The following is a 72,089-nucleotide window of genomic DNA, read 5'->3' on the forward strand; positions in this document are numbered from 1 at the left end:
GAAGGAGTGGAAAACTGATACAGCAATGGCTGCATTTTTGTAATCTCAGCGGAGGCGCAAACTGAAGCACCTCCAACAGTTGCACATGAGGCTATGGAAGAAGAATAGACATTCAACAGTGTGGCCAGGGAATGTAGAATGACAGAAAAGAGGAATATGCAAGGATTGTGGGAGGTGGTGATGAAAGTTTTCAGAGATGCAGAGACAAAAGAGAAATCTTAGCTTGGTGATCTGATAGCACTGTTATGCTGCCTTTAGCCTCAAGAACTTTGCTTTGACCTTATAGTCTAGAAGTGCCACAGTTGTGGAGTGCAGCAATAACATAGGGCAAGAACCTGCCCATTACTCACCTTCCTAGCCACGACTGTAGAAAGCCACAAAGCAAAGAACACCGTTTTCTGATACAGGTTTATATGGGATTTTGATTTAAAGTATTTAAAGCAGTCTACATGATGTACAAGTGCATTTGTACCAAAAAGTCACCTTTATATTAGTTTCCTTTAGAACCTACCAGCATGTCCAGACATACACATGTATTCTCAACTGTAGATACTGGTTTTCTTTCGGCTGCCAACTTTGTAACTCCACAGTTTGCTTTCCATTAGAAAGGAAAAAGTAACGAAGTCCCTTTACACAATGTTGCTGTTGTTCAGCTAATGTCCATAGTGCAGCCATGGTGGCCTCTGTATGAGTGGAGATCCATAGCAGAACATGTAGTTCCTTAGGACTATACAGCCATCTTCTTTTGGGAAATAGAGTACTTTCTTCCAGGGTAGATGGAGGGATTTCTGCAGGTTAGGCAACATTTTATAATATACTGCTGAACATTCCCTGGAGAGAGGCAAGGTTCTCCAGCTAATTGTAACCTGCTCCTCAGTCTCTTGTGCTCCTACGCAGCTGCATTGTTCCCTCTTTTTATATATTTGTTCTTTGGACAATATCGCCAGGCAAAGGAAGCTTCACAGTTCCGTGTCATTTGAAAATTCCTTTTTAAAGTTAGAGGAATGAGTTCTACTGGATGAGCAGAAGAGCTCGCTATCTCCGTGGGAAATGTAGTCTTCTCCGTAGTGCTTTGCAGAAATAATTAAATAAAAGCCATGCAGTTGAACTACAATTCCCAGAATGCCCAAGCCCTGGGGCACTGTGCCAGTTTTGCTTTCCCCCCTCTGGCTCACACTGTCTCAGGTTTGGTCCACCCACTCTGCCCTCTTGGGTGCTTTGCACGTGTGAACGTCCACGGTGTCCTCGCACTCCTTGCAGCGGACAGCGCAGCACCAGTGGAATTTGCACTCGCATTTGGTGACTCGCCGCACGCGGGTGGTGTCATACCCTCGGCCGCAGCACATGACCTCGCATCCATCGGTCCCACGTGAGACCTTGTTGCACACTCGTCCGGCTGTCCCTAACGAACCTGTAAAAATAGAAGAATACTTTCATTGGATTTTGCATTAGGTTTGCTGATGAAGAGCGAAAATCTGGAAACCTTATACACTCGGCTTATGTCAACTTGAGTTATGGGTTCCCTTCCACAGTGTACATGGCAGCAAATTCTACAAGCACTTATCTGAAGCAGTGCAACCTAAAGCATCTGAAAAATGCCTTTGACTTGTATAGGTTGCCCTTGACTGATAGGGAAGGGCTATAGATCAGTGCCAGAGCATCTGCATTGCATGCAGAAGGTCTCTGCTTCAGTCCCTGACATCCGTGGGTGGGGCTAGGAAAGCCCCCTGTCTGAAACTCTGGAGAGCCACTCCCAGTCATTGTAGACAATTCTGGGCTAGCGAGATCCAATGGCTTTGCTTAGCATAAGGCAGTTTCCTATATTCCTGGGAATGAATATATGCCCGGTCTTAATAATGTGCTACAACAACAATAAACTGGCTTGGGCAAGGCAGGAAATGTATCAGGGCCAGCTTTAACATTAGGCAGAGTGAGGCAGCTGTCCCAAGTGGCAGATGCCACGGGCCATGAGGGGGCACTGACAAGAGACACCAGATAGTCCTCCTGAACCCCTGCCTGCCATTCTGCTGTGTGTGCTATTCACCCATAACCCTGTGCACTCCCTAAACTAGCCTGCTGTCATGAAATGTGGGGGAGCATGTTGTTCACCCCAATGTTGAAGATGTCCTGGGCATTTATGATTAGAATAAAATTGCTGGTCCCCATGAGAGAAGGATAGCTAGCGAGTAAGGGCACAGAAAGCCTGCTGTTTGGTCAAAGGAGCCATTTACCTGCAGACTTGTCCATCACACAGTAATCGGGTGAATTCTCAAAATATACAAGGTCCGTTTTGGTGGGTTTGCGGAAGTTTTTATTGGCCACAGTGAACCCAGTGCCATCCTGGTTCATAGTTACTTGGATGGCACCGTTATATTTCTTCCGGAGGTAGTCTCCTGTTTTGCGGAAGTCCGACATTGCCAGCCAGCAAGTCCTTAAAGTGCAGGAGCCGCTGACACCATGGCATTTGCATTCGAGTTTCAGGAAACGCTTCACAGCCTGGAACAGAAGAGACAGCATCAACCCTATAAATGACCCTACATGTTCCCATTATGGACAAAAACTGCTTTAATAATGCTCCTGTGTTGGTTATCGCTGCCTCGGACACTTTTGCTTTGCTTACCTCTCCTATGTTTCCATTTAGGGCGTTTTCACTAGTTATAGAAAAGACCCGCCAGCCCTATGAACAATACCTGCAGCTCTTCTTTTGTCAAAATCCTTGGGCTAGTCTATTAGATCCAAGATTCATCCCAACTGGAAGCAAATCTAAGGAACCTTTAATGACCTGATTGAAAATGCTTGTGCTGAAATGGATAACTATCACTGCATGAATGGAGGCAAATTTTCTGTAATGATGCTACAGAGGCATGCCTTTCTGGCTAAAAAGAATGCCAGCTTGACAGAACAGAAATTGATTGTATTTATATGCAGGCATGGAAGGGATTCAACTAATGAAAGCCATCAGTGGAAGCCAATGCAAGGGCTTGTGCAACAGGGCTTCTCCCCTTCCTCTGCATGCACCCTGAAATTGGTGTGTGTGTGTGTGTGTGTGTGTGTGTGTGTGTGTGTGTGTGTGTAGAATCCCCCAGAACAGCATCGCAGTGGGGGGGGGGAGGGGGGTCATTTTGTCAGGCAAGCTGAAATGCTTGCACTGGCAGAATGTTTGACACAGCGCAATGCCAAATCTCTCCTTGGGTCTGTGGCTGAGTATGGCATGATTTCCCCTTCCCTACCTTTTGCCAGCTGGCTGGGACTGATAGAAGTCCAACAACCCCTGGTTTAAACTCTTCTTAGGCCAGGGATGGAGCACCTGTGTCCCTCCAGATGTTATTGGACTGTGGTTCTCATCAGCCATAGCCAGCAAAGTCAATGGCCAGGAGTGATGGCAGCTAGTCTCACAACAGAGGGCCACAGACTCCCATCCATTGGCTTATTTTGATTAGGAAGCCTGGTCTAAATGAGGGGAAGGGAGTTCCTGTTGAATGAGGCCTTGTTTTTGTCCAAAGGACTAGAGCCCCACTAACAAAACTCTAGGTCTCTCTCTCCAACAATTAAATCTGAGATGTCAGCGTTTTCCACGGGCTGAGATCTGTAGCACAGAAAGGGCTCTGGGTGGTTTATTCAAAATTATTAGCTGGCACAATCAGTGGGGTGACACAGGCAGGGTAGGGTTGCTCACCTGCCTTCCCGTCACTACATCTTGTTGCCAGTTCCTGAAAGGGTGAGTTGTGGGGTGCTCAGCACCATGTGCCTGAGGTGGTAGAACCAATCTTATGCTCTTGTCGCTGCACCCAAACCATGCTGAGCTCCCCTTCGGCTTGCCCTCCGGCTGTCAGGAACTGGCAGCAATGCTCAGTGTTAGGAAGACAGATAAGCAACCCCGCCCCATATCGGGCCCTCCCATCAACAACAACTGAATTGAACCATACAGGACGACTCATATCAGCCACTGCGAAGCTGCTAAGAATTCATGCTACTAACCGTTCTGCCACAGCGGTTGTTGTGCAGATTCATCAGGGCCCGGGCATCCTTCACTGTTTTCTCTTTGGCATCCACAAAGTCCTTTGCAAATTTGATCCCATAGTTGATGTTGTCACTGCAGCCCCCCCAGTCAAACTCCCCTCTTTCGTCCTTCGAGCGGCCCCGCTTGTGGGGATCACAACTGCAGGCCTTGAGCTCACCTTGGCTGCAAGCCCTGGTGATGGCGTATACAACTCCAGCGGAGGAGATTGCATAGACGAAGGCAGCTTCCCTGCTACCTGCCAAATGGGTGGGAAACAAGAAACAAGAATAGTGAGCCAGGAGTCAGAAGCTAAGTGGTTTTGTACACTGCAGGGAGATCTTTGGATAAAAGGCGGTATATAAATTACAATAACAACACTGATTCAGATCAATTTCCAAGTACTTTTGCTTAAGATCAAAGTCTTTGATATACCCTTTCTTTTCTTTTTTAAAACACACTTAGAATAGTGCAGTCAACCGAGCACAATGAGATCATTACTTCCAGGTTTTTTCCTTATGAAATCTTACAAATTGGATTCCTACGTTTGCCATTGTTCTCTTATAAGAAAAACCGCTGGAACTAACTTTCAATGTGAAGTTGAAGTATCTATATTTGGAACCTCTTGCCTTCTCTTTCTCCATTCTGAACTGATTTTGTAATCTAATTTTAATCTAGTCTATTTGCATTCATGATATTTAGCAATCTTCACTAATCACAGCTATCTCTTCAACATTTTTTCTCCCTTCTTATTTTTCACATCTGTACATATTTAGCAATTTAGAGAGAGTATGCAAATATTTCATAATTGAAGTAAATCATTAAATCATAGAGAACAGTCTACTTATTATGAGGAGAGTCTGGGCTTTTTACTATAGAGGCATTCCAAGCCATAAGGTTTATGGAACTCCTAGAGGTCTGTTTCAGGGGAGCAGTGCTGGTCATTTGAGCAGCCAACACGTTATTGATCTATTGGTAATTACATGCATTATTATTTAAAATGAAATTAAGCAAATAAAGCATCCATAGTAGTAACCATGAAAGACAAAAGCCAGCCTTTACATTCAGTTATGGTAATAACTGTGAGACTTTGGGGCTTTTGTGAGCTGTGCCGCTCTTTCTATGGATGTTTTTTTTTTCTTTTTTCAGCTCTACTAGTTCTTCTTTGAAGAGCAAATCACCTGAAGAGAAGCTGCTGTATACAAGGGTTTTAGTTTATCCTTTAGCACAGAACAGTCCCAGCTGCTTCTTTTGGGGTAGTAGAAGAAGAAGAAGAGTTTGGATTTGATATCCTGCCTTTCACCTCCTTAAGGAGTCTCAAAACAGCTAACAATCTCCTTTTCCCTTCCGCCCCCACAACAAACACTCTGTGAGGTGAGTGGGGCTGAGAGACTTCAAAGAAGTGTGACTAGCCAAAGGTCACCCAGCAGCTGCATGTGGAGGAGCGGAGACGTGAACCCGGTTCACCAGATTACGAGTCCACCCCTCTTAACCACTACACCACACTGACTCTCATTTGGGGTAGGGATATAACAGGGAAGATTATGGAAGCTATCAGGAAGGGGATGTTTGTGGTCAGTGTGATCCAATAAAAAGTACACGCCATTACCTACAGAAGAACATTTTGGACTTCATGGGATAGTTGGCAATATGTGATAACAGTAAAATATCAGATGCTTATTTCATCGGCTATTTGATTGGCACCCCAAGCCTAGCAAGGATAACAATGAAACTATGTTAACCATTGTAGAGGAGATATTCTGGGGGGGGGGGGTGCAACACAAGTTGATGAGACACAAAGGACACAAAGACACAAAGGTAAGGCTCACTTAGATCCATTATTTCTGGTTTTGAGCAGGGACTGGAGTTGGGTAAATTCAATGATCAAGCAACAGTGAAGGTCCTGCTGAAGAGGATGCCATGAAAATGGACTTCTTGGAGGTAAAATGTCTTTGAGAAGCAGCCTGGAAGACAAGGGTGTAGGGCCCTAATAAAGAAAGGTCTGCTGACAGAAGATGAGGAATTTCAATATTGTTTTTAATTTTCTTTGGAGAGTCTGTCTGATCCTCTGTCTGCCTGCCTTCATCTCCACAATGTGCCAAGGTTCAAATATCTTGGGACTTCTTTGTTCACATGTTTGCATGCATCTGTAGAAATTATGCTTTCTGGTTCCACACCTCTCTCCTTGTACCCCCTGAGTCTGAACAGCACGATCCTCCCATCATATCTGGGTGGCTGTTGTCTTTTTTTGGATAAATGAATATATAGTACCGCTCCTTCCAGAAGCTGTAAATCGCCTGGCAAGTCCCCATGCAGTGCAGGATGCTGCCTGGTATTTTATAGTTCTGCTTTGAGTTCGCATCTGTTTTTATAATGGCCATAAAAACAGCTGCAAATCAAAACCACACTGTTGCGTTCCTCAGACGCAGCCTTCGGATAACAGCTTCAAAGCCAGTGGTGCAATCTAGCAACCTTCAGCAGAAGCTGGAGAAGCAAATGGCAGGTCTGCTTTCTAGAAACAGGAACCGAAGGTAAGATCAGCTGGACAGTGCTTGGCTTTTATTGATTTAACTTAGGACAAGGTTCTATTAAACATATTCACATGTATAACTTGTGCTAAAGCAGCGTGCCTATCATTAAAAAGATTCCCTGCTAGGGACTATGTGAGATGTATGGCATATCCCATAACATCTTGTACCACAATGTTAAAGGGAGTGGGAAAACAACTATACTATATTCAATCTGCCAAGCAGAAAGAAAGATCAGCTCAAACGTGGAAGCAAAATAGACTACAGATACAAAACTGTTTTGTTAATGGACTACCTGACTACAATCAAATTTGCAAAGAGAAGGCAGGCTCCTGCCAAATATTAACACTTCGCACACTAGATGTAAGTAGGCTGAGATGCTTATCTGGTAGGCAAACTTACTGATTTGGTGTTAGCCTATATCAGTCTCACATTGCACAACATTATGGTAAAAGGCATTATGGAGATGTGAATCCTGTCCCTGCACTATTTTCTTTGTAAAAATCAAGGACAAATAGGTGTCTATGCACTTACCTATACTTGTATGTAGACTGAGAAGAACATTGGGGTAGTGCACAAAACCACTTCTATACACACTAAACACCGACTTTCTGCGCCTGCATGCTTCCCTGTGTATCATTTAAAGCAAGTGTTTGTAACATTTGGGGCAGGGCTGAAACGCATCTATCGGCACAGCCAGTGCAGGGCACACTGGAGCTTTTAGACACTGATGTGTGAGGCCTTCCACAGGGGTGCGTTTTACTCCCTGACCACAGTCCCTCTTTGAGAGGAAGGTCAAAGCTGTGGCTTGGCCTTTTGCACTATGCAGGGTGACTACAAACTTTGCCCCAGCAGCTGATTCCCAGCCAGCTCCCGCTAGCCAAATATTTATATATCCTGTTACAGTTTACTTTCAAGCTCATGCTTCCAGAGGTGTTCTCTCCTATTCTGAAGTGGCTACTTCCCAGCACAGTGACATATCCTATTACTGTTTGCTTAGTATACAGGGGAAGCCAAGACATCATGCAGGGTAATTTAGGCCTTGCTCTGTCCACAGCGATTAGCAAAAGATTCTTCCTTCCTGGACAAAGCTAAATGCTATGCCTGCAGACGTGTCTCGTAAATATGAGTCTGTCCCAGTCAGGTATGAAGAGTTCCAATTCTAAGAAACTCCCAAACTCTCTCCCTCTGCCTATTCACCCTGTTCTCTCTGTACACATTTGCATATATGTGTGCATGTCACCACACCTCAAAAAGGATTTTGTTGAGTTGGAAAAGGTTCAGAAAAGGGCAACCATAATGATCCAGCAGATGGAGCAACACAGAAAGGCTACTGGCCATGATGAATGCAATAACAGTCGGAGGCAACATTACTTCTGAATATCAGTTGGTGGAAATCACAGTAGATGAGAGTGCTCTTGTGCTTGGGTCCTGTTTGAGAGTTTCACATGGGCATCTGGTCGGACACTGTGAGAACAGGTTGCTGGATTTGATGGGCCATTGGCCTAATCCAGAAGGATCTTATTATGTTCTCATGCTCATAAGGGCTACTTCCATGTGGGGATCTTTCTTTCTGAATTGGCGTGCATAAGCCGTGAAATTATGCTAAGGATATTGCCAACCTCAAGTCCTTGTAAAGTTGTACCTGCTTCCATAAATCTTAAATTCAAAATAATAAGTAAGTCGTCCATTTTATTTGCTTCTGTTTCCTGAAGCCTGGAAAGGTGCTAAACCCACAGCATTCAAGATTTTCAATAAAATTATTTCACAGTGAACCCACCTAGACAATAAACAGCTTGGTAAAAACTTGTTGCAGATCTCTTATTAAATGACAGCGGGGGAAAACTATGGCAGCCAGCCAAATGATTAAGATGAGCAGCATCGTGCCTGCCACTTCCCCTCCATACTTGTGTTCACCAGAAACGTATTCAGAGGCATAAAAGGTAAAGGTAAAGGGACCCCTGACCATTAGGTCCAGTCGTGGCCGACTCTGGGGTTGCAGAGCTCATATTACTTTACTGGCTGAGGGAGCCGGCGTACAGCTTCTGGGTCATGTGGCCAGCATGACTAAGCCGCTTCTGGCCAACCAGAGCAGCTCATGGAAACGGCGTTTACCTTCCCGCCAGAGCGGTACCTATTTACCATATCTACTTGCACTTTGATATGCTTTCGAACTGCTAGGTGGGCAGGAGCAGGGACCGAGCAACGGGAGCTCACCCCATCACAGGGTTTCGAACTGCCGACCTTCTGATCGGCAAGCCCTAGGCTCTGTGGTTTAACCCACAGCGCCACCCGCGTCCCTTATTCAGAGGCATACTCCCTCCAAAAGTGGAGATATACCATAGCCATCATGGCTAGTAGACCTGATAGCCTTGTCCTTCAGGAATTTGTCTAATACTCTTTTAAAAGGCTAAGGAGCAAACCCTACATAAATCCAGAGTGGAGTCCCTAAAACAGTTCGATGGCATCTTGTATGCCTCCTTCCAGCAACCCCTGCAGCCAAGCTGGTGCCAAACATGTTGTTCTTCTTTCCTTTGGACCACATCAGCGAGGCCAAGAGGGGAGTATTGTCATCTAAACAGACCAGGACCTCCATACACACTGCACAAGCTTACGGCCTGGAGAGATAAGTGCTGCTAACGCAGCAGTTTGGCTTCACCCCTGGAGTAGGGTTGCCATACATCCAGAATTTCCGGGACATACCCAGGATTCAGCCATCGGGAACAGCATCTGGGCAGAAATTGCTGAAACGTCCAGGAAAATCCGGACGTACGGCAACCCATGTCGGAGGTGCCGATTTTGGCAAATTCTGAAAAAGTAGCTGAAACTTTATTTTTATGAGATTTTGCAAAAGAAGCTCAACAATTTTTGTGTTTGGATTTTCACTTTCTGAAATATGACAGCCCTGCCCTGGAGGCAGCCTCCATTGTCTCTCGAGACAGGCGGATGCCAGCATGATGCAGGAAGTCGGTTTGAGATGCCTCATAGGAATGATAAATCAGTAATTAATAAATAAGCACAGAGAGACAGGCAACATTGACCTTTTTCAAACGAGAACATCATAATCACAGGTCAAAGATTCCTATGCTGCACCATTCAGTGGGGCTCTCTGCTCTGGGGACTTACTTCGTAGCATGACCCTGCCAAAGACTGTGTGGTCTCTGTCCAAAGTGCTGCAGTTCCAGCGGTGGTGACGGAATTGGTGCTGGCATTCCCGGATCCACTCTTTTGCTCCTTCCCCAACGGACTGCATAATATCTGGGTAACTCTGGCACAGCTGTCGCTGCTTGTTGACCAATCCAGGGATGTTATCGCAGATCACCCTTGCCCCCAGGGCCCCAATGTACCTGCAGGGAGAGAGAAAGTGACGCTGTAAAAAGAGCAGGACACAACTGCCAACTGGTTCAAAGTCTAGCAGCTCCTGGTGGATAGAATGAAGGGGGGCAGCTGGGTCAATGACACATTTCCTCCAAGTGGCAGTTTCCTATTTCCTGACTTTGGCCCAAGCGCTTACTTAGGGCTGCTTCACACTGTTAATTTATGTATTTGTTTCTAATTATTGATATCCCGTTTAAACAAATGGATTCTATATATATAAAAGAAATTAAAATATACTAAGAATAAAAATGAAATGTGTGTTTTAAATGATTATATTTTCATTAAAAAATAAAATAAAAACCCAGGTTGTATAGACTGCTTAATCATCCATAACCTCTATGCAATTTACAGAGAATATAAAATATTCAGTAAAAAGTGTTCATAAAAATTGAACATTAGAAACGATCTAACTTAAATATTTGTCAAAATCTAAGTAAAACCAGCAGTTGCTAAAAATGTACATCACCATAAACCATAGATAATAAAGATACATATCCAGATGGGCTTGCCTAAACAAAGAAGTATTTAGCAGGCACCAGAAACAAAGCAGTGAATATTAATGGTTATTAATTAAATAATCTTTTTTTTAAAAAAATCTATATCCCACCCCGCTTCAACAAAGCTCAGTGTGGCACACATGCTTTTCCTCATCCCCATTTTATATTCACAACAACCCTGTGAGGTAGGTTAAGCTAAGAGACAGTGACTAGCCCAAGATGAGCTGCATAACTGAGTGGGGATTTGAACCCTTGTCTCCCCGGTCCTACTCCAACTCTGCTGGTTGTTGTTGTTTAGAGTAACGTATGACAGTCTTGAAAGATAGTCTATTGTTATCCTGGATGTTACCTTTTTAAGGGAAGTGCAGTGGGCTGGGGGCTGTGAAGCCAATTATGGCAGCAATGCAATTAATTAAGGGCTGGTGCAAATGGAGGTAAAAGGAGCCAGGGGGAGAAGTGAAGGGAAGACATTGTCTTCATGCCAGGTCCACCTGCAGGTGGACAGACACTCTACCCATTGAAAAACAACAGAGAGTAGATAGATCTGGCCTCTCCAGGCTTTATTAAATTACCACATCTACCAGCAACAATAGACCTGTTTTCTGATGTTAGTTAGGTTTACTTATTTATTTGGAGGATTTGTTTTCCCCACTGAAAAAACCTGACACCAAGGCCAGTCAGCATGGCCAATAGTCAAGGATGTTGGAAGCAGAACATCTGAAGGGCCACAGGTTCTTCACCCTTGGCTATGTCTAATGATGAATGGAGACTGGTTAGGAAATACTGACCCGGTCCAAATTACAGATGCACACCGAACAAAGGTGTGTGGTTTTTTCTATGCCTTTAGGGTGGGCTTTCTGGCAGTTTCAGGGCACTCTAAATGCACAGCAATTATTCATTTGTTTGGGGGAAGTAGTTCTGCTGTACGGCAGTAGCATTTTTCCATCTCTCCAACTGCAATATTTTCTCATTGGGAAAATGCAGTCCCCCCTCCCCCCGCCCAAGTGTGCCAATTGCTATTGTTCTGAGCACTCTGCAGGATGTGGCTGTGTGACTGTCACCATGGGTATCTATTCCTATCTTTTAAACTTATGATGAAAGCAATAAGCAGTGACATAATCCACACACACCCCCCCACTCCATGCCTCTGCCATTTTGGGACCTTTTATATGAGCTTACTGTTCTGAAATCCAGCATTGACAGTCTGGATTTTTTTAAACTAAAAAAATACTTCTCCGAGAATATCTAATTCATGACATCCTGATGTTAGCCATATTCCAACCACCCCCCTTTTTGGCTGTGTCTGAAGCTGATAGAACAAGGCAGACCTTTTTATTATTATTTCATCCTTCTGTACAAGTTTTTCTCCCCGAGGGAAGAGAATTTTGTAGGAGTAAAAACTGCACCATGTTCCAACTTGGATTTGAGTTGCCAACATGCCGGTCTTACACTAAAACTCCAGACAGACCCGGGGTGGGGGTGCAGTCAATACAGGGGCAGGGCATTGCTGAGCCATCAGGGTGCTGCTTTGGGTCTAACAAAATTATCCCAAGCCAGTGCCCTGGCTCAAAAGAACCTGCAACGTTTTGCTGAATTAATGGTGTTAGGAGCCAGGCAAGTTGAAGAGCAAGATTTCGCAGCAGCACTAAAAGGCAGAGCAGCAAGGTGTATATTTCAAAGATGTCATTTGGTGTTTGAGGATTCCTGGTACATTCTGCAAGTGCAGTGCTGGTGCCAGCTTGAGGAATTCCAAACCCATGAACCATTCATACCAAAACAAAACAAAACAAAACAAAACACTTTAAAGCACTTTCTTATACAAGAACTTGTTTTTAGCTGGAGCCTGTAGGACAAAAGGCTATTTTTTTAAAAAAGTTATTGTATGATTCCAGAGAGTGAAACACCAACTATCACGAGACTCACTGCAGAATATTATTGTACTACTCAATTACACTTGCCTAGTCAGAATTTTGTAGATGGTGATGATTATTACAGTATTGGCCCGAATATAAGACACACCCGCAAATAAGCCGCACCTTTAAATTCAAGGCTTATTTGTGAGTCCCAGCACTACTGCCCTGAATGGGGGATGGGGCGGCTGGCACCAGCGCTCAGTGCCCTGTTCCCCAAGTTGGCACTGGCGCTCGCTTTTGAGCGTACTGCATGCCGGCCTCCTGGTACTACTGCCTTCTGGCACTCCCAGCACTACCTCCCCAAGCCGGTGCTGAGGAAGGCTTGGGAGCAGCGGGTGGGCTGTACGCCGTTGCCCCACACTCCCGGGCTGCTCTGGGTGGGGGGAGCTGCACGGCTTTGCTGGAGGCCTCCCCCCCTTCCCCCTTCTTTAGGCGGCTAGGGGAGGCTTGGGAGTGGTGGGCGGACTGCTTCCTGGGGGGGGGGAGCCATAAGGCTCACAAATATAAGTCACACTTTAACTTTTCACAGCCCTAATTTTGGGGAAAAGGTGTGGCTTATATTCAGGCCAATACGGTATCATTTATATAGTGTTGAGGACACCTTTCCTACTGTTTTTCAGCAATCCTTACAAGCAGCCCTGAAAGACTAGGATAATTTTGTCTGAGGATGAACTAAGTGGGTTGGGGAGGGGTCACCTCTATGAACCCTGTGACTGTGCTTGTCAAATGAGACTGCCAACTAAGTTAAACAGGGTGGACAAGCTTGGCGTGATTCCCTTTTGTTGGGAGGCTAAACTGAAGAAATAGCTAAGTACAGGTGATGTGTTGCCACAGAATCTTGAGACCCCTGTGCAAAGGGGCATACCTTTCTTCCCCCTTGACTTGAGGTGATGTCATCAAGATGTCTCTCTGTGAAAGACAGCTATAGATGGGCAGTCTTGGAACTGAGTCTGAGAACTGCAGAGGCATGGCTTGCTTTCTGTGAGAATCAGAGCTGTGGCATTAGGGGCAACCCCTAGAAAACCAGCGGGGAAGCAGGACCTGCTAGAGTGTTCATGCTATGAAATTTCCCTCTTATGCTCAGCCGGTGTATTTGTGTAAATAAAGCCTTGTATCACAGAAGTGCCATAAGCTTCCACTGAAATCTACTCCAAGGAAACCAAACTTAAGATACATGGCCAGAACCCCGAAACCTTCCACCATTTAGAGATCACGGTGCAAACATATATTTCATATATTCTATATTTCCATTTCTAGATAGGAGGCTGGACTCATAGGAGAATAATGACTTTCCTAGGGTCAACCTGTCATTTTGCGTCGGGTGAAATTTGAACTAAGGTCTTCCTGGGTACAATTTCACCCACTGCATTAATTCTATCATGAACAAATATAGTCAGGCATGCTGCATCTGATCCTCAGCAGAACTCTCTGTGTGTTTACTCCAATCTTAGTCCCACTAAGTTCAATGGGACTTAGATCCAAGATATAATGGATAGGATTCCTGCCTTAGATGAACAAATCACATTGGTTGTTGTTAATATTTTCAAGGCTTCATTTTCAGGGCCCTGAAGGCATCCCTTCAGATCTTAAAGTAACCCAGACTGTTGAGTCAAGGATGGAATTTTCCATATCCATCAAACAGCATCATTTCATTCATTCTAGAAAGAAAGCAATCATTCTCTCTCTCTCTTTAGGCTAGAGAATTCAGAGAATACCTCTGAAGCTGCATTTCTGGCTGAAAAGGGAAAGGTTTGGGTAAGGTTCCAGTGTTTCAAGTTCCCAGACTGGAATTAAGACCCTCCCTTTAATAATAACAAAAAAGGCAATACGCCTGGGCAATATTTCACTGTCCACCTCACCATATGCTATCATTTGTATTAGTCACGGAGATAGCTCGCAGCTCTGTGGATAAAGACAAGGGCCCATTATTTTTCTCCTTTTTAAAATATTTGGTTTAAACTCTGGTGAGAAGTTGAGGTCATCTAGGGCTGGCGTGGTGGATAATAAACACTGCTCCCCACAGCCTTTGCAAGGGAGGGCTGTTTTGGCTAACACATATTATTTTCACAAGCTGGCTCATCAACCTTTCAGCAGCCAGAAAACACACAGAAAAGGTGGGGGGGGGGGAGAAGATGAGGCACTGGAAAACAGCCCCTGGTCAAGTGTGAGGAGGCATGGGATGGATGAGGAAGGGGACAGGGATTCAGTTGTGGCCTGTGGAAGAGGAACTCTATCCAGGCCCATGGCTGGTTTTCGGATCCAAGCCTGGTGTCGAATGATATGGGTAGAATGTTTTCATGACCCTCAGACTGAAGAACATTAAAAGTCTAGGATGATCAGCCCACTCCACCATTTGCCTAGTGGCCATTCACCACACTGTGTGTGTAACCACTTGAAGAGCTGTCTGTCTGTGATGTCCTGCCAAGTGGTAGAGAGAGTTTTATGACTCCCTCGCTTCCTGACTGGGTGTAGATGTGTGGTAAAATCTTCACCACTTAGCAGGATGTTAGAGGCAAGTGGTTGCATGCACAGTGTGGCAAACCTATTGGGGTGAATGGTTGCCTATGTTCAGCCAAGGTTGTAGTGGACAGCTAAGGCTGCAACGCCACCAGATATTATCCTTCTTCATAGTTTCTCAGTAATCTTTACTGAATCTTCCAGCTCCAGACGCAACAGAGGAAGAGCATGGGTTTCATAGAGGCAAATGAAAGATCTCTTCACTCAGTATCTTAGCTTTATTAACAATTTAGGACATAGAATCATAGCACTGGAAGGGCCCGAGATGGTCATCTAGTCCAACACCCTGCAATGCAGGAATGTTTTTGTTCATTGTGGGGCTATAACCCATGAACCTGAGATTAAGAGTCTCATAGATATATTCTATTTAGGGATTGTTGGCAGGGGGAGGGAACCTGGGGACCTCTAGGTGGTATTAGACTACAACTTCCATCATCCCTGACCATAGCCCTTGAAGATCGGATGATGAAAACTGGAGTCCAACATCACCTTAAGAGACTCAGCTTCCCCACCCCTGTTCTGATACAACCATACAATTCTTATCAAAATCTTTGCCTTATTAATTTTATCCAGCTTTTTCACTGCAAATTCAATAAACTGGAATTCTGTCATTAAAGAACACAAACTCCGTGTCTTGATATTATGGCAACAACTATGCTGTGAACAGAAAACAGCTTCAGAAACTTCTAAGCAGTAGTGCAAAGCTTCTCCAAATCCTGGGAAAGCTGAAACTCTGCACAAACACCATACATTTAAAGCATGCTGCCAAAGAATCCTGGGAGTTATAGTTGGTTCTTTACAGAGTTACAGTTCCCAGCACCCTTAGCAAACTACAGCCCCCAATATTCTTTGGGGGGAGGTAATGTGCTTTAAATGTGCACCTATGCACTGGTGTGATTGTTGCCGGTGCTTTTTTCATATTGCCTGTAGCAAACTGGACTTATGCACATTTAAGAACTACAGTGGTACCTTGGGTTACAGACACTTCAGGTTACAGACGCTTCAGGGTACAGACTCTGCTAACCCAGAAATTGTACCTCGGGTTAAGAACTTTGCTTCAGGATGAGAACAGAAATCGCTTGGCGGTAGCGGGAGGCCCCATTAGCTAAAGTGGTACCTGAGATTAAGAACAGTTTCAGGTTAAGAACAGACCTCCAGAACAAATTAAGTTCTTAACCCGAGGGACAACTGTATTTAGATGTTAATCCACTTTCTGTCTGTTTGAACTGTAGCCTTAAAAAAACAGCCCTTACAAACAACTGTCTCTCCCTCCCTCTCTCAATGTTAAGTGCATCCTCATGGCACTGAAGGGAGGCTCCCCCCCTCCTGAAACAGGATCAGGGGTAGTTCCACCAGAGTGTTAAGGGGGAAGTTGCTTGGCTCCCATTGCGCCGCACTGTTTGTCCACAAGCTCAGAGATTTTCAGCCAAAAATTTCACGGTTCGTTTAACTCAATATGTGAAATTCGGTCCCCTTTTTGGCCTCTCCATTGCCTCGGCTTTCTCACTTTTGAGCTAGTTTCCTTCCTGTCCAGGCTCTTCCAGCCTCACCCTCCTGTCCTTAGGCCCCACGAGAATCTCTTATATACTCTAGCTCCCCCTGCCCCGTTCTTTGTGGCCCTTCCTTTGCTCGGTGATTTGCCCCTTCCTGTTGCTTTCTGCCTCATCTTCCCCCACATTCCCCCTTTGGGTTCCTACTTATCATCCTACTGCCTAATGGCTTTGGCCTGTGCCTCCTTTTTCAACTAAGTTGCCAGCTGATCCCCTTTCAAAAGGGACTTGGCTAAGTTGGTAAAGCACCCGCTTTTCATGCAGAAGGCCCTGGGTTCGATCCCCAGCCTCTCCAGTTAGGGCTGGGGAGAGAAACTGGTCTGAAACCTTGGAGAGCTTTTGCCACTCAGTATAGACAATACTGAGCTGGGTGCCCTGATGGTCTGGCTCATGTAAGTTAGTTTCCTCTGTTCCCAACTCCTTGTGTAGCCTTCCTGTTTGTCTACCACCAGTTTCTCACCAGTTTCCCAGTACCAAGTTCGTGCTCCAATTTCTCTCAAAACTGCAAACACCCCTTAGTTGCAAGGCTAAAATATTTCCTTGACAGTCATCTCCCACATTTACATTTTTTCAAATGAAAGTTAAAACAAGTATGGATTTATAAAAAGGTAAAATCAGACTAAAAAAGATAGATGCAGTCTCAATGAGGATAACATAATTTCCAAATACTCTTTAGCAGTGCTATTTTTATAGAACAAAGAGGTGCTTGCACTCACCATGAATGGCTCCCCTGTCTTAGGAGCCAACTTTTAGGGGCCGAAGGGTCTTCAGCCCCCCCCCCATAAAATATCTGAGGGAGCCAGGCCCTCAAATGTTAATGTGCATTGCCGTTCAAATTGTGTGTGTGCACTGTGTCATGTGATGTGGGGCAGGGCTTACCTGGTTCCCCCAATATTTTATTCAAGTGGGCACCCCTGCCCCTTGTTCTCTTAGAATGGCAATGGTGCCCACCTGAGAGGTGCAGGAACTGAGTTCTGGCAAGTTCTGGCTGAAAAAAGCCCTGCTCTTGAGCTGAAATCTGTTGTCCCAAAATTCCAAGATAATGACCAGATTTTAGATATCTTATTCCTTGTCATTTTTTAATGGGAAGGTTAATGACTGGCCAGTGAAAAACTTATGGGTGTACCTCCTGCTTTAATGCCATTGTTCAAAGGATCCCTAATGCAAAAATGTGTCCAATAATTTCCCATTTTTGTCACCGTCACTTGATATTTCAATAGCCTACCCACAATTAAATCTTTGCTCAATTATCCATTAAAATAAAAAGGAATAAAATACGAAATATAATATTATCAATGTGGTTTTGATTACATGTCTAGTTATTGTGCACTGCTACCACATTACATTGGGCTTAATAGCATAACATTTATTGTTTTTGCATATGAAATTGTTTTAATTTGTTTTTATATGTGGAATTGATTTCAGTTGGTTGTATATCTGATGTTATTTTCTGTGTTGTCTTTTAACTGTTCTTGGCTGGGGGTTTTTATTGCATTTGTGCATTGCCTTGAGACATGTGTGGAAGGCAATTAATTAAATAAGGATAAAAGGAATTGCTTTCATATGTGGAACTGTTTAAATAGTTTTTACATATTTTTTACATGCCTTGTTTTTATTGTTGATATTTTTATTTTGAAAACGCTTCAAAATTTATTCTAGGAAGTGATTCATAAATGGAAATGAATATCAGACAGACAGACAGACAGACAGACAGAGATCTGGTTCCTTTATCTCTGAGCCAGGGCAGGGCAGTGGTTAAGAATTTTGGACTAGGGAAGCACAGGCTCAAATCCCTTCTTTGCCATGAAAATTGAGGCAGCCTACCTTACAGGGCTGTTACTTGGATAAAATGGGTTGTTGCATGCAAGCTTCCTGAAGAAAAGAGAGACTATATATGAAGGGCCACTAAAAAGTGACAGGCAACAGAGAGAGGGAGACACACAGATAAGGTATGGCAGAAAGAATAAACTGCTCCACTCACTTTTACAATTTTCGATCTGTAGTATGGAATTGCATTGTAAGGCAGGGGTGGGGATCTGAGGCTTTTGGGACAAATGTGACTCATCAAGCTTCTCTAGCTCATCCTTTGGACTGTCCCCAGGCCACAGCACTCACCAGCTCTGCTCTGGCCGTCTTTGAGTGCTTTTGCCTGGCTGGATTTGGCTTTGACTATGATCGGCCTTCTTGCTTGCCTTGATGTAGCACTGTCTGGGTAGAAACCTCTGACTTTTGTGTGACTGCAACATAGCTTAGTGTACAGAGGTGGGCTTCACATCCATTGCTCCACCCACTTTTTCTGCTGCCCCTCATCACCTGGAAAGCTGCCCATGGAGGAATACAGGTTGAACAAGTTTTCCCCTCTCTGCCATTGAAAAAGATGCTGTTCTAGCAGCCCACCAAGACAGATCTACGATTTACCAAACTACAGGGTTAAAATCACTGGTTGACATTGCAGTAATTCAACCATGAGCTCACTCACAATAGGCAAGCAACATTTGGGGTTTTTTCTGGCATGTGTTTCTCAGTCCATGTCCTGCTCCCATTTGATGGATTAAAGTTGTACTACACTTTCTCCCTGAAAAGGATTTTTAGGATGAGTTGCTTAATTTGACGATGGCAGCCCAGATACTCTTAGTCCAAAGATGGAAGGAAGAGAAAACACCTGCAAGAGAAGAGTGGACAACAAAACTGATGGACTCTGCTAAGATGGCTAAAATGACTGAAGAAATCAGGAACCAGGATGATAAAAACTTTAACAAGGACTGGGGGGAAATTGTAACGTACTTGAGAGAACACTGTAGACAGTTAAAAACATTTAGCAGGATTGAAATAACACTTGCAATGCAAAAATAACTATAGATACAAATAGAGTTTTATGGACAAATAGAGGGCGATATGATATGCAGTCAAAAATGGCTATTAGCGAGCTCTATGGAGGGAAGGGGGACGCGGGTGGCGCTGTGGGTTAAACCACAGAGCCTAGGGCTTGCCGATCAGAATGTTGGTAGTTTGAATCCCCGCAACGGGGTGAGCTCCCGTTGCTCGGTCTCTGCTCCTGCCAACCTAGCAGTTCACGACTGGACCTAATGGTCAGGTCAGGGGGTCCCTTGACCCTTTTACCTTTATGGTGGGAAGGAAGGAAGTCCAAGATTTTGGAGAATTCTACACTTTTTGATTTTATTTTATTTGTGAGTGTAAAATTAAATTGTAAAACTAATAAAAATTATTACAAAAAATAAAAACATGCAGATAAAAAAGAGTTGCCTTATTCATTTTTATTTTTGCATATCAGGAAGTTTATTAAAATGTTCTGTGACTTCCGGGACGCCGCGGACACAGAAAGGAGCGCGAGGCTGCCCTCCGGGGGGGTCTCGAACAACAAGGAGGTCTATAGGGGACACGAAGGCTCCGTGAACCCCAAAACCCCAGGAGGATTATTCTGGGGGACCAAGCACCCTGCGATGTTGCCGGAGCTCGCCCGTGTTGTCGTTTAACAGGGCTGGAGCTGCAGCATGAAGGGGAAGCAACAGCCTCCATGTTGTGAAGCCTCAGGCTCCGTGCGAGAAGCGGCGGCTCTCTAACAACAGCAGAAAAGCTGGGATACAGCGGATAAAGACTGCTTAAAATATTTAACTGAGTTAAAGTTAAATTTAACGGAGGACCCAGCCGAAAAGGAAAAGAGAAAACGGCTAAAGGAGAAGGAATTCACTACCGGCGGTAAGAACAAAATGGAGTATAGCGGAAAGCTGGGGAGAGAAAGTAAGAAGTAAGAAAGTAACCGCTAAGTGGGTTTGGAGGAAAGACCTCAGACACAAAGTATAAAAAGTCTGAGGCAAAGTTATAAAGAAACAATTTAATGGACTTAAAGGACTTAAAGGACCCAACGGAGGATTTAAAGGACTTAATGGGATAGAGTGAAGAGAAAGGAAATTTCTTGTTACCATCAGATCGGAGATAAGCACAGCAGCAGCTGATGTGAGTTTGGGGAGCGGCGGTATTACACTTAAAGTTCTTTTTAAAACAAAGTATGTTTGAAGGGACCGCTTCTAATTAAGATCAAAAAATAGATAATCTCTTTTCCACAGTTCTGCCCTTAAAAACTGTGAATAAAAGGCAGAGACTGGTACATAGTAAATGCAGTTAAACTCCTGCAAACTCCGATAAAAAGCGGATATAATCTGAGCGGTCACAAGAGGAACACCTAAGGGACTGAAGTGAAAGAAAGCGGCGTAAGGACTGGGGGTTTAAAGTGAAGGGATCATTGCTGCAAAATACTCCTCGACACACAACTTTTTGCTTACATCCTTAGACAGACTGCTCCCAGAGAGAGTCCAGCCCCCATAGAGAACAGATTAAAGAGAGACATCTCACCATCGAAGCAGATTATATGGTTTATATGGAAGGAGACTGAGTTAATTCTGGGAGAAGGAGCTCCAAGACTCTAAAGTCTTTTGTGCTATAGACTATCTATTTCTATTTAACCTACTCTCTGGACTAGATACGTGTTTCTATATTTTTTTTTATTTTTTTTTTTGGATTGGGACTTCTCTTTTCTTTTCTTTTTTTTCTTTTTTATCCCTTTTCTATTCTACCTCCCCCCCCCACAAGACTGTATAATTGTATAACTGACTTTTTGCTATACCCTTGTCTAGCTTTCGTTGAGTGATACAGCCAGATTTCTGGATTTGTATTCTTGGCAGATTTTTGTGTCAGTTAAAAGGCTGACAGGGTTATAATATAAGTAAGCTAGAACATACAAAATGAAAAAAGCAGTGGGAACTCCAATGGAAAGGAGGCCATCTAGACAGGAAGAAGGGAAAGAGGGGAAAGAAATCAAAGATTATGATAACTTGATGGCCGAGATAAGGAAAGAATTTAAAAACAACGAGCAATATATTGAAAGAAAGCTATTGGAAGTACAGGATACCTTAAATAAGAAACTGGAGGGGGTGGTAAGTGAACTGACAGGACAAGTTAAAGATCTAACGGTAAGAACCAAGGTTCTGGAAGATACAACGAAAAGGGTGCAAAAAGATGCGAAAGATAGTAAGAAGGAGGTGGACAGGATTAAAATAGAAGTCAAGGAAATAGGAAAGATACAAGAAGAGTTACTGGATAGCCTGGCGATGACTCAGATGAGACAAAATCAATTAAATTTGAAATTTAGAGGGATACCAGAGAAAATAAATGAGAATATAAGATCCAAAATGGTTACAGAGCTAGCAACATGGTTAGGCAGGAATGAAGAAGAGATAAATAGCTCCTTAGCAAATACTTTTCGGATAAAAGTAAAATCGGCCAAGGCTAAGGGGAAGAAACTACCCGGGGATGTACTGGCTATGTTTAACTCGCTGGAGCTAAGAAATGAAATACTGAAACAGAACTATAGTAAAAGATTATACATAGAAGGAAGCTCAATTATTATATTTAAAGAGATCCCTTCGAGATTTCTTCGAAGGAGAGATGTTTATAAAAAAATAACCAATCAGTTGAAGAAAAATGGGATCTTATACAGATGGGAGTTTCCGGAAGGTATCTCCTTTTACTTTAAAGAAAAAAGATTCAAACTGTCCACTCCCTCCGAACTAGAAAAATTTGCAAGGAGATATGAGAAAGATCTGGGAAAGATGGTAGGTGAGGAGGAGGTGGTTGAGAAGCAGGGGGATGAATGCGAGGAGGAGAGGAGTGAAAGAGAAGAGAGAGAGACCAATCTATTAGAAGAAGGGGAAGAACCAGAGAAAGAAGAAAGGGAACAGTAGTCTATAGCCAGATTTGACAATTTAAATAGAAGTGTATAATAATGGCATTAAAAGTATTAACTTGGAATGTGAATGGGATGAACAATAAAAATAAAAGGAATCAGATTTCACACACATTATTAAAGAAGAACCTTGATCTAGTCTGTTTACAAGAGACTCATGTAACGAATAAGCACAGGAGAATTTTAAGCAATAAGAAATTAGGTTTGGATTTTGTGTCTTCAGACAAGGTCAAGAAAAGAGGTGTGGTATTATATATAAAGGAAAAATTTGAGCCACAATTGCTGCACAAAGATGATCAAGGGAGGCTGATAGTGGTGCAGATGATGTTTCAAGGAGAAAAGATAATTGTGGTAGGAATATATGCTCCCAATGATAAAAAATCAGTCTTTTTCTCTGAACTAGGCAACAAGTTACTTGAGTGGATAGATCAAAAAATGATATTGTTGGGAGACTTCAATGGTGTTGTCTCACCAAACCTGGATAAGTCAACCAAAAAGCAGGAATCGAAAGAAGGTAAATTACCCAGATCCTTTTTTGAGCTGATAAATAACATGGGCCTAATTGACGCCTGGAGATTTAAAAACCCCACTATTAAACAGTATACTCATTTTTCAAATCCAAAGCAGAGCTGGGGGAGGATAGATAGTGTTTGGATATCAAAAGAATTGGTACAGAATTTAATTAAGTCAGAAATTCTTGCACAAATCATATCCGACCACAATCCGGTAACTATTGAGTTAAAAGTTAAAGACGTTAGAACAGGCAGATGGAGAATGAATGAAGCTTTATTTAACGATCAGAGGATAATAGCCAAGGCCAAGGAAACAATCGGAGAATATTTCAATTGGAACTTAAATCAGGGAACAGCGATAGAGACGGTATGGGATGCAGGAAAGGCAGTCATGAGGGGCTTTCTGATTCAGAAAAATAGTCATCTAAGAAAAGAAAAAGGGAAAAAGAAAGAGCAGATTTTAACACAGATTATGGAGAATGAAAGAAAACTGATAATCAACCCCGGCGATGAAGCCGCAAAAAATAACATAAAGATATTACAAGCTAAATTCTCTATGGTAACTAATGAGGAGATTGAATGGAAAATAAAAATGATGAAACAGAAAAATTTCGAATCAGCTAATAGGATCGGGAAATATTTAGCGTGGCAAATAAGAGAAAGGAGGAAACAAAACACAATATCCAAGATAAAAGACGGAGACAAGATAATAGAGGATCCAAAAGAAATAAAAAAGGTATTTCAGAAATATTACAAAGATTTATATAAAAGAGGGAAAGAAACAGATAGCGAAATAGAGGGTTTTTTACAAGAACATCACCTGCAACAAATAGCAGAGGAAGAAAAAGAGTTATTAGATCAGCCGATAACACAAGAAGAAATTCAAAGGGCAATAAAAAAGACGAAGATTGGAAAGGCGCCAGGACCAGATGGCCTACCGGCCAAATACTATAAAGTACTAAGTGAACAGGTATCGCCAATTCTATGCGAAGTAATGAATAACATTTTAAAAGAAGGAAGGATACCGAACACCTGGAAGGAAGCCTATATTACATTAATTCCCAAAAAGGACGTAGATGCCTCAGACGTGAAGAACTACAGACCAATCTCGTTATTGAACAACGATTACAAGTTATTTGCAGACGTATTGGCAGAAAGATTTAAAAAAGTATTAAATAATAGAATTCATAGAGATCAAACAGGCTTCCTTCCGGGGAGACAACTGAGGGAGAATGTTAGGAACGTGATTGACATTATTGAATATTTAGATACTAGAATAGATATACAGGCGGCGCTGATATTCATAGATGCCGAAAAGGCATTTGACAATGTCTCTTGGGACTTTCTGAAGAAAAGTTTGAAAATGTTGGGGATAGGAGAAAAATTCAGAAAAGGCATTGAGGCTATCTATTGGGAACAGAACGCAAAACTGGTAATAAACAATTCAACATCAGATGCCTTCAATATATTTAAAGGAACTAGGCAAGGATGCCCCCTGTCGCCTTTACTATTTATAACAATATTAGAAATATTTAACAAGAGACTAAGGGGATCAAAAGAGGTTAAAGGAGTTAAGATTGGATCAAAGGAATACAAAATTAAAGCTTTTGCTGACGATATTGTATTAACATTAGAAGACCCAAAACAAAGTGTACAAGAAGCCCTGCAAAACCTTGAAGAATTTGGTGCTGTGTCAGGGTTCAAGGTAAATAGGAATAAAACTAAAATGCTAGTCAAAAACTTAACAAAGGATGAGACGACAGAATTAGAACAAAGGGCGGGAATTATGACCGCTAAAAAGGTGAAATATCTTGGGGTCTGGATTACGACAAAAAATATCAACTTATATAAAGACAACTATGAGGTCACCTGGAGGAAGATTAAGAAAGACTTAGAAATTTGGGAGAGAATGAAACTATCCTTTCTAGGAAGGATAGCGGTAGTTAAAATGAATGTTCTCCCCAGAATGTTGTTTTTATTTCAAACAATTCCTGTACTTAGAGGTTTGAGTCGATGCAAAGAATGGCAGAGAGCTCTTGCAAGATATATCTGGCAAGGGAAAAGACCCCGAATAAAAATGAAAATATTGGTGGATAAAAAAGAAAGAGGGGGCTTCTCCATGCCGGACTTGAGTCTTTATTACGAGGCGGCATGTTTGGTATGGTTAAAGGATTGGATAAAACTGGAAAACACAGATTTATTGGATTTGGAGGGCTTTGACAACAGGTTCGGGTGGCACTCGTACCTGTGGTATGGAAAAGCCAAGATACACAGGGGGTTCTCAAATCACATCTTCAGGGGACCTATATTTCAGGTATGGGAGAGGAACAAAAATCTTCTAGAAAGAAAGACCCCATGGTGGATTTCACCAATAGAGGTACTGGCTATTAAGAAAATCAATATGGAAGAAAAGAATGCCACATATAAAGAACTCACAATTAAAACAGAACAAGGTGTCAAACTTAGACCGTATGAGGAGGTTAAAAACCAATTTACTAGCTGGTTGCAATATCACCAGGTGAATGGTTTACTGAATGAAGATAAAAAGAAAATAGGATTTGAAGATAAAAAATCTAGATTCAATGAAGAAGTGGTAGAGAGTGAGAGTAAAGTTCTATTTAAAATCTATAACATATTATTGGACTGGTACACAAAAGACGAGGAGGTGAAGGAGGTAATGATAAAGTGGGCGATGGATATCGGTCACAATATCGAGTTTGAAAGATGGTTGGAACTATGGAATAACAACATAAAGTTTACGGCTTGTACGGCATTGAGGGAAAATATCTGGAAAATGATGTATAGGTGGTATCACACGCCGGCAAAACTGGCAAAAATGTATAGATTAAAGAATAAAAGTTGCTGGAAGTGTGGAGAAGCAGAAGGTGACCTCTACCATATGTGGTGGTCTTGTAATAAAGTGAAAGTGTTTTGGGAATTAGTTTATAATGAACTTAAAAAAATCTTTAAATATACCTTTCCCAAAAAACCGGAAGCCTTCTTGCTGGCAATGCCAGGCAAAGAAATCCAAAAAGAGGACAAAATGCTATTCCTCTATGCCACCACAGCCGCAAGAATCATGTTAGCGCAAAACTGGAAAACGGAAATAATACCTAGCATAAGCGATTGGAAAGTAAAAATGGTAAATTATGCTGAACTTGCTAGACTAACAGATAGAATTCGAGATCATGATGAACAGAAATTTCAAAAAAACTGGAGTAAATATTGGAAATATATTGGAAACGAACTTTAGAAAGCACTGGCGGTTTTAGGATTAATACTTACAGAGAAAAATTAACATTTAAGATTAAAAAGAAAATACGTGATCGTGGAATTTATTTGAAACTTACCAAAAGGGTGGAAGGGAGTCCAGGGCTCTTAAATAGAGCCCAATTATAGAGAATTTTTTTTGTTGGTGTATTTGTTTTTGTTTGTGCTTTGTATAAATGAGGAGAGAGAATGTAAATTATTTAGAATTAACATGTTTATTAATAAGTGTATTTTGTTTCTTTTGTTCTTTTTTCGATGTGTGTGATTGTACATTTTGAATAAAAATGTATTTAAAAAAAAAAAAATAAAATGTTCTGTGACTATTTTCTCCACAGTGTATATCAGGAGTTTGGAAATTGCCATACAGGAAATTGCCATACAGTGATGAAGTGAAAGGCTCCCTGATGCATAGGAAGGTTGTGTAAGAGGTATTTGTTTTAAGAAAGATGAAAATTCTTCTGGTGCTGTTGATCAAACATTCTTCCAGACCAATGATGTTAGGATCCCAAGGCTCACTATCTTTCCTTGAAGGAACTTCCAAGGATGCATAATAAACCACTAGCAGCCAGAGGTCTCTTGTCCTTGCTGTGAGAAATTTCAAAAATCTCTGTTGAATTTTCACACTGAGAAAAAGCCAGATGCAATTAGCAGAGAGTGGAATCTGATGTTGCACAATTAAATGGGGGGGCAGTTATTATGATTATTTTATCATTAACCTGTGCACTAATACGCTGTGTATTATGTTTTTATCATTATGATTCCTAAATTATGTTCTTAACATTGTACACCACCCTGGGATATTTGGAGAAAGGGTGGTATATAAATCAAATAAATAAATAAATAAATAAATAAATAAATAAATAAATAAATAAATAAATATCATCTTCTCCTCCGTCCTCCAGCATGCCTGCAAAATCTGTTCTGGAAGGTTCTCTAAGTCCTTCTGGAACAGATTTTGAGGATGTGTGGAAGGCTGAAGAGGCAAGGCAAGGAGAGTGAAGTCCATGAGGAGATGACCCTCATGGTCCTTTCCACCTGTACAATTCTATGATTCCAATTCTGTTCCACCCTTGTACAGACAGCATTGGTTATATCCCATAAGCATGAACTGAGAATTTGATGCATAGTCCACTCTTATGCTAGGGCCCATTCTTCCTGTCTTCTCTGCCCAGAGTGCACGGGACAGGACAGAGGTAATCACCAGTGTGGTACAATGCCTATAAATAACTGTTGTTATTATTTATTAAATTTATATACTGCCCTTCATCCGAGGATCACACAGTGGTTTACATTATAAAAACACAAAAATACATGACTTAATAACAAACAAGACAATAACCCTACCCTCATGGCAAGACATGCAGTTGAGTTAGGTTACCCCGAAGAACAACAAAAGAAGAGAACCATCTTCTCCAGCACCTTGTCCCATGAATGTATACTCCATGCACTACCTCACCCCACTTCATTGCTGCACTTCATCTTATAGGACCCTTCCCCTGCCTGGTGTCCGCCAGATGTGGTTGGACTCCAACTCCCATCAACCTTAGGTGGCAGGGCAAATAATTGATGGTGGTGGTTATAGTCCAAGGCAGCAGGTTAGGAAAAGCTGTTCAAGAGTGCTTACGAAGCAGAAGTGGGAGGCAATGAAGGGCCAAGAAGTGTCAGTGTGATTCAAAAAGGGTTTAGCAAAGCCATGACACAAGTGAAGGAGCCAAGAGCAGACGTTAGAAGATAGCAGAGCTCCACCACTCATGGTTGTTTGCCAGTCTTTTATGGAGGAAGCTCCTTCCTGACCCCAAACATGTTCATGCAGAGCCATCAGGTAGAGCTTCCCTAAGGCAAAATTTCAAGTCATGTTATTGTCCGCAACTCACAGAGGGAGCCAATGATTTACACTCTTGTCCACTTTTTCTGCCAAGGGTCTTGACTGAGGCAAATATTATTTTAAGGATAAAGCCAGAGGGAGAGAGCATAGGAAGGTCACTAATTGCTCTTTTCCCCCTGCGGTCCACCTTGCCAACAAAAGTCCCACTTCCAAAGCGCCAGCGTCATGCTGTGTGAGGTGATTACTGTCTGCGGTGATAGGCCAAGAAACTTCGGAGACCTACTTTGCATGCAATGTTAGCTAGCAGGCGTGCTCTGTATCTAGTTCGCAAAGGCATAAATAAATTAGGGCCACTAAAGAACTGGAACCGACACCAACTGCTTGCATTGTGCAGAAATGCGCCAAGTGGGAAAGTAGCAACAACTTTACAAAGCCTGTGATCAGGCTGAAGTTAGGCCTTTCTTTTCATGTACCATTAATAACCTGAGCTGGAGTATAAGGGGACCTATGCAATGTAAGTTGATTGGGGGAATCTTTCTAACACCTCTTGTTTGTTTGCCCTTTCCCATCTCTTGGTGGGCAAGTTGGTTCAAGCCCACTACAAAGAAAGGTGGGAATGAAAGGATGCTATCTGGGTGGGCACATCTTCATGGCTTCTCTTTCTCCATGGATTCAGAAGCTTGTGATGGAGTTGGCACCACTTTGTCCTCCTGCCCATCTGACACGCTCTCCCTCAGTGTGTGGATTACGGGGAGCAGGGCCAGCTCTCTAATGAAGCAAGGTGAGGCAATCACCTCAGGTGGCAGGATCCACAGGGGCAGCGGATCCCAGTGTAAATCTTTATTCCACACCCATTCTTCCTTGACAGGGAGCTGGGAACCATTTTGTGGTTTGCCTCAGGTGCCAAAATGTATTGGGCTGGCCCTGGCTGGGAGAGTAAAAGACTTGTGTGCTGTGTTCAGTGAGAAGGAAGGTAAGGATTGATGGATGGATGAAGAAACAGATGGGGGGGGACTGTAGAAAGAAAAAGAGGAGGACAGACACACCCTGTGGGGTATGCAAAGGGGAAAAGAAGAAGGTATAACTGGGGTTTTTTTTTGAGGGGGGGAACCTTGCCAAAGTCCAGAGTGAAAAGAGAGCTTGTGTTATGAGATGCAAGAGGGGGAAGGACTAACAAAAGTAGGTTAAACAGAAAACAATTAAAATCATAATAAAATGATGTGCTTAACATACTGATGAGTTAACTCAAGCCCTCTTGAGTTAATAAAAATGTAAACAGGATCTTTCAATGGTGAGTACAAAAACGAGCCTTCTGACAGCTTTTTAGCCAGCATTTGTTGCTAAGATGTATCCGTGGGCAGGCCTTTTGGTGAAATGTCAGAACCCGAGATGTGGGGGATGTCTGAGACTTCTGCAGACTCTTCATGCACACACAGCCATGACTGCCATATATTCTAACATGGCATCTCTTATTTCAGCAGAGAATGCTACAGACCCAAAGAACATAATGGATATCCCATTCTAGGCAGCATATTCCATTTTAAAACAGGCATGCACCATTATTCCTCCAGATGAATCACAATGATCACAAATTGTAACAGTGTGACAGATGAATTATATTTTTCTTTGTATCTCCTTCATTGTGTGTAACATTTAAGGTCTTTGTGTACTAAATGGAAGGGGCCACCAGCTAACTTCCAAGTAGAGTCAGCCTGCCAGTTGCTTAAAATAAGATTAAAATCTGCTGAGATTCAGCCGCTTTGTTCAGTCCCATGCAGATTCTCTTTGTGCTTTTAAAAAGTGATGCTCTGCAAAGCCAAACAGAATAATTAGCAGTAGCATTTTTTAAACTTGAGCTGAACCTTCCAGCCAAGTGAGGAACCTCACTATCTGAGCTAAGCCGGCACATTAACCAGGGCTTAAAAACAATAATTTTTAAGAACATTGAAAGTGGTTTGAAAGAAGTTTCTCTCCCCATGTTGTATACATTTCTTTGTTTCACTATTGCCTCTTTCTGAAACACCTGTTTACTGGAGTAGCAAGGAGAAATGAATATATTACACTGGCTACGAGATGGGTGAGAGTTTGGATGTGTGGGAGATGGCTTTGGTTACTTACTCATTTGAGCAAGCCGAGGGAAAAGGTATTCTGTACATGTTCAGAAATGCTCTCCCTCTCCATTGTTATGCCTTCACATTTTTAGACTGGACTTGGTCACTGAAAGGTTTCAGGCCTGAATTCCAAGTAAATCTCCATTTCAAACCAGCAAGTACTTCCAGCAAATACCACATCATTGACACAACTCCCATTTAACCTGCGAATCAGGCAAAGGCCATGGTTACAGTACATATTAGAAGTGCCACCCTGCCACTGCTGCCACTCTCACCACCATACCTGCTGCTGCCACCACCACTGCTGCCACTGCCCACTCTGCCAGTGCTGTGCACCCTGCCAGGCAGCACCAACTTCAAGCGAGATTGCACCAATTCTGACTGAGAACTCACCAAAATAGTCTGTGATCTTGCAGCGTGTGTGATTTTGGGCAGGATCTCACCCAAAATTGGTGTGATCCGATCTGAAATCAGCACCACTAGCAGCATTGCTTCTCTGCTTCTGGCAAAGGTGGTGGAGCAAGCTGGGCAAATCTACCTAATTTGCAGTTTCTGAAACAATGCACAAACTAAAACATGGCCTCCTTTTGAAATCTGCTGTTCTCTGAACTTTGCAATGCAGTTTGGAAGCCAAGCAAAATGTACAGAAATGCATATATTATTGAAAATAGCATATGGAAATGCATTACATAAGGGAAAAGTGCTTTGAAAAAAATGTGTATGCTAAGCAAAACACAAAGATGTGTGGAGTAAGGATGAATTTTCACTAAAATGCTCTTGAATTTCCATGAGAACTCTTTTTTTTTTTTTAAAGCAAACCTGTGTGGAAATGTGGAAAACTTGTTAACGATGGGAGGATGAGAAACAGACAAGCCAAAATAGTCATACCCCCCAACCCTCTTCACCACCCCTCTCCTTACACCACAGTCCCAATCCTGATTGCACATCTCTCCCCATCACTGCTATTTAAATAAGAAAAATCAGACACGATATGCTTTTAATGCGTCAACTAGTTTGGTCCTAACTTTACCCTTCTGATGAAGCCTAAGAGGTTTCAGAATAAGTCGCTACTCTGTCCTCCCTCTTCCTTTCTCCCACTCTGAATCTGCTTGGCACTTCGCAGAAGAATTCACATTAGATGGGCTGGGAGAAGTGAAATTTTATTATGTGGCTTTCTCTCTCTCTCCCCCCCCCCACCCCCCGCCTGCCTTTATTTTCCATGAGTGAATCTGTTATCAACACAGATCTAGATCTGCAACTGCCAAGTGCTTGCTCTCTCCCTGGCCCCTTAATGCAGCCTGCCCTTGACGCAGCCCTCAAGACAACAGAAGAAAACTGTCACATATCGCCTCCCAGTTGTTGTGCTCCCCCCTCCCTTGTTGTAAGAATCCTTTGGCTCTTCTTCCAATAAACAAGGAGAATCCTAAATTGCTTCTTGGATAAACACAACAATCAGAGGCAGCCCTGTCTATTTACTCAGCAACATACGTTTCATTTTAAACCCCAACAAGCGTGTATTCCCGGTGAGCACATGCTCCCATGAGGGAAGTGGGTAGCCAGAATCTCAGGGGAATCCAGATGTTCATCTTACTTGTTATCCTACCCTGTTCATGTGGCCCCGCTGATGATTTTCTGCTCTGCTCTCAAATGAAAAGAGAGCTCGCCCAGTACAACGGGTTGAAAATTGAACACAAGGTTTGCCGGGGGTGGGGTGGGGGTAGGAATGCAAAGTTGTTAAAATGTCGTTCTGTGGAAGAGGGATATATCCTTTCCCTCAGAGCACAAGGAGCCTCTGCTCCTGGCCTTGGGAACCAAAAGAGTCACTGGCGTGCTTTGAAGCAGGGTTGGGAATGTGTCTCTCCATATAGTATTAGAGTCCAGCTCCCATCATTCTCAGCCAGCGTGGCCAATTTCTTCCAGCCAACAGTTACAATGGGGAGCAGGGGGGACAGATGACTTTCCACTAAGACTTGCAGTTTAACATCACATGGAGCGCCCATCCCTGATCTATATGGCAACCTGTGTGTGTGGATATGATTTGTGTGGACAGGCGGAGTCCCCAGATCCCGAGCGGTCCCCCCCTCATGTGGAATAATGACTCAAGACAACGTGCTATGGGATTAAATTGGCCACAACTTTATTAAATTTCAAATGTGGGTAGACCTTGGCTCAGACATTGGGCGTTCTCCCTCCCCAGTCCCCAGCCGGGGACCTAGGGAGCATCAGGGTTATCCAGTGTGTGTGTGGGGGGATGGGCCGGCTCTGGAGAACATATGTTCAAGCAGAGATAGCCGCCCCCGTTACGCCGCCACCACAGGGGAGAGCAATGATGACCTTTCGGCATACGGTCAAAGCCTCCCTTCAGAAACCCCTTTAATGGGGAACCCTGGTATTGCCTCTGCAAAGAGGAAGATGGACTAAAGGATTCTGCCCAAGGCCTGATACCGCCAAAGTTGTGACGTTTTGCTATGGGAAAGGCGAAACCTGCCAATGCAGGGAAATTCCTTTCCGGCCCTTTAACAGTGACCTTAACGTAGCAGCGCCTGCATACCTGTGAAGAAAAGTTAACCTGCAAACCTGTGAAGAAAGGTTAACCTGCAAAACAAGACATTAACTGAGGGTGGGTAGGGTGGGAGAAGCTCTGGAGCCAAGTGAAGATTCCCAGGTAAGATCCTCCCTCTATTGTGTGGGCAGGTAATCCCTCCCCTACCTGGCCTGGTCTCCTTGGCAACGCTTCCCCCAGGTGGGATTGGACAACTGACTGAGGTAGGCGGAGACCTCCAGGTATCCCACCTGAGGGAAGGCAAAGCCAAGCCTATGCTGATGGAGCCGCTCCAGATCCAGGGGCTGTGCGCGTCCACGCAAAGGGAGCCTCCCGTTTTAAGTGGGGAGCGGTCATTCATGATTCTACTAACGATAACGACACATTGTGTCAGCCCTGTTTCAGGTAAGCTTAAAGGTGCCTTCTTGGTTCAATGTATTGCCTGGAACAAGATGATAATTTACCCCTCTTCAAAATGTAAGTCAGAATTTTATAATTTACTCCTTTCAAAATGTCCGTATTGTTGTTTGCCTGTGCTGGGACTGAAGGCTGACTGCTGGTAATATTTAGCAGGTCTATAGTTTGGCTTACTACCCACAGTATCATTTGGAAGAAATGCTAAACATGTAATCCCTTCGCGGCTCAACAGTGGATACCATCACAGCTTTCTCAATTGAATTAGAATTTCAGAGTGAAGCCTGAGTTATAGATATACAGGATGTTTTTCTAAGGGGTGGGGAGAGGGGGTAGGTGGGTGTATGAATGGGTTGGCAGTTGGTTATTTAAAGACTACACTTTAGATGTGTAGCATGGGATGTTGTCTGACTCATTAAGCACAATGCATTATGGTACATGATATTGTATTCTGCAAAGCTCAGGAGCCACCTGTCATTTGTGACTTGGATACAAGTTCCTGTGATGGGTGAGTCTGACAGTTTTGGTTTCTGTCACTCCCCCCCCTCCCCAATCTTAAGTTCAGTCGTGCAGATTTCTATATAGTTTTGTTATATATTTTTAAAGGCTTCACGAAAATTCATCAGCATTTGAGTGTGACTTTCTCCTAACGTGCACATTCTGCCTGATATACACATTTTTACAATCAAAAATTAACATTTTTTAACATTCGTTTCATTAATATGTGCATTTTTTTATCCACACTTTGGTATGTCCATTTTTGTAACACTTATTTGGTTGTAGAACAGCATGGCACCATTTGGACATGCATTAATTTCGAAGGATGTCTGTGTTTCAGTTTATGTATTATTTTAGGACATGCAAATTAGGTAGATTCACTGTTCCATGCAAACTGAAACAAATTTGTCCCTCAACTCTACCTGAGTTCAATGCTGCCCTTCAGTATTTTCACATCTCAGGCAACAAGCCAAAACTGACTTTCCCACAATCCACTCAGGATTTTTAATGTATAAAATAGTATACAAAATGAGGGTAGTGAATACACCTTTAAAAAAAGGGGCATGCCATTTTATTTTTTTATAGATTTATATACCACTTAGTAATAATTTAAAATTTAGCAGTTTTATGTAAAATAGTATAAATACATCCAGGGAGTGTGATAAAGCATACCTTAAAAACAATACCTAACATTAAAAACATCAAAATATAGATAAAATCCATAGTTTCAAAATCTGTTTTGATAGTATTTAGTACGCACACAAAACAGTACAATAACATTGCCTGCCTGATAGAAATAGGCAGGGAGTAACAGAAAATAGATGTTACTGTGCTAAAAAAAATAGTATGGTGCTTGGTCCTTTTCAGTGTGGCATTGTTCCGCTCCTTTAGCCTTGCTAAGGCTTCTCCAAGAAGTGCAAAGGGAGTGTCAACTTTTTATGTGCCCACATTGCACATGGATACTGAAGCCTTTCCCCTCCTCTTTGTTCAATGACTTCAAAGTTGACATGAGGCCTCTTTGGCCAGACAGGGGAGAATTGTGGAAAAGACCCAAGCAATTGCTAGGCAATGGGCCACATATTTTTCTCAGTTTCCCCGTCTGCTGATCTGGAAAGGGCATAGTGTTATCTTGACAGTGGTGCAGTCTTGGGCAGCTGTTTGGGTCACTCAGCTGCCAGTGCTGGCTTGTCTAGAGGAAAGACTTGGTGTACTTTGCACTCTGTAGCAGATCCAGCTATAGGCTGCATGCCCCTTTTCCAAAAAAAACCCCATATCTTCAGCCATCGATATCAGTTTTGCAATGGGTTGCAAAGCACCTTTGAATGCAAAGTGTTGCATAAAAGCAAGATTTTTTCTTCTTCTTAAAAAAGTAATATTATTATAAACTCTTACTACTTCGTTAAACCCTGTTGGAAATGAGGTTATCCTGGCCTGTTAAAATAAGTTGACGCTGTGGAATGATTGATAGTCCTCATTTCCTCACATACAGTCACAGTACTGAATTGACACCGTTGGTCACACACAGCTACCTCTTATCCCGACTTCATTTTGGTGGCTTTATTTTTATTTCCCTGTCCTCATTCTATAATAATTTTAAACATATTTTGGGCAATGTACTTTCATACCACTGAAATCACTTCAAATCGGCCCATCAATGGATTTCCTCCAAATGTATGTTGTGGGTATTCTATAACAACATACAGGATTCATGGGGCTGGGATGGATATGGGAGGCTGTTAATTTCCAAAGGAGAGATGTTGAGGTTTAAATTTCCTAGAAGCCATTATCTTCAGACCTGCTTCCTATTTTCAGTCACCTAAGGATTAAGACACTCTGTACATCCTTAGAGACATTCTGGCCTCCCTTTCACTTCTTTTATTGAAACAAGCCAGCTTCATAACCTATGCCAGGGTTCAGCAAACTTTTTCAGCAGGGGGCAGGTCCACTGTCCCTCAGACCTTGTGGGGGGCCAGACTATATTTTGAAGAGGGGAAAAAAATGAACGAATTCCTATGCACCACAAATAACCCAGAGATCCATTTTAAATAAAAGCACACATTCTACTCATGCAAAAACACACTGATTCCTAGACCGTCCGCAGGCCGGATTTAGAAGGTGATTGGGCCGGATCTAGCCCCCTGGCCTTAGTTTGTCTACCCATGACCTATGCTTTGAAGTTGTCTTGTTTTGTACAAACCACTGTTAGTATTAACCAGAGTGTTGGGTTTAATTAATCACATGACAAACTCTGGTTAATTAAAATAAAGGGGTTTTTTTGTGTGATTTCCAAATTCAGCCTATGTGTTCCACTGCCAAAACTCAACACGAGTTCTGTGTTCTACAGCCGATCCATGATGAGATCAGGCTCATCATGAAGTTCATGAACTTTGGGTGTGAGCCCCATTATCTTTAAAGTCTAGACCAATTTGGAAACCTCCACATACCAATCTGTGCCATTGCAGCACATATTTGTGAAAGGGGCCACAGGGGCCAGGAATGTAAAGTGCAGGAAAGTAGATTTAGATTGGTTGTATAATGCTAGCAAGTTTTTGCCAAAGTCATAAAATGAATGACCTTCACATTGTCTTATTTTATGTTTCCTCTGAAAAGCAAATGCCTGCAGAAGAACTATAGTTGCGGAAGGCTCTTAATGCTTGCAATTTTAAATGACCACTTGGCTCCAAGAAAGGATATTTGCTTAGCTTAGTCTGTGACAAAGCACAATCTTTGCATGCACAATGGCCCAGGTTCAATCCCTGGCATCTTCAGGTGAAAGGATCGGCTTACTAGGTGATAAGAAATATCTCTGCTACAAAAGAAACTTACAAAACTATTTAGAAAAGAAGTCCAATGAGGACTAAGTATGCTCAGTGGTCATGGGATGCTGACTGACAGATAGTTGGGGGTGAAAAGACTAGGGGGGGAAAGTAGTTGTTGGTAGATAAGAGGGGAAGAGGCTGGAATCCTGAAGAGGGAGAATGCAACACTGCAGCACTTTTGTTGCAGATCCAATTCAACCCAAGAAATTCTAGGTTTTGTCTGAAATACTGGGTTGTATGCGGGTGGCGCTGTGGGTTAAACCACAGGGCCTAGGACTTGCCAATCAGCAGGTCGGCAGTTTGAATCCCCGCGACGGGGTGAGCTCCTGTTGCTCGGTCCCTGCTCCTGCCAACCTAGCAGTTCAAAAGCACTTCAAAGTGCAAGTAGATAAATAGGTACCGCTCTGGCGGGAAGGTAAACGGTGTTTCTGTGTGCTGCTCTAGTTTGCCAGAAGTGGCTTAGTCATGCTGGCCACATGACCCGGAAGCTGTACGCCAGCTCCCTTGGCCAATAAAGCAAGATGAGCGCCGCAACCCCAGAGTCGGTCACAACTGGACCTAATGGTCAGGGGTCCCTTTACCTTTACCTTATCCAAGTATATACTTGCAGATTCAATACAATGACTGAAATCCGCTCCCCGCTCCCCTTCGCCATGCTCCTCCTTTCTGCTCTGAGCTTTCCCCCAATGCTCCAGTGTAGATTTGGAGGCGTACAGGTTGGAGGAGAAGGAAGGGAAGTTCCATTGCACTCACAGAAGTCTTTCTGCACATGCAAGTATGGCATTGGGTGCCTCTGACAGTTTTGTATTATCTGTGTCCTAGTCAACGACTACCCACACATAGCTGCCCTTACTGCTATCACTTTTCCCCCTTCAGTCAGTTGCTTGGAATGCCTCTGCTAACTGAAGATTCACTTTCATTGCTGTGCTGGTATCCTCTTCAAAATTCTGTTTCTGTACTAATTCCATATTTAAGCCTGACTGCTCCTCCATCACTAGTATTAGCTATTTTCCCCCAGCTTGCCCTCATCTCTGAGAGACTCCCCACCTGTCTTTTATACTTCTGCATCAAAAGCTATTTCTTCTGCTAAAAGCAGGAAAGCAATTTCAACAACACACACACACACACTTCTATCTCTGACAACATCAAAAGGCGGCCTTGACAATGGGGTAGCAAATAAATAGAGGAATAAAAACCCTAAAGGTGTGGAAGCACTGAGGCCAGTAAAACAGAACTTTCATGGGATTTCAGTCACAAGAATCTGTACCTCAAGATTTAGTTGAAATCATCAAATATGACGGTAATAGTTTCCAAAAAAAGGAAAGGGAAAAGGAAATTGTAGAATAGACATAACATGATTATGGCATCTGCACAGCATTTATATAAACACAGGGAAACTAATATTCATTGCATGAGCAATGATGAGATGCAAATTACATGCAGCCCTAGAAGCCAAAGACATACTTCTAAAGTTCTCAACCCCTGTTTTGAGGGGGGAACTCTCCAATGAATGAAACATGAACCAGAGAATATAATTAGATGAAATAATTGTGAACAGAACAAACCCATCTGCTCTCATACTTGGGGTGGGGTGGGGGGAATTCTAGAACTATAACAGCACAATCCTATACATGTTACTCAGAACTAAAACCATTGATTCAATAAGACATACTCTCAGTTAAGTGAGTATGCAAATGAGAAAATATTTAACGTGGTGACAGCTTCACTGGAGATTTTAATACTGCCACTAGTTTGGTGGTTTTCAGCTCAAGCCCTGCAGAACATTTACTTTTATCCATTTGGGATGTCTGAGGTAGAAGCTGTTGGGGCATTGTACCTTTCGATATTTATTAGCTTCTATTTCCATCTAGTGTGTCTTTGTCTCTCCATATTATGAATTAACATATGAACCAAACTATGACAATTTGCTGAAAGTGAACTTGGATTTGTATACTCATTTGATCCATGTTGGCATCAGTCATCTTCCTCATCCATGGCAGACTGTCCAGTGTTTGTTGCTGGGTCAAGCAGTGAGCAAGCTGAAAAATGCAGCCCAGCATTCTCACACTGCTGTAAAGATATATCTCTTGGATTGCATGTGGCTTCATTAGCACCCTTAAACCATGATTGCTGGCCTTGTTTATATATTGCAGATTGCATACTGGTTTCACAATGTGTTAGCATTTAATTTGCTACTCTTGTACGCATCATGTAACTAATTATTCACATGATGAGCCAATTCACACATGCATTAGTTATGGAGCTTAGAGTCTGAGACTGAGTCACACTCCTTTCCTGCTTCTGATGCAATGTCAGATACTAGTGAGAAACACAAACCATTAACCCTGGATCCAAGAGTCCCCTTCTGGACACTGTTATCTGATAGACCAGAGTTCTGAAAATGAAGGCCTATGAAACCCCTCACAGCTATGGGATGTGGAAATCTGCACTGAAACACAGAGTAGCTATGGTCTCTACCAATCCCATCCTCTCTTGGTTGCAAATATCCTTGTGCTTCCTCCCCAAATCATCTTCTGGAATGGAATCTGAGCAAACCCAGACAACATATTTTTGAGGTAGGATGCAGACAGAAGTAGAAGAAGCCAAAACCTAGACAATGAGCCCAAGACACTTTCAACAGCTTCCAAAAATGAAAAAGACAAAAGAAGGAAAATGGGAACATATAAGAAACATCAGAGGGAATAATAACAACACTTAACATTTGTACTACATGGTGAAGAGTTCAAAGCAAGTGATCTGGTTCTAATCCTTATAACAGGCTGGGCTGAGGAACCTTTGGCCCTCCAGATGTTGCTGGACTCCAATTCCTATCAGGCCTGGCCAGGGATGAAGGAAGATATAGTCCAGCAGCATCTGGAGGGCCTTACAACAACTCTTCAAGGCAACTCTATACTGTTTCCATATTGCAAGTTGCATGAGAGAAATGAATCTAAGAGAGAGTGATTTGCCTAAGACTACCCAGTGAGTTCATGGCGGAGATGTTATTTGAAGCAGGGTCTTCCTGGTTTGTAACTCAGTCTTTTATCCAGAAAGGTAGCAGGAGAGGGATAAACAGCAGGGAGGAGTTAGAAGAATGGGAGGAGTCTAGGGGAAATGGACTCAAAAGAAGGAGACAACCTGACGAGTTGTGTGTGTGTGTTAATGAAGACCCAGATGGGATCAAGTTGACATTGTGAACCCCCCATACCTTCAGAAAGGAAGGAGAGAACCTGCAGCTTGAAGTGAGAAGGAAGGAAAACTCACTTGCACAGAGCCTCTCTTAACTGAAAGGAGGAAATAAATAAACCACAATCTGGTTGTCCTCGCTGGAGATGTTACACCTGGAAGAAGTAGATCCTGTGCATTTCTACAGACACCATATGCAAGCGGTGGGAACCTCTATAACCCCCCAGGTCTTGGGACTTGTCCCAGGTCACTCCCCTCAATACTCCCACTCTGTGGCCTCCTTGAGTGCTTTTGCCTGCCTGGAATGTATCCTTGAATTTCTTGTTTGCCTGGATGGAGGATGTGGGTGTATGTAGAAGCTTCTGACTTCTGACTGTACAAAGGTCTCTGGCTCCACCCACCACTGACAGGTGGCATCCAGAAGGTTGCCTATGAGGGAATGGGGCCTTCAGGCTGAAAAATGTCCCCCATCCTTACTTTGTATCAAGTGGAAGGGGGTTCTGTGGCTGAAATATTGCCCTCATTCATGCACACACTGAGTAGATCTATAAAATATATTTGATGCACATGCAGTGCACATGACTTCCCCCCAAAGAATTCTGGGAAATGTAGGTTGTTAAGGTTATGGGGAAAGGTAACTGAAAACTACAGTTCCCAGGATTCTTTGGGGGAAGTCATGTGCTTAAAAAGTGTGGTGAATATGCTTTGTGGATCTGTCCCCATTGTCCCCATTCTCTTTCCCTCCTTGCTGCAAGCAGACCTACCAAATAGATTTAAAAATCTCCCTCTCCATGTTTATGGAGAAGCGATATCAAAATGGGAACTTGGACGTCTGACCTGTTCTGATGCTGGATGGTGTGTGTGTGTGTATGTGTGTGTGTGTGTGTGTGTGTGTATGACTACTTTAGAAACAGCAGCTTCAGTTAAACAGATTAGCTAATGGTGCATGTGAACGAGAGTTTACAAGAGGCGGGGAAATGTATGTGTCTGTGTGGCTTTTTGCGTGTGGTGTCAGTGTGTTGCAAACACATGTGCTTGTGTACAGTTCGCTTAAACTCAACTTCCAGCTTTAAAATGGAATCCCGCTCTCTGACTGCTAACCCCATCTCAGCAATGAGTAAACTCTACTTAGATATTTACACCAAGATTGTTTATTGCACCGATTATGTTTAGAAGCCACATGCCTCTAATCCGCTCCAAATAGCTCTGAAGCAAGGCTGGTGGCCAAGGTTTAGGGCCAGATCCTGAGTGTGTCTCTTGGCTGGTTTGAACATATGCTGCTGTTTCAACTCCAACTCCCTCAATATTGGCCCCTCTGATCAGTGTGGTGTAGTGGTTAGAGTGCTGGACTTGGGAGACCTGGGTTCAAGTCCCCATTCAGCCATGAATTTCACTGGGTGATTGTGGTCCAGTCACCATCTCTCAGTCTAACCTATCTCAAAGTGTTCTTGTGGGGATAAAAATGGGGGAAACTGAGAACTATGTATATACAACCTTGAGCTCCTTGGTGGAAAGCTGGGTTATAGTTGTAATGAATAAATAAAAATATATGCAGTGGGTAGTTACAAGGGAAAGTAGAGGATTCCTCAGGCATAAGATTCCACAGACCTCTGGACTGAGGCCTGCTTTCCAAGCCTGGGAGGCTGCCTTTGGTAAGACAATGCAGGCTGTGCTGGCCCTACCATGAGGCAAAATGTGGTATCTGCTTCAAGCAACAACTTTTTGGGTGCTGTTCAAAGGGTGTCAGTTACTGGCAGCCTCTTACTCAGTGTTGCCTGGGAATTCTAATAAACAAAAAATCAGAGCAGTTTTGAAATCCGTAGTTAAAATCAGTGGTTTTAAAATATTCATTCCCCCAGCTTCATCCAAAATGGTGTCCAGTTGTATCCAAATATAGACTAAACTGCTCTTTGATCTCAGGAACCATCAAGAAAAAGAAAACATTTCATGTTTTGAGATAGTGCCAGTGGGCACTGGTCAACCATGATGATGATCGATTACATACCCTGTATGGGAGGTATTCAGCTAAATTTCACTCAGTGTAGACCCATTGAAATTAATGGACCTAACTTAATCATGTCCATTAACCTCAGTGAATTCACTCTGTGTAAAACTTTGTTGACTATCATGCTATGGATTTTAAAATGGAATAAAAATGTCTTGGGCCAGTCCTGCTATCTGTCTGTGTTGCTGCAACAGTTAGTTAACTGGCAAAGTAAGGCTGGAGCTCTGGGAGGCTTGACAGATACTTGCTGTCTGAGAGAAGTTTTATGAGAATGCTTTGGATGGGTTGGAGAAGGCAAAGACTGAATTTATTTATGCCCCAATTAATTTTTTTATTTAGGAATGTATTATTGTTTTTTGCAATGCAGGCCTTTGTTGTTTTGGTTTATTTTAATTAATAAAACATGAGGATTCCCCCCCTCCCCCAAGAGATGTGTATGTAAATGGATTTTGCATCCAAGCTTGGACTCACAGAGGGACTATAGTCACAGTGGATCACCTGTGCTGTAAATTCAGGAGGATTTGCTTCCAGTTAAGCGTGTGTAGGATTATGGCCTAACAACGCAATCCTATGCATACTTGCTCTGAAATAAGTATCACTGAGTTCAATGAGACTACTTCTAGGTAAGTGTGTATAGCAGCAGGGATCTTGTTCCGTCAGAAGGAAGTATTGATATCAGAGATACCAACATAATTCCATTTGAGAATCTGGTCTTTGATCAAGGAATATTTGTAAGGCATTATAAATGTCATCTCTATATAGACCACTCTCTTCCCGTTGAGTAATCACAGTATTCAGAAGGCTGTGAAGTTCTCCAGCCACAACCACAATACTGAGAGAGGATCCCCCAGTTAAAGCTGCTGCAACCACCTTATGGAGCCCATCTGCCACAGTTTTGAGCTTCTGTTGTATTGCAAATAACATTTATTTAGAGTTACAAGTTTTTTATATACACATCCATTTGCAAACCACCATGCTGGTGTTCCAAGAATTCCTGGGGGCTGGTTTGTGAAGCAATCTGTGCTGTCCCTGACATCACTGAAAATTCATAACTCCTTGCTGTTTAGAAGAAGCATTTGGTTGAGAATTCCTTTTCAAGCACAGCAGAGAGCAGAACTGACTCGATACTTTCTATGATTCTGCCTCAGGAAAAAATGGCAGGAGAAAACGCTGAGCATTTCCTCTAGGCGCAAGTTTGGAGATCATCCATCTCCCCAAGAATTTGGCAGTCTAGATCAGATAATATGCTACCCATTCTTAGTGCTGCAATATCAGTGATACTGCCTTTCTTTTTAAAGGTCTGAAAGGCTAAGGAAAGAGTTTTGTGGAAGTCACACTCTCCACATAAGAGACCATCTTTGCCCTACTCAGCAGAAGCATTCGTCAATGAGGGTTGAAACACTGAATCCAGCCAGCTAAACAGGGAAAGTGCTGGAAGATTAAAAGGCAAAATGTCAAAAACCAGATAAGTATGAATACAACTGACAGGTCTTCCTGCACCTCTCTGAGGATGGAGTGTATTTGTGTGTGTAACCTCTGATTATCTGGAGCAGTTGCTGGAGAACCTCAGAAAATATCATCCTCCATTATTTCACTCCACATTTTGTATTGATTTGTTGATTTAGTGAAATGTGTCTTATGCTGCCAAGTTGAAGTTGAAGCTCCAGGAGGCTTGAAAGAAAAGTGAAATTTTATAAGAAAGTTTTGGAAGGGTTAGAAAAGGCCAATATTGGGTTCATGGTGCTCCAATTTATTATTTATGTATGAATTTGTTTGTTTGTTTTTAATGCAAGCTTTGGTTGTTTTGTTTTAATTAATAAGAAACATTGTCTTTTCTTTTTTTTAAAAGTCAAAGTCTTCATAAATGGCAGCTCCAGATTTTGGATCCAAGTTTAGCATCTCCATACATGCTTGCAATATAGCTATATCCCCAAGAGAGGATACTTTGTTGATGAAATATTGTTTGGAAGCAGTTTTAGAAAAGGATGGAAGGCTGAAGAGAAAACAGCCAGGGTACCTGGAATCAAGGACTCCGAAATCTTCCAACCATTGGTTTGTTTTCTCAAGTACGTCAACTACAATGTTGTCTCTAAGAATTCACTAAGAACATACAATAAAGAACTTGCCTGGAGTAACTTTAATAAAAAGTTTACATCACAAGGAATATGTTATATTTGTTCTTTGTAAAAGCACCATGTATGTATTAATGGCATTAGATATATAACAGTTCAGGCAGTCGTCTGGGATAAAATGAATCAGCTGATTGAGAAAGAAAAGTTATGAAAACACAATAGGTGCTCAGTACCCAGATTTCAATGAACTATAGCTTGAATTCCTAAAAGAGCTATGAATAGAGGGCTTCCATCCCACGTCTGTTCTTTCCTATGTAGGGAAGTCATACAGATATCCACCTGAGCTGAGAGATTTGAAGCTTTTCATTCTTAAAGACCTGATTAGCCTTGTCTCAGTATCTTTGAATGGTGTGTGTTGGGGGGTGTGTGGAATGAGGCAATAAGTAATGAGGTTTTCTGCTGATGACCTGTATCCAAGCAGTTGTATCTATTTTGTGGATGGGAGATATAGAAATCTATGAACTGGTTTGTTAGCCAGTGTGGTGTGCTGGTTAGAGTGTCAGACTAAGATCTGGGAGACCAGGATTCAATCCCCACTTGGCCATGAAGCTCACTGGGTCACCAACTCTCAGCCCAACCTACCTCACAGGATTGTTGTGAAGATAATGGAAGAGGAGGAGAGAACTATTGCGCTCTTTGGAGGAATGGTGGGATATAAATGCAATAATACACACAATAAAATATATGTAGAGATTTGTAAACCATTTTCCTTCACAGGTGACCACAAAGCAGTTTGCATGTAAGAGTCAAACAATATCAGTACCAGTTATAAAATACAATTATGATGTTGACCATAATGCTAATCAATTCAACAATACACAAGTGCTAAATGCTAAAAGTGATCCAAACATATTCAAGCAAGTAACATAAGCTTTTAAGAGAACTTTACTATGTATGAAATCCCATCAGTATTGCCTCAACTATGCCTCTAGGGTGGAGGCAGTTCAGTAACTGGAATGCAACTGCAGAGAAGTCCTTACTCCAAGTCGCCATACATACAAGAGGCTTTACCCATTGGTGGGAAAGTAAGTTGGACACTGATGTTTACAGTGCAGTCCTATTTTGGGGAGAATGGCCATAACTCAATGGTAGAACATCTGCTTCCTGACAACTCCTTGATGGGGTTGGGAACCCTTGCCAGAAATCCTGGAGAGCTGCTAAGCTAGAAGGATCAGTGGTCTGACTGACCAATAGTTGAAGGCAGCTTCCTAATTTCCTACAATTGCCTATTTAGAAGGAAGTCTCCTCTAGCCTGCAGGGGTAGTTTTGCAGCCCAGTTATAGCAGATGTTTCAGCGATAGCTGCTTCTGAAGACAAGCTAAGAGCATCACCTTCAGATTGGCAAGGTGCTTTAAGTTCTGCCCTGGGGAACCTATAGCCTCATGGGGAAACCACCGTAGCCACAAAGACTTCAGGGGAGGGAAATCTCTGAGGCTGCTATTTCGAGGGGTGGGTGTGGGGCTAGACTTACTAGATCAGCTGAGTCACTGGGACTTATGGTTGGCCGACGCTCCCTATTAGGTTTCACACCACGCAAAAACTGAGAGGATCGCATCAGAACAGGCATTGCAAAGTTAGAAGCTAGCGCTTTGGGTTGCACATGGGACTTACTCCTCGGTAAATTTACAGCCTCGGTCCCAACACTTGCTATTCAGGGTGTTGGAAATCGGCTAATATGGTGCATTCCGAACCGTCTTTTAAATTGCCAGAATAAGAATAAGAGAGTATTTGGGGCGCTGCAGCTGCGATTTTCTTCTTTGTGTTAAATGTATGGCCTTCACACTTCAGGATGGATTTTGGAATTGTCTCGTGGCCCGATCTTGCATTCCAGTGTCCTCTCACCCAAATCCCCTCCTGTGAGTGACGCTACGGATTTCCCTCCTAAATTTTGCAGCACTGCCTTAAACACCGTTTGGGTTTCAGAATCCAAAAACGGCGCACAGAAGCAGATACAATCCGGAGTCGGATTTCTAAAATCAAAATGTCTCTAGACCATGAAAAAATTAAACAAAAAATATTGCCTATAAATATAAAATAAAGAAACACCCTAATGCAACCCGGTCCTATGGATGCTTTCTCGAGAATAAATATATACCATTTAGCTCAATTCCAGTAAGGCTGCAACCTCTGCACGCTTACCTGGGAGAAAACCCCATTGGACACAGTGGGATTTACTTCTGAGTATAGGACTGCCTTGTTGGACCACTAACCAGATGACTCCAGCTGAATAAAACCTCAGATATATGCTGCAGTTAGGTGTTTATATTCGTTCTGTCTTCAAATCTGCACTCCTATTTATTCAACATTTTGTTTTCCTTGCTAAGTATGTGCTAAGCGCAGATGATTCCAAGGAAGCAAACAGATGTCTTTATTTGGCTCCCATCATCTAACCATCGTAAATGTCTCTCTCTCTCTCTCCCACCCCCTGAATAGGGTATTTATTTGGCATGTCGCTATCGCCGGGAAATGTAGAGCCATCTTGCCTTTATCGCTTAAGGCGAAAGGACCGCGCATCACTGACGGTACTGTACTCTGGAGTTGTGAATGAATGTGTGAACCAGACCCCTGGAAAAGCAGCGTGTTTGGCAAGTTGTGCCTGTCACCAGACACTCAAGCGGCACTCATCGGAACACACACGTGTGAACCGGACCTTGATCTCTGGCAGTGGAAGGTGCATATCTAATTCCACGGAGAAAATCTGGGGTTTGAGAGGGGATGAGGGGCAGTGGTTGGTTGGGCGTCCTGACCTGTTTTGAACATGCAAGTCATCACTTGATGCTGCAGTCCTCAAGTGATGAGCATGCACGTGTGAACCCGCTCAACCCTCAGCAAATTGAATAATTTTAATCCCGTGGTCTTTGAGTGTTGTTCTGGAGAGACCTAGGTTCAAATCCCGATTCAACTACGGACCTCAGTGGGTGATCTTGGGCCAGTCACTGTCTCTCTGTCGTCGAGTCCTAACCTACCTAGCGCGCAGGGTTGTTGTGGAAGATAATTAAGAGGGTTGCATGTATCTGTGTGGGGAACAATGGGGGCTCCCCAGGACCGTGGAAGTCAAGGGCGAGATACGAATGTGAAAAGAAGGAATCAGATGCGCGGAAGTCATCCCTTCATGCTGTGGTCCTCAAGCGACCATTCGGTCTTTGTGAACCTACCCCGCGTCTCCGCAACTGCAGAAACAACCCGCTTTCTGCAGCTTCGCACCTGGGAGCAGACTGACAGCTGTTCCCATTTAAGAAGGAGCTCTTGTTTAACTCCCAAGTATGAACAATAAAAACAGTTTTAAATTAAAGCGGCTCTGTCATCAACAAGGCTCAAGTCATGTTTACGCCGGCCGCAGCGGCTCTAACAATAACAGGCTGTAGGCTTGGCTTACGTCGTGGGAGTCAGACCCGCAGCTTGGAAAGGGGCCGCGTTGCCCATCACCGGCCCGGCCCGACGGGAATGTGCCCTTCCGCCTGGAAGAATCGCCCCCGCTCCTCCCCGTCGAGGACAATGGTGGCCGGGCCCAATAAAGCGCTCCCTCCAACCCAAGCCCTGGGCGAACTTTAAAGCTGGGCGAGTGAGTGGGCAAGTCGAAAAGACAGCAATGGCGCACCATGTCGGGGGAGTAAGAGAGTTCAAGGTAGCTAAGGATGAATAGGAGGGTGAATTAAAACAGACAGACACACAACTCAGGCAGTGAGGAAATAAAGGGCAGTGGCTCCCCATGCCTGACGTAGAGGAAATATATAGGGACATTTTACAGATCGATTGATGGGATGACTAGAGTTAGATAGCTAACATCCCAGAAATGGGGATGGAAAGGAGTACTGTACGATAAGGCTGTAATCCAAACACCCATTGTCTTGGGGTCGTCCCCACGGGATGAAACAGTGCTGCGCTGCCAATCAGACATGGTGGGCATTGCGCTGGGACGCCACGTTCGGCTCATTTGGGTCTGGGCAGAGAGACAAGGAGGTTGGGTTAGATGACCCTTTCCCCCTCTTGCCATTCTACGATTCTAAGGCTTTCCTTTCCCAATTAACTCAGCTTTTTCAGAGGCTTTTGCACACACCACACATCTAAAGCACATTGTTTACGCTAAAGAATCCGGGGAACTGTAGCTTACCCTTCGCGGTGTTAAAATTTTCAGCACCCTTAGCAAACCACAGTCCCCAAGATTCTTTGGGGGAAATGACCCCCCCCCCGCGCGCGCGCTTCTTGCGCACACATTCTAGCTCGCTGTAGCAAAGTTACTCTCTGCGCTTTCTTGCATTTCATTTCCCGCTTCCTACTCCACCAGGTATATTTATATTCCATTTTACATCCGACGAAGCCGACTTTCTAGCACCTGCAAGCTTACGCCGGAATAAAAGGTGTGAGCCTTTATGGTGCCACGAGAATCTTGACTGAGTCCACAGGCAGGTGGGTAAATAGAGGAGGCCCCATAGAGAAGGAGACGATCGAGAGAAGGAACCCATAGGAGAGCAGCCCATCATAATGCCATGCCCGCGCAACTGCTGTCACTTGCCGGCCAAATAGCTCAGTGGCAAGGTATCTGCCTTGCGTGCGGAAGGTCTCGCTTTCGATCCCCCTGCATCGCCAGGTACGCGCTGGAAGGGGCCTCCGTCTCTACCCCTCTCTTCCGGCACGCCCCCCCCCACAAGGCAGTTCTCGAAACCTCAGATCTGCCTTAGCTGCTGGAGCAGGCAGGTAGATCCAAGCTAGAACGACAGACTCAGGATCTGACAGCCAGACTGTAGAAAGGCTCCCAGGTTTAGGACGTGGTCTCTGATTTAATGGACGGCGTCGCTTTTGAGACTAGGAGCAGGATGCATCCAAAGCCCATCGAAACCGAAGCCCATTGATTCCCAAGGGGAGGACGTAGAGAATCCGTCCGTTGAAAGAAACGGCCTGGAAGGCTCCCCCGGTGGGACTTACTCCGGAGTAAGGATGGGGCTGCACGCGGGCTTAGCTTAGGCTGGATCGTGCTCTCGTGCGCGTGTTTAAAGCAGGGCATTTGTCGGTGCGCAAGGGGTTTATAGCACCTGCTCTGCAGCCACCTATCCTATGGAGGAGGAGGAGAATAATTCGAATCCTAAAACTTATCTCCGCCTTTCCCAGAGTGGCTTACAATCAAACGATTAAGAAAACAAAGAACTCTATAAAATTACGCGGTGAGCGGGCATTTCCCCATCCCCGTCCTCATCAAATCGCCCCATCAATGAGCAGGATTCCCATCTGACAGCGCCATCCCGTCCGCCTCGCTTCTCGGTTCTGTCCACTGACGCCTCGCACTCCGGCTTCCCGAGCAGCGCAACCGCCCCCACTCCCAATAAATAAACCCCAACTTCTCTAACAAGCCCGCCTGGTTGTTTTATGAAAAACCAGCGCTGCCCTCTGTGCTTGTCCAAAGAAGGAGCCAAGGACAAGCCGAAACCCTTCGAGAGAGAAACTGGACCCGGATATCGCCCCCTCCAAGCTCTGCCCCTCTCGGCACCGCGGGCTTCTCCGGAGCGAGGAGACCCCATCACCAACTGCGTTTGTGGCGTGTGGGGCTCTCTGGCCTGCTTGTACGTCGAAAGGACGGGGGCCAGGCCATCGGGCACTTCGGGATAAAAGTCCAGGGACCCACCTAGCAGACCTCAAAAGCAGCAGGACTGGGGCTGACTAAACCTCATTTTGAAAAAAGTGAAATGCTACGCATTAGTACCGTCTGGGTAATAACCTTAAGTAAACCTGTGCCTGAAAAGCGGAATATAAATACTATAAGCAATACATATTAAATCCAGAGTTTAAAATGACCCAACGACATCACTGGTAAGTAGTTTGAACAAGCCCCTCTGACTCTCCCGTCTCTTCCCCAACTCCTACAGGTCCTGGCGCTTGCTGCCGCTGCACCGTGCGCTTTGCACATGCTCGGGAGCACTGCGTCACCATGGCACGCTTTGAGAGTTCCAGCCTCGAGCAGCGCGCAGCCCAGAGCAGCGCACCACCAAGCTAATCGGAACCTTGAGCAGCCACCGCTGCTTCGCGGTGCCTCGTTGTTAGACGTCGGGGAGAGACAAGTTTCCTCGCCGGCAGCCGCCGTCTAACCTCGAAGGAGAGCGCGAGCGAGCCCCGGCGTCGGGCCGACTTACCACCAAGAGGAGTCCGCCCGCGGCGTGAGAGTCAGCAGCATCAGGACCAAGGGCAAGCAGAGGCGCGAGGGCGCACGGGGGACCACGGACGCGCGTCGAGTGTCCCCGGGCGCGCAGGCAATCCGAGCCCAGCGGCTGGAGCCCAGCATAATTTCCCGGCCGAGGGAAGGTAGTCTCGAGAAGGACAAGTCCTCGGGTCTCTACAACCGGGCGCGAAGGAGAAAGCGAGGCTGACGACGACCGGGGCCTGATCGATCCGCTCAGCGCAGCCCAGACCTGGACGGCTGCTGCTGCTGTTGCTGCTCTGGGCACGGCTCGGGAAGGCGGCGCCGTCAAACGCCCTGCACCCGCTGGCGGCTGTCCGCTGGCCGGCCGATTCCCTGGCAAGATGCACTGCTGGTTGTGGTCGGGGCTGGAAGAAGCCTTTCGCAAGCAGCCCCATGGACGGGCATCTGCTGGGAAGGGGGATGAGGAGGACACGCCGGAGGGCTGGGCTCGGGGGCAGGCGGGGAAGACGGACACCTCCGGTGGACTCTCATTGGGCAAAAACGCCCCGGCACGAAGGCAAGGCTGGGGCCAGAGCAGGCACAGCCACGCAGTTGGGACGCCTCTTCCTCTCTTCCTCTCACTTTCTGTCCCCCCCACGCACCCCACCCCCGCACGCCCAGCCTTTCCTTTCTCCCTCCCTCGCTCGCTGAAAGCTCGCTCACCTTTTCCCTCCCAGGCACCACCTGCTGCTGAGAGCCAGAGCCAGAAGAGATCAGAGACGGCGCTGCTGAACTCTCCCTAACTGGGCAATAGGCAGGCGCAGGCAAGCATCCACCTCCCCTCCCCCGGAGGTCCTAGCGCCTCTCCTGTCGCTGCCCATTCAGCCTGCGCTCCTGATCCAAGTCCCCGAGGGAGAAAACAGGCTGGGAGGCTGGAGCTTTTGATACTAGACGTGGGGCTTTGCAGCGGTGTAGCTGGATAATTTTAGATCAGGGATTGAATGGGGCCCCGCCTTGATCCCCTTGCTTTGCTTAGACTGCTGCTGAGGGGCACCCTGGACTTCTGGCCCGTAATCTTCTCGCCCCCCCCCCGCCAGGCAAACAGGGGAGTAGCCAGAAATCTTAACATCTTCCAGTACATAACTCCTTTCTCCCCTGCCCTCATCCCTGCCACATAAGCACAGGGCTTGTTTAATACAGAGGGTGTTCACCCCAAGGGTTCAGGGACATAAGCATAGCATACTGTGTCAGATCTTTCCTCCATCTATTTCATTAAGATCTACACTGACTGGCAGCAACTGTTCAGGGTTTCAGACAGGCACTGTCTTAACTGTATCTGGAGATATGGGGGATTGAGCCTGCAAAGTTATACCACTGAGCTGTTCAGGTCTCACCACTGCCATACATTCATGGTGAAAAGGGGTGGGTGGGTGGAGCACTTACAGGAGTTCCTGGAGAATACCAATTATCTGAATCTGTTTCAGTCTATCAAGAACACGACAGGAGGAGTGTGGCTCTGTTTCTGCTTCTCCATCTCCATCTCTCAGCAGCTCTCAATACCATTTGATATCATCCATGAAATTAGTATTGAGGGGTGATGTTTTTCAGTGGTTCTACTCCTACCTGCAAGACCACTCAGAGATTGTGTTTCAGTCTTGTGGTCTCTGCACTGTGGTGCATCACAAGGCACAATCTTATACCAAGTTCTCTATGAAGCCTTTGGGAGCAATCCTTAGTTTGGGGCCAAAGTGTCATTGGTACTCTGATGACACACATCTCTATTTCTTCAGAGCACCTGAGTCAGGAGAGTCTGTGCATGATCTGCATCAGCATCATCTGGGTGCAGTTGTGGATTGGATGAAGGCCAGTAAACTGAGTTGGAACCCTGGGAAGACAGAGGCAATGTGTATGGGTAGTTCCTGTGTCTGAGAGATTGACTAGTAGCCTATTCTAAATGTGGATAAACTCCCTCTGAAACATCATGTTCATAGTTTTGGAGTGCTGCTGGATCCATCTTCGTCACTGGAGGTTGAGGTAGTCTCAATGGCTCAGATTGCCTTCAACCAGCTGCGGTCGATATGCCAACTACTGCCATTCTTGGACAGGGAAACCTGGCCATGGTGATTCATTCATTGGTAACTTCAGTATTTCATTATGCAACATGCTTTATTTGGGGCTACCTGTGGATCTGGTCCAGATACTCTATCTTGTGCCAAATGCCAGGGCTGGTCTGTTGGTGGGGACAGGCTACCACCAGCACACAACTTCAGTACTGACAAGCTTGCATTGGCTGCCTGTATTCTCCAGGGTTCAAGGCACATAACAACTTGGGTCCAGGATACCTTAAGGACTGCCTAATCCCTTATACCCCTACCTGATCACTGAGGTCTCCAGGAAAGTTGCTGCTAGAGGTTCCCATGGCCCAGAATGCTGCTTGTTCAGTATTGTGGGCCCATCCTGCTCATCCTGTGGAACTGCCTCCCGGCTTAGATCAGATTGGCCCCCTCCCTGTTGGACTTCAGGTGAAGACCTTTTTATAACTTCAGCCAGCATTTTAAGTACCCCCCCCCCAATTTTATTGTTAATTTTAACTTAGTTTTTGTAGCATCATTGTAAATTGCTTAGAAACTATGATGTTAACTATATACATTTGAAATGTATATAAATGTAACTTGTTCAAATAAAATAAAGTAATGCATAGCAGTACAGGATAAATTGCCTCCTATGTGGCTTCCCATAAATTTGTAATGTGGTCCCCATTTTCTTTTTGTCCCTACCTTTGTCCATCCAAAGATGGTTCATGCTGAAGCCACACTGAGTGGTCCTGCTGTGTGAGTTCGAGGGTGATCTCCATCAGTTTTCCAGTAGGTATCTGGTTGGCTACTATGAGAAGAGGATGCTGGAATAGATGGGCTTTTGGCCTCATCCAGCAGGCTCTTATGTTCTTATGCAGAAGCCAGATTCTGAAACAACTTTATTGAAAAACATGGGGCAGTATCTGACAAAATATTTACACTTGCGCTAGTGCAAGGAGACTTCCCCCCTCCACTCCTCCATGCCCTGCAACCCCAGGACAGATTTAGTAGTAGTCCAGGGGGAGGAGAGAGGGAGAATATTCCATTTGCACTATTATTTTCCCATCACTGTACTTCTCGGGCATGGTTTGCTTTTTTTCTACATAATGCTGTATAGGGGAAATGCTATATGTGATGCAAATATTTATCAAGAAATTTTCATGCCCAAATCTAATATTGTCTCCATAGACACATGATGGCTTTCACTGATGCTTATAAGAAAAAAATAGAAGAATCCAAGCATAAGAACCTAAGAAGAGGCTTGCTAGATTAGAGCAAAGATCTGATTTTATGTCTGTCTCTAGCATTTAATTATTTAAAATATTTTTTAGGCTCTCCTGTAGGTTCTCTCTGGGTGACTTAAAAATTACAATTCCAGATATAAAACCAAATGGACATAGTTTTCATGGAGCCAAATTTCATAGGGTAATGATCACAAGTTAATATACACATTTTTACAAAGCAATTTTCCCATATCAAATGCATGTTTAATGTTATTTTCCCGACTAGATGCATATTCATGCATACATCACCCCAGCATGTGCATTTTTGTACATATCTGCTGGCTGGAGAGCTGTGCTGCGAAATTCAGAGAAGTGCAAATTTCAAAGGATGGCTGTGTTTGGGTTTTTGCTAATGGCACTTCAAAGCTTTGTCAGTTGTGGAATGCCCTGGGCTGGGTTCAGTATGCCATGCCATTGTCACCCACCCAGTTGCACAAGTGACTGTCAAGGTCCAAAACCCACCTCAGGGTAGTGCTTCCTTTTTCCTCTTCATGGGCCATCAAAAAACTTTTGCTAAACTCCTGCAATCTTTTCTGTATGTGTTTTGGATTCTAGCAGGTGCCTATGAGAAACATTCTGCTTTGTGTCTAATTAATTTCACAGGGTTGCAAGCCCTGATATCAGCAGGAGTGCTGGCATCTCTGCTTTCTCCCTTTGCCAAATCTCCAGCCTCCTTCCTAGTCCAATTGTAACAGATGAAATAACGACTTTGTTTGGCCCGAGAGAAACTGAGACCAGAAACTGACGCTGCTTTATAATCCAATTAGGCTTCTCTAATTTACAGTGCTAGAAAGCAAAAGCCTGTGGGACTCTGCTCTTTTGTCTGAGACCCAACTGAATGATTGTGTTACAACTTATTTATAAAACAATCCCAGGGAGGAGAGGATAGTGGGAGAAAGACTGATATTTATAGACTAGAGCCTGGGCATTTGTTTTGAAGCCTTAACCTACAGCAATGTGCAGTGATCCCCCAGATGTCTTTATGCTATTACACTATTGAACACGGAATTGGGCCACCAGTGTGCAGAGCACTGCTGTGTACAATCTAGAATATGTCGTCGTCACTGCTTCGTGAAAATTGAAAGCTGTGACAGATAACTTCCCCCCTCCTCAACCTAGTTCCCCCCCTCAACCTAGGGGCCAGATCAGGCCCAATCCCAGCTTTTTGGAGCAACACCCCTCCCAAGAATGTGGTGGTAGTGATGAAGGGAAAAAACAAAACAACAAAAGTAGACACAATTATGAGTGGAAAGCCCAGTCCAATACCTTGATGAGAATGCAAATTGCCACATCCCTGGTCACTGCATTTTTCATTGGATGACGAGGGAGAGAGGCGATCTCCTCCTCAGATGATCTGCATGGATTTAGTGTGTCTGCATGTGTGCCTTGTGGGTGGGCACACATGTGCAAGAGAGTGCAGAGTGGCCACACCCACTGCTGGAATCCAGCCCCTGAAGAGTGAGTGCACCTCCACCCAGAAAGGTTAGCTACCTTTGATTTAAAGCCCATATGTTACAGAAAAGAGGAGGAGAAAGAGCTGGACTCAAGGTCTTCACATCTGACTTCCAGGACTTTTTCCTGGATCCTGTGAGGCAATATAATAATTGAGTCCTACTGAGCATTTGAGGAGAGCATTTCCAGCCCTTAGTAACCCCAGCCAACTTCCATGCAGTGGGTGTTCCCCTATTATATATTATAACAACACCCAACCTTGCTTGGTTCTGTGGAGGCTAGGGATGGTGGTAGTCATTAATAGACAAATCTCAGCATCCTCTCAAAACAACTTCATGGAGCCCATGGGTAAAATCTGTTGTGCCAATATGACAAGAAGACAAGACTTCCAGTCTCAATTTATGTACAGCTCCCATCATCCTAGATCACTGGCTTTGCTGCCTGGTGCTGATGGGAGTTGTAGTCCAGCAACATCTGTAGGTCATTAAGTTAGCTCTTTCATTTCTGGTGGTGCAGCATATACATTACAAGCAAGAGGTCCAAGCTTCAATCCCTGTCATCTCCAGGTAGGGCTATCTGAAACCTGTCAGAACCTCTGTCACACAATACTGAAGTAGATGGACCAGTGGTGCAATTCAGTATAAGGCAGCTGCTCTCCCCTCACTTGTGTGCATGGAAAGGTAGCACATCTGGAACTCCCAAGAGGGAAGATGCCATTGGGGTGTGTGAGAGATTTTGAGCAGAAGAGCAGCTGCCTGGGAAATGGTTAAGCATCTTCTCTCCTCCACTAAAAAAAAGGGAACTTTGAAAATCGTGCTTCATTGAATACATTTTCTTTTCTTTTTTTCTCCCGCCCCTTCTCCCTTCATTGAATACATTTGAAAGTGATGTGCATTTTGCTCATTAGATCTGCTTCTTGTAACATACAAAGTGTCCTCTCTTACTCCCTCATGGTGGAACTCATGCTCAGAAGAGGTGGCTGCTCATCTCAGGAGACCAAAGCCAAAGTGTAAGCTGTTTTCTGCCCTTAAGGAAAAAACACATTAACAAGAGAGAGGGTCAAAACTCCCCACACTGCTTGTTCTGTCCTACAGGCCTTCAGAGTCATTTGAAACTAGGATCTTTTCTCTATCAGCCTGCTAAGTGTGCTTTAATATGACACCCACCCACAACCTGCTAAAGTTGCTATTACATCAACAGTAAGAAAGCCTTCCAAGCACTATCCATGTAGTTCCTGGGATTATTTCATGCTATGTCTTTTTTCCTAGGACTTTTGCAATAGTGAGTCTTACCCCTTGATATGTTGCTCTTCAACCTCGGAAGAGTCCTTTGTAATCTGATCAAGCAGGAAAGCCAGAAACTTGACCAGATCCATTGTGTTGTTGACATTCAGGGTTGGGTTTTTGTGTGTGTGAGGAGTTCATGGCCTATTGCGGTAAAAGGCAAAGGCAGAAGCTGCCTTCCATTAGTGATGCTCTGCCAAAAGAAGTCAAAGGCTCCAGCCTTTGCCTTGGTCAAAAAAGGAAAACAGGAAATGAAATGGTAAGCAGCATGCCTTTACGCTGTGTTATTTAAACAGCAGCCATGGATTGAGTAGATTCAGGAGGACTGTGCCATGGGTTAGTTCAATGGTTTTTCCCATTTGGAAAAATGAAGTGTATGTACAAGTAGTTTGGGAAACAGGCTATCTGGACTTTTCAGAAAAGTGACCAACTCAGTAAAATTTGATGTCTTCATATTGAGTCAGTAATATGGCAATAATATGAAGAAAATGAGCATCATCTCTTATACAAAAGCCCACACACACACACACACACACACACACACACGCACCATTTAGGGAGATTGACAGAATGATTCAGAGAACATGATTTTCTCTTTCATGCAGGAGCATCTCTCTCTCTCTCTCTCTCTCTCTCTCTCTCTCTCTCTCTCTCTCTCTGGGCCTGTATCCTTAAACACCTATGTATACATGTGGACATGTCTCCTTCCATTGATATGAATGGATAAGATGTTCCAGAAGGCAAGTTCCATGTGTAAGTGGAGTCCCCCTTACTCAGAATTAATTGAGAGGATCAAGCTGACAGCACTCTATTTGCTGATTCACTTTCACTCATCTCAGAAGGCAGGTATTTACAAGACAATGAGTTCTGCTGGAAATCTACTCTCTGCAGCATGCTATACCAGCCTTGGGATCTAAAGGAAAGTCTCCCATTGGCTCCACTGAGTTTTAAACCAGTCTCTCACTTGTTTGGCTTCCTTACTAAAGAACAGCGCTCAGTGATGCTTGACATGAGTCAGAATCTGGCCAGGCTTCTATGGGGAGAGGTCGCTGGAGAGAACGTTTTGCCTTCGAACCGCCTCCCACTGTTCTGCTTGCCTCCATTTGATCTTTCATTCAAATTAGTGGCCTGCACCAAATGGGTGCGTGTTTTCTCCACATGAGCTGCAGTGTGTGTAAATAAACAAGTCTAGCTTTCAAATGCCTTCATGATTCATTAACTTCAAAGGGATAAATGCTCTGTTTTCTTAAGAGGTCAGTCACTTCAGAGTTTCTCCATGTTCCGTCAGCACTGAGGGCGATGACTTGATTGTGTTGAATTCTGGGGGCGGTCACTGCCGTGGCTACTATTTGTTTTGCTAGCAGCCTCAGCAGTCAAATAGGAGTTTTGGTTTGCTTTTTTTCTAAATCAGATTATTTCAATTGTGCACATTGCAATGACAGCTGGGTTTATGAATCAGCTCCATAACAGGGAAAGACAAATAAGGTGACCATAATAGCTTGTTGTGTGCCATGTTGAGATATGACAAGTAGGTGGCAGATCAGGTAATAATGGCACAGTGGGAACTTACACTGGCACTGCATCAGTTCCAGGTTCAATCTCTGGTATCTCCAGGTAGGACTAGGAGAGACTGAAACACTGGAGAGCTACTGTCAGCCAGTGTCAATGATACTGAGCTGGATGCATCAATGCCTTAGTATCAGGCAACTTCCTATGTTCCCATGCTCAGTTTTATTTCCTTTTTTCCTGAGGAAGGATATGTCTATCTGTCTGTCTATATCTATCTATATCATCTATCTATCTATCTATCTATCTATCTATCTATCTATCTATCTATCATCTATCTATCTATCTATCTATCTATCTATCTATCTATCTATCTATCTTATCTATCATCATCTATCTATCTATCTATCTATCTATCTATCTATCTATCATCTATCATCTATCTATATCACCTATCTATCTATCTATCTATCATCTATCTATATCTATCTATCATCTATCTATCTCTATCTATCTATCTATCTATCTATCTATCATATCTATCTATCTATCTATCTATCTATCTATCTATCTATCTAATCTATCTATCTATCTATCTATCTATCTATCTATCATCTATATCTATCTATCTATATCTATCTATCTATCTATCTATCTATCTATCTATCATCTATCTATCTATCATCTATCTATCTATCTATCTATCTATCTATCATCATCTATCTATCTATATCATCTATCTCTATCTATCTATCTATCTATCTATCTATCTATCTATCTATCATCTATAGCTCTATCTATCATCTATCTATCTATCTATCTATCTATCTATCTATCTATCTATCTATCTATCTATATCTATCTATCTATCTATCTATCTATCTATCTATCATCTATCTATCATCTATCTATATCTATCTATCTATCATCTATCATCTATCTATCTATCATCTATCTATCTATCTATCTATCTATCTATCTATCTATCTATCATCTATCTATATCTATCTATCTATCTATCTATCATCTATCTATCTATCTATCTATCTATCTATCTATCTATCATCTATCTATCATCTCTCTATCTCTATCTATCATCTATCTATCTATCATCTATCTATCTATCATCTATCTATCTATCTATCATCTAACTATCTATCTATCTATCATCTATCTATCTATCTATCTATCTATCTATCTATCTATCTATCATCTATCTATCATCTATCTATCTATCTATCATCTATCTATCTATCTATCTATCTATCTATCTATCTATCATCTATCTATCTATCTATCTATCTATCTATCTATCTATCATCTATCTATCTATCTATCTATCTATCTATCTATCTATCTATCATCTATCTATCATCTATCTATCTATCTATCTATCTATCTATCTATCTATCTATCATCTATCTATCTATCTATCTATCTATCTATCTATCTATCTATCTATCATCATCTATCTATCTATCATCTATCTATCATCTACCTACCTACCTATCATCTGTCATCTATCATCATCTCACTTTCTTGTTATCAACCAGTCGAAATAATATTGCTATGGTCATACAAAGTGGGGAGGGGGCTACAGAAGCAGAAAGTGTGGAATTTTGCCTTGTACATGGCTGAACGTTCACCTATGTCACTCCAGTTAACATGTTTGCTCTGCATGGTTGGTTCAGAAGACAGAACCTATGACACAGAGGCCTATCATCCTCTATGCCAGGGGAAAGTGCCAGCCTTCAGCCTTCAGCTTCTCAGGGGACAATTAATGGGGCAAATCATTGGGCAAGTCTGCAAGGGAGAACTGGGTTGCAGCCCGATAGCTAAAGATCTGCACTCAGTGAGAACTGATGGTGTTGGTGGTTAAAGTGGTTGGGGGAGGCAGTTTGAGTGCAGTGCAAGCTTTGCAGCTGACTATTAGAGAGAATCCCTGGAGGGCCTCAATGACATACTGTTGCGTGTCCAGAAGGGTTGGGGGTCATCCTCATTAAGAGCCTAGTGGGAATAGAATTATGCCACCAAGGCTGGGGAAAGAGCCTTTCCTCAGGGGATGAAAACAACTTCCACCAGGTTGAGGCCAATGTGGTGCAGCCCAGGCCACTCCCCACCCCTTGCTAGACCCTCATGGGCTAGCCAAAATAATTTCAGGAACCAGCTGTGGCCAACAAGCTTCCAGGTGGCTACCCCTGTGAGTTTGCTTGTGGGTTAGGTCTTCTTTTGGAATCTGATGCACTTACTGATTGCATATAATCTCTGTTGTGCACGTGGGCTGGGGACTGTACTAACCCAATACCTGTCCATACCATAATAGGCTATGATCCTGTTGGCCCTATTGGTCCTATTAGGCCATTTGCCCATGCAGCAGGCTTCATGATGCTGTGATGGCAGAGTACCGGCAATTCATTTTCTAGGGAAGCCTCCTTTCCTTCCAGGACTGCAATCCAGTGTCCACCAGAGAGTGCAGGAAATGCCTGTGCATTCCACAGCAGTAGGTGGGTGGGGAATCAGCTGGAGGCCAGATTCTGCAGGGGCACATGTCTGTGTTCTGTGAACCAGAATGCAGCTAGAATTTAAAGGCAAGCCAGCAGGTTGAAGCTGGCTCATTCTTTTCAAATGGGCCAAAAGCATTCATTTATTCTTGCAAGACCATATGGGAAGCCTCGGCTCACTGGGGTTATCTTAGGCCAGGACCTTGCCTTGGCAATTAAGCTCCTTTTTCAGTCAGCTCCCAGATGCAGAGGATCATGCTTTCCTAAGAGGCTGAGGATGGGGCAATGGCCCCACTGCTCTGAAATGCCCCTCCAGTAGGGTGGCAGGCGAGGGGGGAGGTTGGATTGGGCCCTTGCTTAGTAATGAACATCACAATTCCTACAGGGGCTTATTCACAAATAAGTCCTGCTGTTTTCTGTGGGGCTTGATCCCAGGAAACAGCATAAGGTTCCACTTGAAATATTCAGATGATGCCCAAATGAATAGAAGAGTCGCTCCTAAAAATATGAGGCCCTTGCTTAGTGGCCAATCTGATGCAGTTCCAATGCAGTAGAGATAAAATGTGGGGATGACTATGGGAAAGGGAGACTGTAAATCCTCAAGATTTGCACCCTGCTTTTTTCCCTTTCAAGGATTGCTGCTTCACCGGGGCTGCATTGCTGCTTCATGTGTGGCTTAGTTTGTCTGTCACCAGGCAGAGCTGGGAGAGCTTAGAGTGACAGGCCCATGTCAAATCCCTTCAGTGACATCATGCCATACAGAGGCTCCAGCTCATCCCAAGGTTGATGGTGGCTACTTTATTTATACTGCAAGGAAAGAGTTTCCTACAATGATTTATCCTTGCCACAAGCTTTTCAGGGCAAAAATCAAGCCATTTAAAATCCAGGAATGAATATTTAAAACTGAAAGTGGATGCTTCCTTCCTTTCCCTTGCAATTGTGACAGTGAGGGAGAACAAATGAGGCACCATGTGAGCCTGAGGCTTGCTGTGTTACTTTTGCTCTAGCTAGCGCCAGAGCTGTCAACTTTTCCCTTTTCTTGCGAGGAATCCTATTCGGAATAAGGGAATTTCCCTTAAAAAAAGGGAAAAGTTGACAGCTTTGTCTAGCGCTATGCTTGAATGAAGCCAGGGTGCAAAGTTCTCATGATGTTGCTCAAGATAAAGGGCAGCCCTTCTTTTTTATTGGGAAAATCGCTCTCTTTTTAGTAAAATGGCTGTCGCTTTGTAGTTGCAAATGGAAAATGTAGACCCCATTTCTGGTCAGAGAAGAGCAGATAGGCTTTGGGGAGAGGGGAGTTTCTGCCTTTTCCTGCCCACCTCCTGAGGCCTCTCAGATGTTGGGATATTATGGGCATGTTGACTTTTATCACTACCAGGTGCCATAAATATCTCTGGGTCCCTTTGGAGGTCTGTGGGTGAAGCACCTCTGCTTCCTTCCTGTCTGTGGAGGATAATTTTTTAGAAGTCGGAGAGGCAAAAGCCGCCATTAATCCAGAATCCCGAGTGTTTAAGGGCCTTGCATTGATGCCATTGCAGAGGGGAGATCACTTTACAAAAGCAGAAATCAAAATGGGGGGAGTTTGGGAGAAGGGCCTCTCAAATCCATTTGCTTTCTGGTTCCTAAAGTGACAGCATCCCAGTGTGACGCCATAGCAATGGCTGGAATGCAGCATAATGATTTTTAAGCCTCACAAAGCCTTTGTGACAGCAGGAGGGGAGAGCAAGCTGAGCCTGGGACATTTCCTGGGCTGAGGCAGCTCTGGCTTAATTGCAAAGAAGACTGGCTGAGATGATAATCCAGGGGCAAGTGTAATGTGGTGGGTCTGCCCCCTTCTCAGTGGGCAGCGCCCTTTCTGCGGTGGGCCTGGTGGGACTTATCGGGTAAATGCTTTATGGTAAACATTTGTCCTAGAAGGCAAAGGGGGAGACGTAGTTCGATATGAGCGGATTATGGAATTATCCTTTAGGCCCACTAGGTGGGTCCTGAGCTTCTTTGGGGGGATTCGTGTTTACTTCCCTAAAGAACAATCTGGGTGAGGACCTGGAATACTGAAGTGTTTTTTTTTCCTGGACTTAGCCCACGACTAGCATCCTAGGAATCAAAGAGGCTTAATAAATTCTTGCCTTTCTTTATTTTGTATGAGCAGAACAGAAACAAAAGCCCCCAGACCCGAATTCAGATTTTTCTTTAGACAGGCCTACCCAGAAAGCTGAGGTGATTTTAGTATTTTAACTTCTGTTAAAATGTTTTAAAGTTAGTTTTATTATTCCCCCCTTTATTTCATTGTTTTATCTTTTTGAAAACCACTTTGAGGGTTTTATTTTTCATTTTTGCAATCAAGTGATGTATGAAATAAATGAATGTTCTCCATCCGTATGATAACGGGAAACCTGACTTTGTGCTCTTCAGACAGCTGCTGTTTCTGTGGCTGCTGCTTGTATGGGGCGATTTTTTTTACAAACATGAAGACTGAATGGGAACATAGGCCTTATGCCAAGTCAGACCATTGGTCCATCTAGCTCCATACTGTCTGCAATGACTGGCAGGGGCTATCTCCCCAGCCCTCTCCCCAGCCCTACCTGGAGATGCCAGGGACTGAACCTTCTGCATGCAAAATTGTTGCTCTGCCACTAAGCTACAGCCCTTCCCCTCGGTAATATATATGTAAAATAGGTGTCTCTCATTATATCATTTAGTTCACATTTACAAAAGCAAATCACACATTCACTCACTATGTGGAGGCAGCTGCCGACCCCCACAAATTCATCTGAAGATCAGAACAGAATCTGATAGATTCTTGATCACATGGAGAAAGGGCTTTGCTGACTGTTATATGTATGCAGGCTTTCTTCTTTATCCTTAGATGAAAAAGTAAAGGTTGTGAGCAGCGGCAGTACATGGGATCCTGCCCCCTGCCCCCTCACTATGTAGTCTATAGTGGTACCTCGGTTCTCAAACTGCCCCGTTTTCGAACATTTCGGTTCCTGAATGCTAAAAACCCAGAAGTAAATGCTCTGGTTTTCGAACATTCCTCAGAACTTGAAAGTCCGACGTAGCTTCCGCTTGAGTGCAAGAAGCTCTTACAACCAATTGGAAGTCACGCCTCGGTTGTCAAATGTTTCAGAAGTTGAACAGTCTTTGAGAATGGATTGTGTTTGACAACTGAGGTACCACTGTATAAGGAATCACCCAATAAACACAATCATATAAAATATACTAGAAGTAAGATGCTATTAACCAAGTTAAAATTGACTTTACACCTCTTCTTTTAAAAATAACCAGTGATTGTTCCATACAAACTTCCTAGGGGAGACCATTCCATAAATATGGGCCCATATTTGAAAAGGCCCTGCCCCTTTTGTTTTGATATAAGTACCATGAACCCTTCTATTTTAATCCCACCTTAATCCATTCACTGTAAGGTCCTAACCATGCCTACTTAGAATTAAGTCCTAATGAACTCAATGGGTCTTACTCCCAGGTTAATTGGGTTTGGATTGTAGCCTCAGGATAATTAGTCTGTGCTTAAATCAGATCAAAGCTGACCTTTAAGTTTGTCAAGTTGCTGTGGCCAGGGCTGATTCCTAAAGATGCTGTGTACCAGTGCTGACCCTCTTACCTACCACCATCGGGAGTAAGATTCTGGGCTGGTGTGCAATAAAAACAATAACATTCAGTTAAACAACACTGGAACATTTTCAGTTTTAGGTAATGTGTGTGTTTTGGGGCAGGCAAGAAGAAGACAAAATTCCTAGCAAGAACCAAAAAGTCTGCTGCTTGCTACGTTCACAGTGCAAAATTAGTGCTGTATACTTCCACAATAACCAGAGATAAAGATACATTTGAGGGGCAACTGTACCAGCCATCTTTAAAATGGTCATTTGGTTTGAGAAATACCTGTACAAAGTGTGGAGTTGGTCAGGTTAAGAGCTCCCTGCACAGGTGTAGAGTTTAAGACTGTGTATAGATGAGGAAAAAAGAGAACAAATATTGGTGGGACAATTCAGACTATCCACGTTTGTTCAATAGTCATTCTTTTAGGCAAGAAAAGAAGGGCTCCTATATATAGCCAGCAGCAAGAGTGAATTTTGAAAGCCTCAAGGTTTCCCATAATCTGCTCAGTTTCACCTACAAACATTTCTTTTCTTTTTTTGTGTTGGGGCCAGGCATTCTGCAAGCCTGGAGCAGCTGGACTATGTTTATAAGTCATCCCCTGCACTGCTAGATAATGAACTTCTGCTCACACCGAGCCAATCACTTTTCCAGTTGGCAATTCCCTACTCCCCAAATCTAAGGGGTAATCAAGGCAATGTGTTATGTTTTCAGCCTCTCTGATGCCAAGTTCTTAACTATTTGCTCTGATAAATGCTGGCGCTGAAGTGCAAAGAGCTGGAGACTTAGATATCATTACTTGCCGTGAAGGTTTGAAAGAGGTGCAAATTGCTGTTGAACTGGAAGTCTCACAGAACCGGAGTTCTGGATTGTTACATACTGAAGGCATTAAGGCCTTGGAAGGGACCTGACTCATAGGCACCTATTGAAAGCATGGGCAGGAAACATTGTGTGCCCAGACAAAACCATTTGGAAACTGGAAAGGCTCCATTGTGCCCTGTGGACATTTCTGCTTACACAAGCAGCTGCACATGTGTGCAGAGCTGGGCAGAAAGGTATGGTGGATGGATTGCCCTGCAAAACTTTCTCACACACGTGACCACCAACAAGACCTTTGAACTTGAGCCACCAAAATTTTAGAAAATGCCCCCCCCCCCCCGCTGTTCCCTATTGATAACTCTATAGTCCACCATGCCATTTTGAACTCTTAAGATTGGTGTTCCAAATTTGGACAACCCTGATTTGTAGATAGTTATTTTCAGTGGCTTCCCTGCAACTATGGAATTTCCATTCCTTGGAGTTTTCTCCAGGTTTAGGCTCAAGGAAAAATGCTGTAAGTGGTGCCAATATTCATCCATGTTTTGGTATATCCTTTTATGCATATCAATTAAAACTCCAACTTAGGAATGCAAAACAAAGGTTAATAAGGTTAAAAAATGCATAGCATTTGTATCCCTCATATAATGGGAAACTGTTGTATAGATTTGCACTCCTATTTAGAATCATCTTTACAGGGATCCTATGGTCTATCACCCAGGACAATATGTGGTTTTTCAAATTTATTTATTCAATAACAAAGAAAACACAATTGTCCCACAATTTACACAGCATCTGCAGTGTGTCAAATGATATGGTGTGTACTTTGTTGGACAGTAGTGTTCAACCAGCCTCTGAAGGAAGTTCAGAGGGTGGCGGCAAAGGAGAAGGCCTTTTCAGTTGTGGCTTCCTGTTTCTGGAATGCACTCCCTGTTAGGTCCATCTGACACCATCATTAACATCCCTTCAACCCCAGGTAAGAACTTCTCTTTTCTCCCAGGCATTTGATGCATTCTGATGATCTTACTGTCTATTGATGAGACGCTGCTGCTGCTGAAGTTTTTGCTGCAGGTTTTTTTTTCTTTTGATCTGTTGCATAGGTTTTTTTGGTATGACTTTTATTGTAATGAATTATTCCTTTTTCTGATTTTATGTTATCCTTTACACTTTTAAACTTGTGTAAGTCACTTGTAGATTCCTTATCTAGTAAATTGATACAACCGTAGCAGCATTGGTATTAGTGATTATGTTGATTTGTTTCATTTACATGCATGTGCACTAGAGGCAAGATGGATTCACTCTGGCCTCTGGGATTTCATGGCTAGGAAGAAGAGAGTGGAATGAATCCTGAAGAATGAGAAGTCAAGGAAATCCCATTAACACAATTTTAACAAGGTGTCTGTGAAAGGCAAAAATAGGGACAAAACAGGGGCAAAGCATGATTTGTCAGTAATTTGTCAGGGACTAGAAAATAGAGAGAATATCAGGTAAATAGGATCAGACTATAGATATGTCCATGAAAGTAAAAATAAAATAGAAAGCTGCTGACTTTTGGGCAATGGCTACTGTCTTTTGCATGGTATAATTTCTTGCTTGCAGCACAGGATAGGAACAAAGAGAAATATACCCAGCCTCTCTCCAGAGCAGTCTTTTTGTATTCAGAGCCTCATTTGCAAAAGTGCAGAGAGTTGTTTCATGTGGCATGTGGCACAGTGTGACTGGCCTAATCCCTTTGAACATAATAGAAGATCAAGCTGCTCTTCCTTCTCTCTGCCTGCATATCAAAACCAAATGGTCAGCCAACTCCCTTTTGTTATGACATTTTCAATCAAAGGTGACTATGAGTCTCATGTTTGGGGAAGTTTTCAGGGTCCCAGCCAGCGCAGGGAGGGTGCCTTGAGCTGAATCGCAGGCTGGCAAGCTTTGATTTGATTGGAGTTCCCAAGTAAGTAATCCTATTAAAGTCCGAGTGCCCGATTCAGCTGTCCCTCTATGGCCGCTAATCCCAGCAACAGGGGTGCGCATTATCCCATTTCCAAGGGAGATTTTTTTTCCTGGGAGACTCCTGGATCACTCCAGGCACAGAGCCATAAACAGAGTGCATTCTTATCCTTCTCTGTCACCTTTTATATGTGGAAAACGAAAAAACAAAACGAAACGAAAGACCTCCGCAATTCCGCCTGACACAAAGTGCTGAAGCACATGCTTTCAAAGACAGGAAATTGTTTGATGCCTTTCTAAAAAAATAAAATAAATAAATAAATCTGAGAATGTGTGGGCTACTTTGATCTTTCAAAGGTAGCTAATTAACCAGCCTTCTGACTCTCTGGAGTCAGCCAAGCATAGAATATGGGTGGACAGAAGGCTGGTTAAGAATGCACATGTACTTTCACCCAGAGACATTGGTCCAACTGAAGGTGCCAGCACCACCACCCTGCAACTTCATGGCAGAGGAATCCAGGCAGCGATGTGCCTTAATTATTCCAGTGTGCTAGTAGACCCACAAGAAGAAAAACCACAGGAGGGATGAACGGTAAAGTTTGCAGTTTCCTATTAAAAAAATAAATAAAATTGTTGCAATTTCTACACTGGCAAACAATTGTTTGGAATGCATCATGTTCAGTGGAGAGCAGGTCACATGCTTTGCACACAAAAGATCCCAGAGGATCCAAAATACATATCTGGAGGAGAGACACTTTTATTTCTTCCCTCCATGCTGATTCCGCGGTACATACAGTGCAGTTTATCTAATTTTCTCGCATGGAGCATGACCTGCCGTTTTGCACAGTCGGTTCTCAAGGAGGTTTGTGATGGCAAACCCTCAGAACCTGACTGTAGTGCATGAAGCTGGGGCTAGACAAGGGGTCCCCAGGCTGCAGTCTGTGGACCACCAGAAGTTCATGAGCTTCATTCAGGTGCCTGCAGTGTGTCTGTAAAAGAGCAATTAAAAATCATACAGCATCTTGCACAGTGCATTGTTACAGCAAGCAGGGAAAAAGTATTAAGTGGCCTCCCCAGACCCCCAGAAGTTTTCAAGTGGTCTGTAGGTGGAGGGAGTTTGAGAACCAATGAACTAGATGGTATGAAGAAAGAGTGTTCTTATTAAAAGAGAGCACGTGTTGCGTTGGGGGCCAGACAAGACACCCCGCTGTTGCCAGGCAGTTTAGGAAGGATGGCCCTGGCGGGGATTGGTAGCCCGAGTTGCTGGGGGAATTTTGATGTTGCCAATTTGGGGGTGGGAACAGAGGTTCTTAAGCAGTGCACACAGCGATCTGCTTTCTCTTTCGCTGTGTGCACTGGATCACCTGCCCACCCTCCCTTGATTTGGGTCTTGTGCGTTGACCTTGCTATGTCTGTCATGGGGTCGTCTGCCATTGGGGCAGGGGCCTGGCAGGAATTTTGTCCATTTGGATGATTGGCTGGTGCCATTTGGTTTTTGCCTACTGCGTAGCAAATCGTCACAACTTGTAAGGTTGCAGTTAGGCATTGGATAAAATTGGTTGGAGGAGGGGTAAGGATTGGCTGGGCCTGCCCCTCCAATGCTGCTGCTGCAAGGGAATTCCATTAAAGGTATTCAGGGGCTTGCCATCCTTTCGTCCAAACCCCTGGAATCGGGTTTGGGCAGCGTAAGCTCTGGGAGCATGCGGGGAGAAGCTGGGGGCCTGTGTTGCAGCTCCAGTTCCCCCCAATATTGTTTCCCCTCACTGACTTTCGCTGGAATCCGGAAGTCAGTTCTGTCCCCAAGGCGGGAGGACAGATAGTCCTAACCAATGCCTAAGCAACCACTCACATCCATGTATGTTAATAAAGTTGTGGCCAAAATTATGCCAAAAACCTTAAACATAAATTCTGTGTGATGTGTGAGTTATTGGGGTAGGAGTGTTTTGGGGGACCTCAACATGCAACACACAGCTGCTGCCACATCTCTGGATCTGCTCTTCCCCAATTCCCTGATAACATGCAGTAAAACAAAAGGCCTGATATTATACTTTTGAAGAAAGATCACAGATTAGAGACAAGGATCTCACCCGCTGCCCCTGGCTTAGATCGATTCATGAACGGTAGGTCAACCAGAGGTTATTTCCAATGCTAGTTAAACAGAAAACTCAATTTTTTTTAAATGGCACTATACTTGCAAATACCAGGAACAAAGAAGGAGGGAGATCTGCTGCTTATGGACTTCCTGGATGCACCTGAATGGCTACCATGAGACTAGAGTCATTAGATAGGCCATTGGTCTGATCCAACAGGGAACTACTCATTTTGACATCAAGTCGCAATGAGAAGTCTGGCCCATACTGCAGCTGGCCACATGAAAGCAGGCTGCGCATGCTCCTTTAATTTTGTCCATTTAAACACACACACACACACACACACACACAGAGAAAGAGAGAGAGAGAGAGAGAGAGAGAGAGAGAGAGACCCACAGCAGCATCAAAGGTAAGTGTAATTGGTACCATTCTTTGCAAGGGCAGAGGGGAGGGGGCGTTATCTTTCAGCAGTTTGGACAGAGCTGTCCACAGCAGTAAATCTTCACTATTGGATGGTTTTATGGAGAGGAGGTCTACATTTTGTTCTTAAGTGAATCATAACTTCTCTCCCCCCCCCCCCAAGAATCTGCTTTCCTTCTTGAATCAGGGACAATTAGCTTTCTAGAAGAACATACGACTTTTGCCATTAACTACATTTGCCAATAAGATATGTTAACACACACTTTTAAAATGTGTAGCAGCGGTTGGACACAGCTCTAAGAGTGGTTGGCAGAAAATCTGTTTATATGAAACATGTATCTTTGTAAAATATGCTTCGTTATATTTTGACTGGTCCAAAACTGGCAAAGAACTAAACCTTCACTAAGTAAAAGTGTTATTGAAACCCCATATTTGCTGGACTGAAGGTGAGGCAGGATAAAGTGCCTTTGCTTGCCTCCACGGATTACCCTACACTGGCTGAAGTTTCTCCCGGACAATACTGAACAGGATTCGACTGCAGCTGTTTATATGCTAGTGTATCACCAGCAGCCACTAACCATGAGAGATCCCTAGAGTTTGGATTGCTCAGCCCCTGACTAACCCAATGGACGCCTTGTGAATGTGTGCTTCCTGTGCAATGTCTGCACACAGGTTTATATGTGTGGGGTTTTTTTTTTTTTTAAATGTGAACTTTAAAATAGAATCTTGTGGGATCCTAAGGCTGCAAAGCTGGGGAACCCATGGTCCTCCAGGTGTTCCTTGGCTATTTGCAATCCTGGCTGAGGCTGATGGGAGGTGAAGTCCAACAACTTCTGAAGAGTCACAGGTTTTCTATCCTTGCTGCGCACAGTTACCTGGAGATGATGTCCCAGGAAACTCAGTGGAATTTTCTTCTGAGTAAACATGCATAGGGCTGTGCCGGAAATGATTATGCCTCTTTATTTCTAGGAGAAAGCCAGAAGTATTCGTGATTCATAGCCATGCAAAATAATTGCAAATCTTGTGGCGCAATCCACTGGGAATGTCTTCTAAACAGTGCCTCCTGGAGTTGGAAGGATTTGCTGGAATATCTAATTGAATTAGAATACAAAAATGGGAGGCGTGAGGAAGTCAAGGAAATAAGTGAATGTAAGTAAGTGAGTTAAAGGTTTGACTTGTTTTTTATTTATTTATTTTCTTCTTTTTTCTGTTTTTTGATGATGTCTTTTTTGTATATGTATTATTTTTTCTTTTTCTCTCTCTTTTTTCCTCTGTAACCTTTAAAATCTTAATAAAAATTTATTTAAAAAAATAAAAATAAACAGTGCCTCCCGGTAACTCCAATTCATTTTAATGAGGTTTGTACAGCAGTAGTTTGCCTTTCCTTCCTTTCTTCAACTGGTTCAAAACAGTTGAAGTTCAATAAGCGTTTATTGAATATATGGGAAATAACTGTGTACAGCTGACATTGGCTGCATTAAGATAAATTCAACAGAGTGTAAATAAGTTTTGATGGATGTAATAATGGAATACTGAATGGGATAGTTTTTGTAAAATATGCAGGGATTTATGATATGTAAAATGAACTGTGGAAAGAGAGAGAAGAAGGGAAGTCATTGATATTTTAAGGATGTAAAAACGAGTATTTTAAATGGTAAAATTTAATAAAAATTATAAAAAAACAGTTGAAGTTCAGCAGAGAACCTTTCCACATCCCCTGTGTATATGTCAGCAGGGCCTGTATATGAAAGAGACCTCAATGGATGCCAGGAGATGGTGTGAAGACATGTGGTACAGTGATGTGCTGGTGGCCTGGGTCAAGTCTGTGCATGGATGGAAGATCATGTGGGTTCTCTGTGTACACTGCCCTGACCCCTTCAGGAGCAAGGCAGGAAATAAATAAAACAGTATCACTTTGGGGGCTTCCTCTCAAACCACGATTCCAATTTAGGATGCTCCAGCATGACAGCCTTGGAAACAGCACAACGGGATAGAAGAGCAGGACATAGGCTTGAGAGAGAATCCCCTCTTATTTGTCCCACAAGCTCATTCCAGAGAGGCCTGCTGTATTTCTGACTCATGTACTGTAAGTGCCCTTGGAAAGTGGTTTAAAAAACCCAAAACCAAACCTTGAAGTGGGCGAGGAAGAAAGTAAATATATAAATAAGGAGATATATGAATGTGCAAGGACTCAGCATTCCAATTCACAATATCCATTATTGACTATAGTGAATGGGAGGTGGGGGGGGGCACTTGGAAACAAAGTCATAGTTTAACAAGGAAAGGAATGAGGACCGGACAAAACAGCCTGGTTCATCCACATTGGCATTGCACATTTATAGGTCATGCATAGAGATTCCAGTTCCATCTGTTTGATTTTGAGTTCAGCTTATGTTAACTCTCAGGCAGTGGATTCCTGAATGAGCCAAGGGGAATACTGCTTTCACAACTCACTGACACAGCCTGAAGCTGCAAATCTATTAAAAGCTCAAGGCGAGGCTGATAAACTTGCCTAATGTAAACTTTTCAATGTATAAAAATCTGGAAAACTCTTGAGGAAGTAAATGCAATAAATTCCTGGTGACACCCCGCACTCCCTCTCTTTAACTTCATGTTCCCCAGAAATGGTGTGTTGTGGCCACACACAACTCGGCTTTCGCGGTCTTCCCTAGCACTCCAAAGCATGACCTCTGCACCTTAATATAGATTTGATTTGATTTAATTTATTATTATTATTTTATTACATTTTTATTACGTTTCCTCCAGGGAACTCAGGGCAATAAACATATTGCCTTCACAACAACCCTGGTGAATTAGGTTAGGCAGAGAGATAGAGGTTGGCTCAATAACTGGCACATAATAAAAAGGTAAAGGTACCCCTGCCCGTACGGGCCAGTCTTGACAGACTCTGGGGTTGTGCGCCCATCTCACTTAAGAGGCCAGGGGCCAGCGCTGTCCGGAGACACTTCCGGGTCACGTGGCCAGCGTGACATCGCTGCTCTGGCGAGCCAGAGCCGCACACGGAAACGCCGTTTACCTTCCCGCTGGTAAGCGGTCCCTATTTATCTACTTGCACCCGGAGGTGCTTTCGAACTGCTAGGTTGGCAGGCGCTGGGACCGAGCAGCGGGAGCGCACCCCGCCGCAGGGATTCGAACCGCCGACCTTTCGATCGGCAAGTCCTAGGCGCTGAGGCTTTAACCCACAGCGCCACCTGCGTCCCCTGGCACATAATATTTGTGGCCAAATTAGGAGTTGAATCCTGCCACCTAAGGCCTAATTTTGCCTTACACTGGCTTTCAATTAGGGCTAGATGGATACATCAGTTTTGGTCTCAGTTTCTCAATTTTCCACTTTCCACATTCTGCATCAGTTTGCAACTTAAAAAAAAAAATCCTCTTGAAAACGAATAAGCACTTTAGTGCTAATTTCTCCTAACACACACACACACACACACACACACACACACACATTTTCATGAGTATATGTATATATACATACATACTTTACCCTAGCATATTCATTTTTGTACACACTATGTATCT

General features: G+C 43.6%; 1 protein-coding gene across 1 annotated transcript; it reads right to left on the reverse strand.

Moving 5' to 3' along the window:
* Positions 1-550: 550 nt before the first annotated feature.
* On the reverse strand, positions 551-50,378 carry WNT2B (Wnt family member 2B). Its single transcript, XM_079981905.1, has 5 exons — positions 49,578-50,378; positions 9,652-9,872; positions 3,979-4,256; positions 2,232-2,496; positions 551-1,411 (listed from the first exon to the last, which is right to left on the reverse strand). The coding sequence occupies exons 1-5, from the start codon at positions 49,724-49,726 to the stop codon at positions 1,182-1,184; spliced, it is 1,143 nt and encodes a 380-aa protein (XP_079838031.1). The 5' UTR covers positions 49,727-50,378; the 3' UTR covers positions 551-1,181.
* Between the last annotated feature and the right edge of the window lie 21,711 nt (positions 50,379-72,089).

This window comes from Podarcis cretensis (assembly GCF_951804945.1).
Source record: "Podarcis cretensis genome assembly, chromosome: 6".
Lineage (NCBI taxonomy): Eukaryota > Metazoa > Chordata > Lepidosauria > Squamata > Lacertidae > Podarcis > Podarcis cretensis.

What these genes read in the sequence shown, in the direction of transcription:
- WNT2B (XM_079981905.1), bottom strand. Translation starts at nt 49,726, where the DNA reads ATGCTGGGCTCCAGCCGCTGGGCTCGGATTGCCTGCGCGCCCGGGGAC. An exon ending in CGGGCGGACTCCTCTTGGTG is followed by an intron (nt 9,873 to 49,577) that starts GTAAGTCGGCCC and finishes CTCTCCCTGCAG; the next exon opens with GTACATTGGGGCCCTGGGGG. An exon ending in TGTGATGGACAAGTCTGCAG is followed by an intron (nt 1,412 to 2,231) that starts GTAAATGGCTCC and finishes CTATTTTTACAG; the next exon opens with GTTCGTTAGGGACAGCCGGA.